Source organism: Hippocampus bargibanti, linkage group LG01 (assembly GCF_051943395.1).
Source record: "Hippocampus bargibanti isolate YZ-2025 linkage group LG01, ASM5194339v1, whole genome shotgun sequence".
Lineage (NCBI taxonomy): Eukaryota > Metazoa > Chordata > Actinopteri > Syngnathiformes > Syngnathidae > Hippocampus > Hippocampus bargibanti.
This window is the reverse complement of record NC_142734.1, coordinates 16,657,412-16,729,500: the sequence shown is the minus strand read 5'-3', so window position 1 is coordinate 16,729,500 and position 72,089 is coordinate 16,657,412. Positions and strand designations below refer to the sequence as shown.

Sequence of the window (72,089 nt, the reverse complement as noted above, 5' to 3'; positions counted from 1 at the left end):
TGCAAGCCTTTCCTGAGGTGCATTGTCTTGGTCCAATTGAGCAGGAATCAATTAATCTCAAACTGGTGCGGGCAGCTTCCTGAATTGTTAATAAACTGTGAGAGATGAGCGTGATTGATTCACACTGGCTTGTAACAATATGCAGCTCCTCAGTGCACTCATTTACTTTTGTTCCTCTTTGTCTGCTCCTTTATCTGCATTTATTGTCTTTGCATATTAGAGTGCAGCCTTTGCCCGACATTCTGCACCATAACTCACCAAGATGGTTGTGCTGGCCCTCTACCTGGCTTTGCTATCAGTTTGTTTTTGTGCAGTAGCGTGAAAGATAGCATCTTTGTTCTTGTGTTCTTGCATGTAATTCAGGTGAGCAACAAGCAGTCCTGGTAGATACCGATCATGCTGCACTGGTGTTTGCTGGCAGCGCACATTAAACAGACAGGAAGACATCACCCCCTTCATCTTGGCTGTCAAGATAACATCCTGTCGACTTCACCTGAGACTCAAGATTGTATTTTGACCACCACCGATCACCCCTCTTGCACAGCACTCAGCAGCAGCTCGCCACCTTAGAGATCTTATTGGCGAGAGACGTGGTGCGGAATAAAAATAGGAAGATGAACAGCCTTGGCAAGGGTACATTTTAATACTGCAACTATAAAAGATATGTTGGAATATGTAAGGTCGTTCCGAGTACAAAAAGGAAATGAGAAGGAGAAACGAATGGAGAATTAAAAGCACTGGTTAAGTCCATATTTCCACTATGTTCCCAGCGACCTCTGCTTTGGCGAGAATTTGAAACTGTCAAAATATTTGCTGTAGCGGTTATAGATGAGAAACCCCATTGTAAAACATGGCAAATGCAACAAAGCCTGACATTATTGTTGCGCATAACAGCCTGCAAAGCACTCTGTTGAAGGCCGGGAAGTTCTGAGTCCCGAGACAGCTCATGGTTCTTAAGTTGGGTCATGTTCAGCTGTATTTGATGCATGTTTTGGCCCATTATTAGGACCGACGTGATAATGTGCCTTACATTGAACTATAGTCTGATATGGTATATGAATAATGGGCTCTTTTGCTTGTTTTGGTGTAAGGCATGGATTCATGAATTAGTTGTTGTCAATCAACTCTGCCCACGTCACAAACCTGCTCCAAACCCACCATGTCTGATCAGTAGAAAATCCTGACAGAACAAAAGATACATGATGGATTAGATACACTGAACTTAAACGTGACCGTTGTAGCCATGCATGTTGTGTAAATGTAGTGTGATATCATGAGAGGCTAGCTCTCAGCGGGACGGGACAAGAAGTGCAATGGACGACAGGTTTGGATACAAACAAAAGGTTTTAATCAAGGGTTCCAGGGGGAATTCACAAGCAACAAAGGTTTGAATAGTGTCTCTTCCAATACTTATCAAAATAAAGTCTCTTCTGATACTTAAATCCAACTAAAGTCTCTTCTGCTCCTTAAATCCAAATCCAACTGACCAAATCCAAAAAGTCTCTTCTGAGGTAAAAACTGAAGACGGGGTTCTTTACAAGAGTCTCTAGGCCTCACCCCTCTTGACGTCCTCGTCATGTAGCCTCGCCACCTTAGCTAGGTTCAAATCCAGTGTCCAGTCGTGTGGTCCCAACTGGCAATGAGTTCCACGCAGCAATCAACTTCTCCACAGAGCACAGCAATCGAGCTTGTCTTTCCCCAAGCTCCACACTCAGAGGCTCTCTGCCTTAAGAGCCCTGCTTTCCAATCAAGCCCTGATCAGCCGCAGGTGTGTGGTTTGAATTGCTGTCTTCCACCAGCTGGGGCCAAGACTCTCTCTGGGTGGAGCCATCTCGTGACATCACAGTAGTTTATCAAAGTCTTCAAAGACCCAAATTAACTCATTCACTGCCAGACGGTGTGCAAACATGTGTTCACTCCAGTGCCAGCGTTTTTCTCATTTCCACTCAAATTGCAGGACCCGCAGAATATTGAGTTTTAGGACTACATAAACATTCAATGCAGCATAAGGAATCTTAGACTCTCTTCTTTCATCAGAAAAAAAAGAGTTAATTCCTAAATTATATGGATCTGGAGTTATATGAGCTTGAAATGAGGGTGACTGTCCAAAATACAAAAAAAAAAAAAGCTGGAACAAAAAAAAAAAAAAAAAAAAAAAAAAAAAAAAAAAAAAAAAAAAAAAAAATTTTTTTTTTTTTTTTTTTTTTTTTTTTTTTTTTTTTCCCACAGATTCGGGAATGCTCTGCAACCTTTGAACGCTGTTCCAAAAAAAAAAACCCCCCCCCCCCCTTTTATGTCGCACATATTGTCGCAGAGCAAAGCTAAAATGGTTACCGATTCTTTGAGTGAGCTCAGTTGTACACTACTGTCGGATGGTAAACAAATTGCTTGTTTTGCTCAAAATCTTCTCAAACAACTCTTTCCTAAAATAAATCAAAATCAAATCATATCAAAATAATATTCCTCCAATCACAAATGCCAGCATTGATGCAGACTGGGGACATGACTGAGTTCAAATCAAGCGACTCCCAAAGTAGCCTGATCCAAGCTATGTTTTTGTATGCAGCAATATAGTCAACGCCGCAGTAAGGTGTACCTGAGAGAATAGAAGATGGGAGATCAGAGACATACTGTGTAAACGCATTAGAGGAAATGAAAAGTAAAAACGGAAGTTTTGCAATATTTTTTTGCCCACGTACATTGAGAAGTGTCTGACTTGATAGCCTCTTCGGGTGCCTTTTTTTTGTTAATGCTTTTCTCGACTCGCGTAGGATCTTTTTCCTCTCGGTGCTCTCCAATCTCTTCTCCCTTGCCTCTCAGGTGTATTAAAGCTGAGGCCGATCCGTCCCATTGCCATCCATCCTCTACATTCCATATCTTCTCCTTCTCCCGTATCACTCCTCCATCTTCCACCCCCACTTTCCCCGTGCTCACCGTGCCTTCTATTTTTTTTCTCTGCTAGAGGTGTCTGTTGCTGGTCCAACATGGGAATCTCTCTGAGGTGGTACCATCTACTTCAGTGGTCAGTTATTAATTACTGGACGATACCTCATCTGTTTTCCGCCTGCCAACAGAAGCAATTACTTCTCTCCCGACTTTCCTCCCTCGTCTGCATCAGAAATGACGCGATAACCAGAAACCCAAATTACTCCCGCTGATGAGACAATCATTGAGCACTGGGGAGAAGAGCAGAGATTTTTCAGCCCAGTGCTTTGATTTGCCCGTCAGGGTAATGACATCTCAATTTAGTTTGGGATGCTTCCCGAACACATTTGTGGGCCTTTTCCAATTTTCAGCTTTTGAAACACTCGGAGATCAAGAAAGAATGATTATGTCAGTGAATTAAAAGAGCAAATTGCGTTTTGGTCTGTGTGTGTGTCTGTGTGTGTTTTCTTGTGTCATTTTCTCCTTAAAAGGGAGAGCATACTCTGTCTAACCTTGCCTGCCAAGCTGAATTCTTGCAGCATTTATGAGTTCACAAAACAACTCTAAAATCCACAAAAACAATGATTTGCTACAAACCGTACCAGCGGTTGTGCAAAAGAATCGAAAACCAACGGTGTGTTTAAGGGTGGGAATTAATTCTGTTCTCGCAAGGATTACCCAGTTTCCTTTTTGAACTAAGATCTGTGTGAGGCGCTTTGTGCATGAGTCATCCTGGATTTGGTGAGAGTTTACCTCATTCACTGCCATTCCCGAATTTATTCGGTTTATGATTAATATGATGTGGAGCGCCATTCCAGAATTTGTTTGGGTGTTGGTTTTTCTTGCTTGTCAATAAAGCGCTGGTCAGACCTCTGGCCATGTTTTTCCCTTCCACGAGGGCAGCATTTGCCTTTTCAGAATCAGAATAGAATCAGAATCAGAATCAGAATACCTTTATTCGTCCCGCAATGGGGAAATTTGCAGTCCACAGCAGCAATTGAAGAGGGATGGGGTTGGGGTGGGAGTGAAAGGATAGAAAACAAGATATTCTAAGCATAACAAAATAAAAATGTCAACTGTATACTGTGCAAATGTAGATGTGCAAAAACCGTTCTATAAACAAGACTGTACATAGTGCAGAATCAAGAGATGCATTTAGATATATTGCAACAACCCATATTTACAAGTGTCCAGTTTTTTTTTTTTTTTTTTTTTTTTTTCACATGTGATCATTGGGAATTGTGAAGCCTGACAGCAGTCGGTAGGAACGAGCGGCGGTACCTCTCCTTCTTGCAGCGCGGGTGTAATAGTCTCTGGCTAAGCACTCTGTTGAAGGCCGGGAAGTTCTGAGTCCCGAGACAGCTCATGGTTCTTAAGTTGGGTCATGTTCAGCTGTATTTGATGCATGTTTTGGCCCATTATTAGGACCGACGTGATAATGTGCCTTACATTGAACTATAGTCTGATATGGTATATGAATAATGGGCTCTTTTGCTTGTTTTGGTGTAAGGCATGGATTCATGAATTAGTTGTTGTCAATCAACTCTGCCCACGTCACAAACCTGCTCCAAACCCACCATGTCTGATCAGTAGAAAATCCTGACAGAACAAAAGATACATGATGGATTAGATACACTGAACTTAAACGTGACCGTTGTAGCCATGCATGTTGTGTAAATGTAGTGTGATATCATGAGAGGCTAGCTCTCAGCGGGACGGGACAAGAAGTGCAATGGACGACAGGTTTGGATACAAACAAAAGGTTTTAATCAAGGGTTCCAGGGGGAATTCACAAGCAACAAAGGTTTGAATAGTGTCTCTTCCAATACTTATCAAAATAAAGTCTCTTCTGATACTTAAATCCAACTAAAGTCTCTTCTGCTCCTTAAATCCAAATCCAACTGACCAAATCCAAAAAGTCTCTTCTGAGGTAAAAACTGAAGACGGGGTTCTTTACAAGAGTCTCTAGGCCTCACCCCTCTTGACGTCCTCGTCATGTAGCCTCGCCACCTTAGCTAGGTTCAAATCCAGTGTCCAGTCGTGTGGTCCCAACTGGCAATGAGTTCCACGCAGCAATCAACTTCTCCACAGAGCACAGCAATCGAGCTTGTCTTTCCCCAAGCTCCACACTCAGAGGCTCTCTGCCTTAAGAGCCCTGCTTTCCAATCAAGCCCTGATCAGCCGCAGGTGTGTGGTTTGAATTGCTGTCTTCCACCAGCTGGGGCCAAGACTCTCTCTGGGTGGAGCCATCTCGTGACATCACAGTAGTTTATCAAAGTCTTCAAAGACCCAAATTAACTCATTCACTGCCAGACGGTGTGCAAACATGTGTTCACTCCAGTGCCAGCGTTTTTCTCATTTCCACTCAAATTGCAGGACCCGCAGAATATTGAGTTTTAGGACTACATAAACATTCAATGCAGCATAAGGAATCTTAGACTCTCTTCTTTCATCAGAAAAAAAAGAGTTAATTCCTAAATTATATGGATCTGGAGTTATATGAGCTTGAAATGAGGGTGACTGTCCAAAATACAATGCATATTGGTTTACATAGCGCTTTAATAACAGCTGAAGCTGGAACAAAGCATTAACATGGTAAAAGGGAAATGCTGCCCCTCATGGAAGGGAAAAACATTGCCAGAGGTCCTACCAGCGCTTTAGTAGCACCCCCGCAAGAAAAACAAAAACCCGAACAAATTAGGGAATGGCGCTCCATGTCATATTTTCAATTCTCGAATAAATTCAGGGATGGCAGTGAATGAGTTAATCCAGAGTGTGTCTCTGATTCAACGTTTTTCAGAAATACATTTTTGTTCAATACATTATTTCCCACAGATTCGGGAATGCTCTGCAACCTTTGAACGCTGTTCCACTGTACTCTCACACTTTTACGGCCAAAATGCAATGCCAAGCCAACAGCTCTTTACTGTTTTTTTTCATGTCTGCTTTTATGTCGCACATATTGTCGCAGAGCGAAGCTAAAATGGTTACCGATTCTTTGAGTGAGCTCAGTTGTACACTACTGTCGGATGGTAAACAAATTGCTTGTTTTGCTCAAAATATTCTCAAACAACTCTTTCCTAAAATAAATCAAAATCAAATCAAATCAAAATAATATTCCTCCAATCACAAATGCCAGCATTGATGCAGACTGGGGACATGACTGAGTTCAAATCAAGCGACTCCCAAAGTAGCCTGATCCAAGCTATGTTTTTGTATGCAGCAATATAGTCAACACCGCAGTAAGGTGTACCTGAGAGAATAGAAGATGGGAGATCAGAGACATACTGTGTAAACGCATTAGAGGAAATGAAAAGTAAAAACGGAAGTTTTGCAATATTTTTTTGCCCACGTACATTGAGAAGTGTCTGACTTGATAGCCTCTTCGGGTGCCTTTTTTTTTGTTAATGCTTTTCTCGACTCGCGTAGGATCTTTTTCCTCTCGGTGCTCTCCAATCTCTTCTCCCTTGCCTCTCAGGTGTATTAAAGCTGAGGCCGATCCGTCCCATTGCCATCCATCCTCTACATTCCCTATCTTCTCCTTCTCCCGTATCACTCCTCCATCTTCCACCCCCACTTTCCCCGTGCTCACCGTGCCTTCTATTTTTTTTCTCTGCTAGAGGTGTCTGTTGCTGGTCCAACATGGGAATCTCTCTGAGGTGGTACCATCTACTTCAGTGGTCAGTTATTAATTACTGGACGATACCTCATCTGTTTTCCACCTGCCAACAGAAGCAATTACTTCTCTCCCGACTTTCCTCCCTCGTCTGCATCAGAAATGACGCGATAACCAGAAACCCAAATTACTCCCGCTGATGAGACAATCATTGAGCACTGGGGAGAAGAGCAGAGATTTTTCAGCCCAGTGCTTTGATTTGCCCGTCAGGGTAATGACATCTCAATTTAGTTTGGGATGCTTCCCGAACACATTTGTGGGCCTTTTCCAATTTTCAGCTTTTGAAACACTCGGAGATCAAGAAAGAATGATTATGTCAGTGAATTAAAAGAGCAAATTGCGTTTTGGTCTGTGTGTGGGTCTGTGTGTGTTTTCTTGTGTCATTTTCTCCTTAAAAGGGAGAGCATACTCTGTCTAACCTTGCCTGCCAAGCTGAATTCTTGCAGCATTTATGAGTTCACAAAACAACTCTAAAATCCACAAAAACAATGATTTGCTACAAACCGTACCAGCAGTTGTGCAAAAGAATCGAAAACCAACGGTGTGTTTAAGGGTGGGAATTAATTCTGTTCTCGCAAGGATTACCCAGTTTCCTTTTTGAACTAAGATCTGTGTGAGGCGCTTTGTGCATGAGTCATCCTGGATTTGGTGAGAGTTTACCTCATTCACTGCCATTCCCGAATTTATTCGGTTTATGATTAATATGATGTGGAGCGCCATTCCAGAATTTGTTTGGGTGTTGGTTTTTCTTGCTTGTCAATAAAGCGCTGGTCAGACCTCTGGCCATGTTTTTCCCTTCCACGAGGGCAGCATTTGCCTTTTCAAGTGCGATGTTTGGAGATGAGTAATTTCCATGAATCTAAGATCCACCTGGTTGAATAAAACGTCCGCGCATGTAAGTTTGGACCTCTTTATCGCGGTAAGGGTTGCTTGGAGGGGTTTGAAAGGTGAGAAAACCAATTTGTCTGCTCTTCCAGAGGGGGGAGGGGAGGGTTTGTTGCACCTTGGCTTTGAATAAAATGGTCCAATATGTATGTCGGTGGCAATTAATATTTGAATTTGGGAGGGAGAATTTCAGGGAAATGTGATTGAAGTCCCCTGAGATGATAAACAAGTTGGGGGACTGGGTCGCAGGTGGGCGAGCACGAGTCTCTCCAGCGTCTTCATCAGGTGAGACGTCAGCGCCACCGGTCTGTAGCTGTTGAGCTCTTTGGGGTTGGCAATCTTGGGCACTGGGACCAGGCATGACGTTTTCCACAGCTGTGAGAATCAGAATGACACACACTGGCATTGCTCAGGTTTGCACTACATGAGGCTGTTGACTAAGCTCACACAGCTGGTTCTTTTGTCAGGCTTGAGGAGTCGGGAACTGTGTCCTCCGACCGTGCCTTCCACCTTCATCCTCCTCAGTTGGTCTTACCTGCGCAGTTGTGACAGACAGGCAGGAACCAGGAGGCAGAGTGGCCTTCTGAGGGTGTGGCAACGGTTGGGAGGGCAGATGTTGGTTGTGGAAAGCTGGTCGTGAGAGGGGCAGGGAGGGTAAGGCCACAGTGAGAGTTGGTGCAGGTGCAGCTACAGGTGAAGTTGACGGGGGCCGGGCTGGCGTCTTGTCAAATCATTGAAAAACGGTTGAGTTCATCTCCCATCCTTGTCTTTTTCGTTCAATGTCACTGGCTTTTGTGGCCTGAGATGTTTTTACAGGCCCTTCCAGACACCAGCGACATTGCTGGCTTGCAGCTGCTCCTCCATTTTCATCCTGTAGGCCTTCTTCCCCTCTCTGATCTTCCTCCTCAGTTGATCTGCACGGCCTCAGTTCATCTCTGTTGCCCGACACAAAAGCCCTTTTCTTCTCCTTCAGGAGGACTTTTATGTCGGGATTAATCCATGGTTTGTTGTTGGCAAAACACCGCACAGTCCTGGTGGGTAACGTGTTTTGTTCACAAAAGTTAATGTAGTCTGTGATGGTGTTGGTGAGTGAGTCAATGTCTTCCCCATGAATCTCAGTAAAGAGCTCCCACCTGGTTGAATCAAAACAGTCCCGCAGAGCTTCTTCAGCTTCTGTGGACCATCTTTTGATCGTGCGGGTCACAGCTGGTTGCCTCTGGACAAGGATTTGTACACAGGCTGGAGATAAACCATATTGTGGTCTGCTCTTCCGAGAGGGGGGAGGAGGGTTCGTATGCATCCTTGGCGTTTGAAATTAGGTCCAATATGTTATTGTCTCTGGTGGCACAAGTTACATACTGTGAATGTTGGGAGGGAGGATTTCAGGAAATGTGATTGAAGTCCCTGAGATGATAAACAAGGCGTTGGGGGACTGGGTTTGCAGCTTGTTTACAACAGATATGAGGGCATCGGAGGCAGCGCCGCCATTTGCCGTAGGGGCACAGCCGCACAGCCGCACCCACTTTTTACTGCAGACCCATGTAATTTAGGAATTAACTATTTGTTTTCTGATGAAAAAACAGAGGCTAAGGTTTCTTACGCTGCATTGAATGTTTATGTAGTCCTAAAAACTCAATATTCTGTGGGCCCTAGAACTTGTGTGCAAATGACAAAAACCCTGGCACTGGAGTGGACACATTTTTGCACGTCTGGCAATGAATGAGTTAATAGATAAGCCTGTTCCAGTTGTGGACATTTTCATCTTTTGCCATGACTGGTCAAAACAAAAGTTTAGTGGGCGTACACAAGGTTTCCCATCATCCAATCAGTTCCAAGTATTGTACTGAATGTGTGGTCTTCCCGGTGCAGATTGTATTGGAGCAGTCCCACATGGATACTGTGGAGATCACTTTTGAGTGATCAGCATTAACAATCTGGCTCTATTGAGATTGTTGCTGAATTCATGTTAGCCAGTCATGCCAAATAATTGTACTTGCTATGGACAATGCAATGGCCCTAATTATCCATCAAATGTAATTGCGTTGTTTGTTTTAAACCCTCAGCTGGAACCCATCCTAGCCAACTTGGCGAGAGGCAGCATACACCACGCACGGGTCACAAGTCAGTTGCAGGAGAAAATAGAAAAACACCCACATTCACATTCTTGCCAATATGGCTAATTTAGACTGGTAGATTAACTCATCATGGATGTTTTGGTGATGTGGGAGCAAGGCTTAGTACCTGGCAAAAAAAACACTCCACCATCAACTAAACTGTACCAGACTTTGTCACCAATAGTCATGCACCTGAAAGGTATAATGCTGTTGTTGTTAAATTTTATCAAAAGTAGTTAGCATTTCATTGTGCACTCCAGAGTTACCATTGTCCCACTGAAATCAGTGTCTGTGTCCGGATTCTCAACAAAATTGAGTGGTTCGCTGTTGGTCCATGTGTTGCCGCTCTAAAAAATGTCGTTGCAATTTCTGTCTGTTCCCACAAACAAACCAATGAAAACATGATGCTCTCAAGGTATGTAAAGAAACGCTTTGATGTCTACGCATTGAAAAAGCACGTTCTCTACGTGCATGATTGCTCCATCTAATCCTTCGGTAACGCTTTCTGCATCTATGATTCCCCATCAGTCCTCACTCTTCGACGCTCCACCGCCGCAATGATTTGGATCCTAATGGTCTTTTTACAGCTTCTGGCTACTGTTGTGACAGTGGAACGTAACAGGGCCATCGCGAGACTATATTGTCCCATATGCGCCATAGACAAGAGGGGAAATTTGTCTGCTTCAATAGTGACATGAACAATCTGTAGCAGTGAAGAGCCCAGCAGAGAGACGAGGGTGTCAAGAAAAAAACTCTTAGTGTAGTCAGGATTATATCAGAGGAGCCCATTGAAAGTCTAATGGACTAGTCACATCAAATAGCGATGGTAGGAGCATGCTCAGTTGACTGCATGCACGCGTACACACACACATACTGGACAGAGAGTAATGGTCCAACACTTACTGGTAATGGTTTCCTTGGAGGTGTATGTGCAAGTGCGAGTGTGTGTGCATATGTGTGTGCGTGCGTGTGCGTGTGTGTGTGTGTGTGTGTGTGTGTGTGTGTGTGTGTGTGTGTGTGTGTGTGTGTGTGTGTGTGTGCATGCAGGTGAAGGAGGTCTCTGCAGGAAGGCCATAGAAGGCCATAAAGAGACCTGCAATATTATGCTGTGCACATGCTACCAGGAGAAGCCTGAACGTGAATCTCTGTATTAATAGGAGTGTTTTCTTTTCTCTTAACAATGTTCAAATTAATTCTTCTCGAGACAAGCAGGCCAAGCTGGTTCCCACGTTCGTTTTCAGTAGATGGGCTATCATAACCTGGGGTTTATAGGTCTGAACAAATAATCAATTTGAAATATGTTAAATGGGCCAGAATGGAGCTGCTTGAGTTTTTACTGCTACCGGGAACACTTCACAAGATCACAGTGGTCCTAAAAGTCTTCTTGAGAGCAAATAATAGGTTTTAAAACATTTTCATCACTCTAAAAACCGTTGAATTGTCTTAAATATCTAAATACATAGCTTGCCTTCAGCAATATATAACACAAAAGCATTCCTGAAAGCGGCCTTCTCTTCCACGCAAAAAGTTCAATTTCACCACAAGGCTTCATCTGATTCTCAATATTCTTGTTGTACTGGACTTGGTTTGAAGTGGCCTTTACAACCAAACTTTGCATTTTGACAGATTATGTTTTCATGTTGGTGCATTGATTACTTTACGGTGTATTTAAAGAAACAATGCATTTGAAATGACTGATATAGATGATTTTAGATAAATACAAATATCAATGGATTATATACAAATATAAAACATGTCAAAAGACATTGAACATTTTTAAAATGGTTTTAAAAAGCATAATTACTCTACATTTGTTGGGGTAATTCGCTATAAGAACATCTTTAAACATATTTTTGCATCATACGATAAACCCATTAACATTGATACAAGCTTGATGTCACAATAACATCAAGCTTGTGGGTGCATGCTGATTGAGGCTGTCGACCATTTTCCTTGCATTCACATGTTACTTTCTACTGTAACATAGTTTGCAGTTGGCTACTGTTTAGGTACATTTGTATATTTGTCAAAAGTTCGCATCTTCTTGGCTCGCGAGTGTGAAATTTGTACCGTTAGTTTCCAAACTGTGAGCGCCTTCAGCCTCTCCTGGCCAGCAGCACAACGGCAGCGAAAACATCCATCGTGTGTCGACTCACACCAAAGAAGCAAACTTCTGGTGGACTCTCACTTTACAGCTATTGAGTCACCTCCGCTTCACTATGACCAAAATATTTGGGCACTGAACTGCAGCTCCAGCTACCACATTTTGCTGTTTTCTTTGATGTTTGTTCATTCAGCAATTTTTATGTAGGCTTTTAATATCCTTTGATCCCATCTTGCTTTTAGTAATTATTTGTTTGCTTAAGCAACGCTCTCTAGATTTGTCTTGGATCTGAATGGTGATGTATGAATAATTGCCTTGCCTTGTCTTGCGGAGCGCAGGCTCCATTCATGACAAATATTGGAGGGACAAAATGAGGTAATCAGGCACAAGATATGAGGTGAAGACCCTAACGCAGGTGCTTTAGTCAGACGCTTGGGATAATGCGGCTAATTAGTAGCAGGTGTGCAAGGAGGTGGTCATTAGGTTAATGATGTCAAGGATCTCCAGTTTGTAAATGGAACTTACACGGTGTCATCAATTCATGCACATTAAGTTCGATTAGATCGTCGAAAAAACCTGCTCTCTAATTGTGCAGTTGTTCATCATCTGTATCATTATGTACAAATGTTGTAGCCTTGGTACTTTTGTATTTTTGGTACAGAAGAAATTGTGGTTTCAAAAAGGTAAGTGACCCCTGGGGTAGAGTCTAATGGCTTTGCAGGTTATACTTTTGGGTGCAGCACAACATTTTTCTGATTTTGTGGACATTAGTTTAGAATAGGTTTCATGATAATATACAGTTTCTGTTTTGTTTTCCTTTTTTTGTGAATGTGCATCTGCTGGTGTGGTACTTTTATTGACAGAAAGTGGTAGAAATGACCTGAAATGCTTTACATGGTCTTATGATGTTGAGGAGGATGAATATGTGCCTGTGTTGTGACGACTTGGCTCTCTGTTGCTGCTGCAGCAGTTATAATGTTGCTAAGTCATCCTTGATTAACCCCTACCGAATGACTCTAATGAGAGCCAATTAACCCGAGCCTAACAGGTCACTCTTTATGTAGAGGAGAAAGAATGACTGGAGGAACGGAGTGAGTGGCCAGAAGGACCTTCTGGAAGGGGTAGGGGACGAGGCACATGTGATGGCTAAGCTAGAACATAATGAAGACTGACAAGTTTTTGTGCCTTCTGGAAATTCCATGCTTGATATGAGAAATGCTAAAAGGAGGCAAATGGCAAATATAATCTATGTTTCTTCCTCCTCTCCATGTTTATTTACGCAATCCTGCCAAAGCTCGTAGGCCTACCTACTAGATAACAGTGCCAGCCTCCCCCGGCCGTCCCCCGCTATCAACCAGCAGCAGGGGTGCAGAGGCCGCGTTGAAGAGCCCACTCAGCCCGTTCGGTGATTGCCTCAGTCTGTCATCAGCCAGACAATTTCTATTATTGCAGATGGGTGATTGGCCTGGCGAGATGCGGGCCTGGCAGAACAAGATCATTTCGGAGCAGTTTGAAGTGCGAGCTTCACTGTACTCTGAGAAGAGGGAGGGAGGGCACCAATTGAAAAAGGGGATTTGGCACAGAGGTGATGTAGATGGCTGGGTAATGACAACTCATGCAGGATGAGCTTGTTGCGGACTCGATGCCCGTCGGCAATTTGCCTGTGAACGGCGAGTGCTTTTCTGCAAAACAAACAGACGTGCGTCTCTATGAACAAGGACTTTGTTTGTGTTTGTGTGTGGTGACAGCGGATGTCACGCTCTTGTCATTCACTTGCTGAGACGTTAGAACATTTTGGACGCAACCAGAGTTATCTTTTGCTGTAAACACCCTCCTGCCCACCACCATAGACAAAAGATTCAGTATCTGAGGTCATCATCATATGACCAGCACATGCCTTTATCCGCTCTCATGTGCCTCATGTTTTTGCTCTGCATCAAATCCAATTACCCCAACACGAGGACATCTTGAATGCAGCTATTGAAAGACCTTTATGGTCCCACTCAACCACGCCGGCTTGACAAGCCTGGGGTTACTTTGCATTGCCAAGACATAGTGTCTGACTCCATCCACAACTATGTGGCATTTTGAAGGCGTACTGATTCAATATCTTGAAATTATGCACTACAAATGAGATTTAACGATGCATGATCTCTTGAAGTTTTGAAAGTACAGTGTAAACCCTGTTTTGCTCCTCCAGCTGATTTTGTCACTGGGAATGAGATCAGTATCATTGCCGTTTATGAGGGGTGCTCACACATTTGGCATGCTTGCCGCTTACAAAATGAGCACGTGAAAATGGGGCATATACAATAAAAAATGCAAATAGAAAATTATGAGTATAAATGACAAAGTATAACATTTATGACCGATTGTGGTTTTGGGCTCATGTTTTTTTCTTTTTAACCCATTCACTGTTTTTGACAGTTTCCGAGTGTATTAACTTATTCACTGCCATTCAGAAATTTATTCGGGAATTGAAAATATGATGTAGAGCGCCATTCACAAATTTGTTGGGGTTATGTTTTTTCTTGTTTGGGTGCCAATAAAGCGCTGGCCATGGCCTCTGGCAATGTTTTTCCTTTACACAGGGGGCTATATAAACCAATATGTATGGATTGCATTATATTTTGGACAGTCACCCTCATTTCAAGCTCATATAACTCCAGACCCATATAATTTAGGAATTCGCTTTTTTTCTGATGAATGAAGAGTATATATTTCTTACGCTGCATTAAATGTTTATGTAGTCCTAAAACTCAATATTCTGTGGGTCCTGGATTTCGAGTGAACATGAAAAAAACCCCGACACTGAGGTGGACACATTTTTGCATATGTCTGGCAGTGAATGAGTTAATCAATAGTTTGGGTGCTGGCAGTGAAAATGTTGAGTATCAACCCTCAGCCTAGTTAAGAGCATCATTCACAACTTCTGAATCATTTGAAGATAACAGTATCTCTCTCTTTGTTGTTTAATGTGGTGATGTGCTTTTGAGAGTCGTAGTATGATTCCCGTTTTGGCTTTGGAATTGGGCAATCGTTAAGTCTGAAGAGACCCAAATACAAAGTCTTATCCTAACCATTCTGAAATTTGTGTTGTCAAACTTACGAACCAGTCTGACCCATGAACCAAAAGCCTACATATTGGAAAAAGAAAGCCCGGAATAAAGTAATTAAGTTATTGACCCCTGGCAGAGTTGATGTGGCAGTTAACACCCACCAGCTGTCTCCAGTGGCATGGAGCGCGGAGAGGTCACAGTCATAGGAGCGCTAAATGTAATCACGGTAGAGTGAGAAAAAGGGGCAAAAAGCATAATTGCATTCAATGCCTTTATGCCTTGACACCTGCTTCAGGCTTTGCCTCTCTTTTTTGCTTTTGAAAGATCACTATAACATATGCACTTATGGGTAAAAAACCCACAGTGGTGCAGGCGTGCACGAGAGAGCGGTGCAAATAATCGAATTGCCTCAAACCCTGGCAATTCACACGGCACGGTTGAAGACTCCACTTCCTGAGGCCTGCTTCGGGCCAGAGTTGACGTGGATTGGGTCATGGCGCATTAAGCACCATCGACTTTCCACTGGATCCAAACAAAACGTTTGTGAATGTGCATCTGCTGGTGTGGTACTTTTATTGACAGAAAGTGGTAGAAATGACCTGAAATGCTTTACATGGTCTTATGATGTTGAGGAGGATGAATATGTGCCTGTGTTGTGACGACTTGGCTCTCTGTTGCTGCTGCAGCAGTTATAATGTTGCTAAGTCATCCTTGATTAACCCCTACCGAATGACTCTAATGAGAGCCAATTAACCCGAGCCTAACAGGTCACTCTTTATGTAGAGGAGAAAGAATGACTGGAGGAACGGAGTGAGTGGCCAGAAGGACCTTCTGGAAGGGGTAGGGGACGAGGCACATGTGATGGCTAAGCTAGAACATAATGAAGACTGACAAGTTTTTGTGCCTTCTGGAAATTCCATGCTTGATATGAGAAATGCTAAAAGGAGGCAAATGGCAAATATAATCTATGTTTCTTCCTCCTCTCCATGTTTATTTACGCAATCCTGCCAAAGCTCGTAGGCCTACCTACTAGATAACAGTGCCAGCCTCCCCCGGCCGTCCCCCGCTATCAACCAGCAGCAGGGGTGCAGAGGCCGCGTTGAAGAGCCCACTCAGCCCGTTCGGTGATTGCCTCAGTCTGTCATCAGCCAGACAATTTCTATTATTGCAGATGGGTGATTGGCCTGGCGAGATGCGGGCCTGGCAGAACAAGATCATTTCGGAGCAGTTTGAAGTGCGAGCTTCACTGTACTCTGAGAAGAGGGAGGGAGGGCACCAATTGAAAAAGGGGATTTGGCACAGAGGTGATGTAGATGGCTGGGTAATGACAACTCATGCAGGATGAGCTTGTTGCGGACTCGATGCCCGTCGGCAATTTGCCTGTGAACGGCGAGTGCTTTTCTGCAAAACAAACCGACGTGCGTCTCTATGAACAAGGACTTTGTTTGTGTTTGTGTGTGGTGACAGCGGATGTCACGCTCTTGTCATTCACTTGCTGAGACGTTAGAACATTTTGGACGCAACCAGAGTTATCTTTTGCTGTAAACACCCTCCTGCCCACCACCATAGACAAAAGATTCAGTATCTGAGGTCATCATCATATGACCAGCACATGCCTTTATCCGCTCTCATGTGCCTCATGTTTTTGCTCTGCATCAAATCCAATTACCCCAACACGAGGACATCTTGAATGCAGCTATTGAAAGACCTTTATGGTCCCACTCAACCACGCCGGCTTGACAAGCCTGGGGTTACTTTGCATTGCCAAGACATAGTGTCTGACTCCATCCACAACTATGTGGCATTTTGAAGGCGTACTGATTCAATATCTTGAAATTATGCACTACAATTGAGATTTAACGATGCATGATCTCTTGAAGTTTTGAAAGTACAGTGTAAACCCTGTTTTGCTCCTCCAGCTGATTTTGTCACTGGGAATGAGATCAGTATCATTGCCGTTTATGAGGGGTGCTCACACATTTGGCATGTTTGCCGCTTACAAAATGAGCACGTGAAAATGGGGCATATACAATAAAAAATGCAAATAGAAAATTATGAGTATAAATGACAAAGTATAACATTTATGACCGATTGTGGTTTTGGGCTCATGTTTTTTTCTTTTTAACCCATTCACTGTTTTTGACAGTTTCCGAGTGTATTAACTTATTCACTGCCATTCAGAAATTTATTCGGGAATTGAAAATATGATGTAGAGCGCCATTCACAAATTTGTTGGGGTTATGTTTTTTCTTGTTTGGGTGCCAATAAAGCGCTGGCCATGGCCTCTGGCAATGTTTTTCCTTTACACAGGGGGCTATATAAACCAATATGTATGGATTGCATTATATTTTGGACAGTCACCCTCATTTCAAGCTCATATAACTCCAGACCCATATAATTTAGGAATTCGCTTTTTTTCTGATGAAAGAAGAGTATATATTTCTTACGCTGCATTAAATGTTTATGTAGTCCTAAAACTCAATATTCTGTGGGTCCTGGATTTCGAGTGAACATGAAAAAAACCCCGACACTGAGGTGGACACATTTTTGCATATGTCTGGCAGTGAATGAGTTAATCAATAGTTTGGGTGCTGGCAGTGAAAATATTGAGTATCAACCCTCAGCCTAGTTAAGAGCATCATTGCACAACTTCTGAATCATTTGAAGATAACAGTATCTCTCTCTTTGTTGTTTAATGTGGTGATGTGCTTTTGAGAGTCGTAGTATGATTCCCGTTTTGGCTTTGGAATTGGGCAATCGTTAAGTCTGAAGAGACCCAAATACAAAGTCTTATCCTAACCATTCTGAAATTTGTGTTGTCAAACTTACGAACCAGTCTGACCCATGAACCAAAAGCCTACATATTGGAAAAAGAAAGCCCGGAATAAAGTAATTAAGTTATTGACCCCTGGCAGAGTTGATGTGGCAGTTAACACCCACCAGCTGTCTCCAGTGGCATGGAGCGCGGAGAGGTCACAGTCATAGGAGCGCTAAATGTAATCACGGTAGAGTGAGAAAAAGGGGCAAAAAGCATAATTGCATTCAATGCCTTTATGCCTTGACACCTGCTTCAGGCTTTGCCTCTCTTTTTTGCTTTTGAAAGATCACTATAACATATGCACTTATGGGTAAAAAACCCACAGTGGTGCAGGCGTGCACGAGAGAGCGGTGCAAATAATCGAATTGCCTCAAACCCTGGCAATTCACACGGCACGGTTGAAGACTCCACTTCCTGAGGCCTGCTTCGGGCCAGAGTTGACGTGGATTGGGTCATGGCGCATTAAGCACCATCGACTTTCCACTGGATCCAAACAAAACGTGCTGTGCTCCGTCTGTGAGGGACAGCAGCGCATTTGAACCATCATTGCTGACATTTGCATGGATTCCCTGCAAGGGCGGCTTGCCTCCCTGATTGCATTCAGCGTTATTGCCGTGAAAGCGGCGGTGTGCGCTAAGCCCTTACACCGATCGCTGATGCGGTGGGCATACTGTCAATATTGGCCCATTCACAGTGAGTGAGCAAATCTCCCCTTGACATGGCAAGCCATGCGTGTAATAGCTAGGATTAAGATAGGAAGGTACACACGTGAATATACAACACAGCACTGCAGAGAGCCCAGCCTTGGGAAATTAGCGAGGGTATTCGGCTTGCTCGGAAACAACGCAGATAAAGAGCCCGGACATCAGCTGTTCGCTGGTGGCTGCACTGATGATGAGTGACGCGTTTCTATTTGAAGCAATTGTGAATCTATCAAGGCAATAGGGATTCTTGTTTGAAATGATGTGACACAAGGCGGAAGAAAATATGTCAGATTCATTGTGTGTAGGTGCCTGGATTAACATGATGTAAATGGCTTTTACAAGCGAGGTCACCTGCTTTGTGTGGTGATGGTTGCCATAGCTTCCTCACAGACGTTTTGTAATTCCTAACCTTGTAGCTGCTATTATTGTTTTCTTTTTTCTCTCTCCCTATTCAGCTCCTTAAATTCGCAGCGCCATTCATCCTGAAGCTCTCATTAAAACCACTGAATTAAAAATATATAAATTGGGCCAAGCACTCATATTCCAAACCTTCATTTTCTCTTTCAACCTTCATAATTTTGCGTTATGCCACAATGGTGTGATAATTTTTTTCTCAAAATCCAATGCCCGTGCCGGCCTTTGTCATAATACATGAAGTGACAATATTTACAAAGGCAAATTGGATGTTAGCCGTTGAGTGATTGTGAAACATGAGAGGGATTAAGCCCCTTTTTGTTCACATCCTGCATGCTTGCAAAAGTGCAAATGGGTATTTTTCCGTCTCCCACTCTTAACCTAATTGGCACTTAACAGCCGCCTCTAATGGCCGCCTTGCTGGTTGTGCTTCTGCTCGTTCGCCCGAGTGGAGGAAACAGCAATGCTCCAACTCAAACCAGCTGAGGGTGCACCTTCGCTTGCACCCTCTGCTCCCATCATTTCCTCCCCCACTTTTGTGCTCATCGCTGGGGAAGGAGTTTGCGTTCCAGACAGCCCAGAGCGCTCATTATCGCTGTATCGAGTGAGCCTGTTGCTCTGGAATTCAGTCCTCCTACCTATCCAGTATCTCTTCCACCCCATCTTTACTTTTTTCCACAAGCATTAAGATGTCAGTAGTTACTCTGTATCCAGGCTGCCGGCGAGAAGCATTTCTGACATATGGTTGCTACACTTTATCTTTATTCCACTAAAACTGGCCATCTCGAGCAAATGTCGTTTTCTGTCCCAACGGTGAAATATGTGCTTGTGAACAGACATTTTTTTCTGAAAACGAAAAGGTCATCACAAAGGCGGGAAGATAACTTGCATCGAATGAGGGCAAGTGAAGCAACATTCAAGGTCTTTTGGTTGCAGAAAACAGCCGTGAGAGTGCATGCACTCAGGCATCTTTTTAAACGTACTTTCATCAGACAGCAGTCAGGTAGACGATCCTTTAATGAGCTTTGTAACAGCACGATCTTAACATTTTGAGAAACCATGTTAAAAATATGGGAAAAGTTCAAGTACGGTGTGTCTCCAGTATGCCCGCAATGTCAGCTAGCCGAATTAGCATTCCTGCATGGGGAACGGTTGTGAGTCGGAATAGAAATGGGCTGGTTCAGTGAGCAGAGGGACTAGAGGTCCCATTCGTCTTGTCCTGTTTAAATACACTGGTTAACTCCTGCCAACAGGGAAGCCATTCAGCAAAAGGCCAAGGGCATCTGTCATGTGTTTCCGCACATTGATATTGTCCCCCTGCATCTCTCTTCCTCCATCTCTCCCACCACTGTCATTGTTTATCGCTTACTATTCTCCCCATCCTCCTGGTCCACCTCTCAGCGTCGTGTTCTGGTGAGACGGGTGAATATGCGCAAGGCTGACATGATTAGCAGCATCCTAGCCCCATGACGGATGGTGCCTGCTCCATTATTAATATAGTAAAAGCAGGGGCTGCCAGGTAGCGGCAATGTCAGCATCCACAATATAATGTTGTGTGCCCTGTGAATAATAGCCCTCTCTTATTTCTTTTTTCTCTTATTTCTATTTTTTCACAACCTTCTGTTTGTTCTTTGCAGGTGTTGGCTGCTATGGGAATGTTGAAGTGAGGGGAGTACATATGAAGGGAAAGAAAATGACAGTATGTTACACCATGTCACGATTTGCAAGGTGGTGGTGAACCCCAAAAATGCGGGCAGACGGAAGGAGCAGGCTGTGTTTGACAAATTGTATGAAATAAAGTCAGCAGGAACAAAATATCAAACAACAAAGTCATCTGATCATAAATGTCCTAAGTAGCAAACAAAACCATGAGTAAAACATGACAAGATGAAACAAACCTGACAAGGTGAAACAAACAATGACCCGACACTGAAGGGTCATGTCGGGAGTCCTTTTAACTGCCACTGAGTAAAACGATCAACTCCTGTGCAGCTGCAGGCGGGGCCCTACAGTGCCACCCTTTGGTCGCAAACTGACACGTGACACACCATTTGTTGTAATTTCTCATTAAAATAGAAAAATGAAAGATATCCAAATCTATGAAATATGGTGGAGGTTCAGTGATGTTCTGGGCCTCCTTTTTTTCTTGAATCTGTGCAGGGTACAATGTAATCTCAGGACTGTGAAGGCAGTCTGGGGCAAAATGTGCTTCCAGGTGTCAGAAAACTTGGTTTCCGTGGCTGGTCTTTGACACAAAATGCTCAAGATTGTATGAGAACAAAATATGAGGCAGTGTAGATTTGCACTCACCGATACCCTATGGAACATTTGACGAAGAAGGCAAATCTCGCAGGGGGGGGTCCCTCTTCAAACCTGTGACAGCTGGAACAGTTTACTCACATGGAGTAGGTAAAAATACTGTCGACTGGTGCTGACACTGCGTCTTATATGCAGGGTTCAAATATATTAAGATCAAGCTGATTAGCCCAAAAGGTCGTGCAACAAAATGTAAAGAAAAGTGATGGTCGTCCTGGCCAGCATCATTCAATAATGGTGTTACTGTACACCACAAAAAGAAAGTAATTCAGGCATGCAGCATCAAGTTCAAGTCAGCTTCATTGTTAAATATGCTTTATGTACATTATACAGCACAGATTAAATCTCTTTCCTCTCAAGAGAGGAGCCGCTGCGTATGCCCAGCCGCCATCAACAGAAAAGTTATCATAAAATGACATAAGACACAGACAGTCATGCAATCTTAACCACTTTTTCTGCATACACGTTGCTGTTTGAAGCAGTTATGGATAAAACAGGAGAGAATCAAAGTGTCCTTTTACCAGTGGATCAAATCGTCGCAGACTGAGGCTGGATGTTTCACGTCTGCCTCCAAAAATGGAAGACCACAACACCATTTTTCCCCCAGACCATGTTAAAGTGTGTATGTGCATGTTATGCCCATTGGAGAGATGCTTTCCCTGTCACCAAGAAATTTTGCCATTGTGGTGTACAAAGAGGCACAAGGAGATGAGCTGGGATGCAAAATGTCCACTTTTGTGTCACATTTCTCGTCCTACGAGTGAAATCCAAAGTGTGATGTAGGAATGTCGGTGAAGGTGGTTACTAGATTAGGTTTAGGATGGCCATGGCAGTAACAGACGGATGATGAATAAAAGCAGATGTAAAGAGGAACAAAGAGGAACAAAATCACCATATCAGGGGGAGCAGTAAGAGGAAGAAGAAGAAGAGACGGAGTGAGCTGTGTCAGATGGATAAATGTCAGACGGAGCTTTGTCGTCCATCTGAACCAAACGTTCCTTTCCAAAATGCCATGCACAAATCACATGGCCGCCTCCCCTTCCACACAGTAATGACATTACAGACCTCAAGAATTTTGATGCGCTCATCCACGGCCAGAGCGAATAATCGGAATCACTTACAACTGAAATGCATCTTTGTCATTCCGGGCCCATCCAGTCCACAATTTACAGCGCATGAGTAACATGCCAGAGGGTCACAATAATCTATGGCTATGACTACAAGTGCACAGCATTTTTTTCTCACCATTACGGTGTCGGAGAGAATCGCCATCTACACCGGTGCCATTTTATAAAAATACCATCTGCTCGTATGAAAAAGCATTTGCAGTATGTCAGCATATCAAAATTGCAGATGGCTCCATAACTCTTGGGTGGAAAGCACTTTTAGACCTAAGCTTAAAGAAAGCCTTTTTTTCTAGAAATAGCTCACAAAAAAGCACAGCAACATTGCACTTTAAAGTGAGAAAATATTCACCGCAAATAAAGATCACAATTAAATTACTTTATGTAAGTCAATTATGGCACACATTGTGCTATTGTGTATCTGCAAAGCAATTAAAGCAGCAGTAAAAAGTATATTGTTTGAACTGTATTCTAAGGTGAACCACAGTAACTACATACACCTCAAACTCAATGTGCGTGGAGGCAAAAGGCGATCTATTTTTAGAGTTGTATTTAACTCATTCACTGCCATTGACAAATTTATTTGGGAATTGAAAATATGATGTTGAGCGCCATTCCTGAATTAGTTCGGGTTTTGTTTTGTCTTGCTTGGGTGCCGATAAAGCGCTGTCCAGACCTCTGGCAATGTTTTTCCCTTCCACAAGAGGGCAGCTTTACTCTTTTTCCATGTTAGCGCTTTGTTCCAGCTTCAGCTGTTGTTAAAGCGCTTTAAACCAATATAGTATTATGTTTTGGACAGTCACCCTCATTTCAAGGTCATATAACTCAAGACCCACATAACAACTAGCGCTATTGCCGAATTTGGTCGGGTTTTGGTTTTTCTTGCTGGGGGTGCCGATAAAGTGCTGCTGAGACCTCTGGCAATGTTTTTCCCCTTCCACGAGGGAGCAGCATTTGCCTTTTGTACAGCTGCCCTTACTTGCACCTCACATTACTCCAGACCGATATCACTTGGGAATTAACTCTTTTTTCTGATGAAAGAAGAGAGTCTGAGGTTTCATTGGCTGTATTGAACGTGTATGTAGTCCAAAAACTCAATATTCTGTGGGTCCTGGAATTCGAGTGACAATGACAAAAACCCTAGCTCTGGGGTGGACACATTTTTGCACATCTGGCGGTGAATGAGTTCAGTGCCTGTTACATGGACAGAATACTTTCTAACATCCATTCATACATCCATTTTACGTACCACTTATTCCTCATTAGGTTCACGGGAGGTGCTGGATTCTATCCCAGCAGTATTTGGGCACTAGGCGGGGGACACCCTGAAATTGTTGACAGCAAATCACAGGGCACACAGACATACAACAGTCACTCTCACACTCACACCAAGGGACAATTTGGAGTGTTCAATCTGCCTGCCATGCATGTTTTTGGAATGTGGAAGGAAACCGGAGGACCCGGAGAAAACCCACGCGGGCCTGAACCGGCGACTTCTGCACTGTGAAGCCGGCGTGGTAAGCACTCCGGGCGGCCCACTTTTTAACATTATTGAACACATTGTGTACATTTTCAGTTGCATGAGTTTTCTTTCTGACATCCAATAGTTTGCAGGTGTAATGCAACGCCTTTCATCCTGTACCTCACAATAATTAAATATTTGCTCTGTGACACAGTACCGGCCATTCCTGCGTGAACAAGTTCACCCCACGGCTTCTGCAAGGAGACTATCTTCTCAGACCTTCATCCAAATCTAATACATATAGCCATCCATAAATAGCGCGCCTATCCAACCCATATTGGAGATGAGTGACAATACCCTGGAGCGAATCCACCTCGTCCAAGGATCTTAGTCCCTCCTATCCACGCTCCACTGCCGGTTTAATGCCCCCTCAACCGCCCATTTACGCTACACAGACAAACAGGGGGAGTTGATTGACACAAAAAGACACACCCCTTCGTTTACACTCGCCCCGCCCCTCTCTTGGTTTCCCATCAGCGTCTATTTTGGCAAAACGGATACACATGGAACCTCCATCTCCTCCGATCTCTTTTACGCACCGTATTGCTCGCAGGTCCTGATCATCCCCTTCTGAACAATCAACCTTCTTGTGGACTAATATGAGAAACGTGCGCGTATAGAGGCGTGACACGACAAAAAAGAGGAGGTGCAATTCCTGTGGATCAGTCTATCTTTACCGTACGCGAGCGTCAGCATGGACCTCCTGGCAAACCACAGTATATTTCAGGAACTTCAACTCGTGCATGACACCGGCTATTTTTCCGCTATGCCCTCGCTGGAAGAGAACTGGCAGCAGGTAAGTGTCCAAACGGCGCGGGGCTAATTGTGAGCCCTGTGAACTTGGAAAAAAACATAAACTTTCGAGCTAAGTAGAATTGGATACCCCCCCAAAAAGCGTTTTTTTGCCTCTATTACTCATACAGTGGTTTGTGACACTTTCCCCAGAGCTGGATAGGATGCGGCCGCACGCCGGTGCGTTATAAAGCTGTCAAGTGTGATTTGGAAAGATGAAGATGCGCAGGTCATCACTGAGACAGAATTGGTCGTGAATTATACATCTGCATTACCGAGTTGTGAAACCCCCACACGAAGCGATGCGCCCCCCCCCAACCCCCATTTCCCTCAACAACCCCTCACCCTCCTCTCTCCTTATCCATAATAGATACCCTGACATGTCTGTCTTTGCATCTTTTAGATATAATGTTGACATAAATATTCCATAAACATTCCAGAAAGCCACTATCTGTCTTCTTGTATCTGACTTTCTGAATCCAAGTTCAGTGGACGGCTGGGGAGGTGCGCACGTGGTCGCATGGTGATGGAGACGATTTGTCATCGTCTCCACACAGCACATTTTAGATAAAAAAAAAAATGCGCGTTTTTCTAGCATATCGTTTTTTTTGTGTCTAATTTCACAGTTTGGATGAAATTGAAACATGAGCAATGTTATTGGTCTTTATTCATTTATTTTCATACCACATGCATTGCTGTTTGTCATGGTGATGGTCTTGCTACAGAAACAACCAAAAGCTAAAGAACAAACAAACAAACCCACATTATATATGGATAAACATAATGATTATAAGCTTTATTGTCTTTGCTCCATGCTGAAAGAAGGGATGGGTAGTGCGTGACGATGGATCCATTCGTTGTGGCCGAGCAGCCTAATTGGCATCCCACTGTTATCCACCAACGCATCTTTTCATAACATGCTCCCAACTCCCTGCCTCCACTCTCAGTGGATTTTTAAATGGCACTCCCGCACCTCACCACCCCTAGCCAGCATCTCTGAATCAATACCTAATGCAAATGGAAGAGAGTGTAAGAGCTCTTATATGGAGAGGCTGGAAATGTCAGTTTGCTTTGACTGGGATGATAGCCTGCAGCCCCCAAGATTTAATTCATTTTGGAATGGAAAAACAATGTCCTCCAACTCAATTGGACAGGACTTCTCCAACTTGTAGCAATTTGTATGCCTTTTGTTTAATACTGCAACAAGATAATTTATTGTATATGTCAGAGTATTTGCTGCATCTTGAAATGTCTTGTCTATGAGAATATTGATACCATGGCAACACTATCACATTTTAATAATTGCCACAAACAGCCTCTTGTGTTTAATGCCTGTGTCTGATACCAAATGATGACAATGTCGCTAAATCCGCCTCAATGCAGGAATCCGAAGCTTGAGTTTTGAGCACCAAAATGTCAGACCAAAATGGCTTCCGGAGATGCGATGGTGAGAGTGGTGACGGTGTCCCCTTTGATCGATGACCTTGAGGCGTGATCCAAGCTGTAAAGGGTGGATGCGGAGCAGACATGCATGGGCCAAAGTGTTTCTCATGTCTGCAAATAGTACTTTTGAGAGTGCTATTTGTTGCATTAGTGGGAAGTCTCACAACCAAATCCCCATCTGGTCGGTCATTCAGAGTTGGAACAAAGAGCTGCAAGTTAACATGCTGGAATTAGTTGTGACAACCCAACACCACAAAGGACTTAGCTCAGCTGGGGTTTGACCAATATTTGTTGTGTGCTTAGCAAACTGCCATCCACCTTGGTCAATCCTGATGTGACACGTGGACAGACATTTATCAGCTTCTTGATGATTTTTTCACCAGCCTTCAGACTCAAGCTGATGATGCAGCTTATTTCTATCTCACTTGACCCCGATTGGTCACAGGACATCACAAACGACTGTGTCATTGACCCTGGACACACTTCATGCCCTCCAACACATACAATATATGAGCCCTTATGGCTTCAACACGCTTGCACACACAAGCACATGGCCTAATAGGTGTATGTGTGTATGTGGACATCCTTTCCTGTATGTGGGGTGAAACAGCAGCAACGGCGTGGCTGGCCACCAGAGACGCTCGCGTACATGTAGTCTCTCGCTTGCACATTTCAATAGCTCTGTCTGGGCAAGTGGAGTAGTCAGTGCATGCATGGCAATTGAAGAAGATGCTGGGCAGGGTTTCACATTTCACAGTCGGCTGGGCTTAAACCCAGAGGAACTGACGAGCTACTGCAGAAGACAGAAGAGGAGGATGCGGATGTATCGAGTCAGGAAAAGTGACAGAAGAACGCATATGGTGACCCTTTCTCTGGTTTCCAAGAAGGTGGAGGCAAAAAGATAGAGAATGTGGCATCTGCCATAGATGAGAAAGCAGCGGAATCTGTACATGTAAGCGTACAGCCAATCGTGTGTCTCACAATGTTGCGTAATCCTCAGTGGGCCACAGCTGCTTTTCTCACACGCGGAAGATTTGAAATCAGCCACCCTGCGTTCTTACATTTTCCAATAAAAGGATCTTAGGATGGGGTTTTCCACTTGTTCTCGTACACTTTGGTGCTGTTTGATGCAAAAAAGGGCAGACAGATCCACCTGGGAGGCATGTTGAAGTTGACTATGAGCTGAAAAATGTCAAACAAATGTAAACTTGGTTATTTCAAATAGCTTTGGCTGATACCTCGATCATCATCTTATGTCGTGGTCAACAATTATTTAATGAAGAATTCCCTGCATGAAGTCTGTGAAATACATTTGGTCCTTGTTTTCCTGAAGTATTACAGACCGTTCTTATGATCTTGTGATACTCCAATGGCTAATATGAGTGATGCCAGCCTCCAGCCAAAAAGCAGTCAGGAGATCTTGGTCACGTAGAATCTATTGGACATGGCCTGGCTTGTAAAAAAAGCAGCCTTTGTATCATCCAGCCATGAGGTTTTTTTTTCCTAAAGCATTTATTTGCAGCGAGGGTAGAAAATGGCCATTAGAAAAACGTGTTTATCCAATTAAAATGAGCTGATAAATGAGGCAAAACTCTTCATACTCTATTTGAAGTCCCAGTTAACAACACATGCCAACTGGTGTTTGTCCGGTTGTTGATGGTCCTGTGCGCATGCAGGTTTGTGTAATGGCAAATAACCCCCTGACCTAAAAACATCCCATCCGCTATGTGAACTCTGCCATGTCTGTCTCATCATTCAGGCAACCGAGAGGCTGTCGGCAGTGATATGTGCCTGCTATTGCTTTATGGTCGCTGATGAAAAGCCGGCAAGCGTTGATGAAAGAGAGCGCAGCAGCGGATGTATTCATTTGCCTGACACTCCGCTGTCTGACCTGTCACGGGGAGCACGAGGGACCGAGGAGCACTGTGGACAAGCACATCTTTATGTATAGCTGCGGCCCCAAGTTTGATGAACAACCAGTAGAAAAGTCACTTGTCGTTTTGACTGCTCAGACGCACGCGGCTCGGAAATGACTTTCACATCTCTTCAGCCAAATATCAGGACACTCGTCCTGGCACCTTACACTGCTCGGCTGCCCGGCTTGTCACAGAGGCGCAAGAAAAAGAAGGCGTATAGATGGAAAATCTTATTGCACAGGAGTGAGGTTTCATCAAACACACTCGCAGGTTGTGTATGCAAAGGAATCTGTTGTCATAATAAGCCGCAATAGCTTTATCATTTTAACTAAGCAAACGCCTGCTTAAAAAAAAGTAGTAATTGAATAGCTTTAGAATATCATGCTTGGATATGAGGTGAACAAACCAAAACATTGTTGAAAATATGCTCATATGAGAATATACTCCGACAGATGGCCATTTCTGCATCTGTACAAGTACAGTAGTGCAAAACGTGTCAGTTAACATACCAGCCACATTTTGGTGCCTCGATGAGTTGTGAGTTTAAATTTAGATTTAAGCGTCAAATTGAATACATCCAAACAAAATTTAAACTTGACCTCAAATTGCAAAAAACATTTCCAAGTTATATTTTTACATCTGTCAACAGCAAATTTTAATCAAATATTATGTTTCCCTTCTGAATTCTTGACAGTGATTTTAAAATTGCTTCATTTTCTGTTGTAGCAAATCGGTTTTCTGAGATATAGTCTTTTCAAGTATGACCCAGAATAATTTGTCCTATGCGGATTTTGCCACGGGGTGTAATTCATAGCTACGACATTTCAGAAAAAAACATGTGGCTCAATTTAACCCTCAGTTCATCATAATTATGAAATACATTACCGTACCATTTTACTATATGACATGAAATTAGTATCTGGAACATATAGATTTTTTTTCCAAGTTATTTAGGGGTAAGCACACCAACCCAGTGAGGAAATTCAGAGGCTTTGTGCAATTGTAGGTTATACAGTAAAGTCTCGATATATCGATATTCTCTGGAGTCGGAAAAAATATCGATATAACCGGAGTATCGATATATCCGATCCTAAGGCATGTACATTTTCTCCTTGCGTTCATAGAAATAGTATCGTAATAAGCAGTACTATCGATATAACGAGACTTTACTGTACTTCATTTAATGAAAATGTTCTTTCCCTTTGATGGTGTGGAAAGAAAATATCTTAAAATGAAATGATCCTGTCCCATTTTCCTCATCTCACTCTGTCCTTAACTAAAGACACATGGAAAGAGGATGTTGAGGCATTTTACGGCCATGCCTGGCACGGCGCTTCGTCCCATTTCACTGCCTACCTGTTGCTAGGCAGCCTTGCTAAGCAGTGCCAAAAGGAAGGACTCTGCACGTTAGCTTGATTCCTTCTGGACGGAAGAATATTCCCCAGCCCCAGGGAGGACACCTCGTTGACAAAGGGACATCCAGCCATGAAGACCTTCTCCCATGGGAGAAAAGAAAACGAAAGAGATACAGGGCAGAGAGAGACAAGGGCAATTTGACTGAGTAAACACCAGTGCTTGTTGCCATCTGAGGCCAGTCATCAATCACGGCCTTTAGCCTGCACAGTTGACGGCGGCAAGGACATGCCGTAAAGCCGCTTGTTTATAAAGCAGGGCGAAACATCTTGACTCTAGGGGGATGCATATGCTTTTCAATTCTCTTGAGATGAGCAAGGTTGCGACGTGGCAGCCGAGCGAGAGCTCGCCGTGTTACATCAAGCACTTTGCGTGCGCTTTGCATGCTTGCCTGAAATGCAAACCAGAAGTCTTCTTCACCTGTTTCGTTGTCTCCACTCCATCATACTTGGTGTTCCGATTGCTCATATTAATCTCCTGACAACTATTTTAATACTAGCTGGGTGGAATTTGGCTTTTATTTAAAAACAGATTTTACATGGAACTTGCTTCAGGTCCTTTGGCACTTGTCTTCCAATCTCCTGCAGGCCTGGAGTGTTTGAATGAGACACATCAACCTCAGCAAAGAGCAGATTTAACCTAAAAGTGGGATTGGCCTACATGTCAGGGCAAGAGATACGGTGTTATTCTATTCTGACATTTAGCCTTGGTTTGAGGTGGTGGTAGGGGGGTCATATAAATGTCAAATTTGAATGGCGGTGGATTTCGAACAGGCATGACAAGTGGCTTGCAATGATTTAATGAGACCTGTGGGAAGAGCCATTAATCAGCATGACATTGAAGATGTTTCCCCATTGTTCTCATAGCATGATGTAAGCAGGCCTGTTCCTGTTTGGACTTTAGGCCCATGACACCACCGGCAAAGTGAACACATGCTACCGAAGTGAGCGAAATAGAAGAGAGAAATAGAAGTGACCCTTTTTAAAGATTTGAGTAATCGTTTTGCCCATTCCTTTTTTTCTATTGTACACACCAATATTTATTTGGAGGAGGGGTGGTGGCTCGAATCAATAATGACTTTTTCATTCTTATAAATGGGGAAAGAAGCTGTTTTTTTGTGTGGCATGTGGTCACACACAATATCTGTCTCCAAAATATGCTAAACCAGACAATGAATGAGAACCTCAAAGAACTGCACACTGTACTTTATTTCTTGCTCATTTCTTTGTATTATCATGAAATTACTACAATTTATTTGGTAATAGTTACATGTTCTTTGTAGGAGTGCGGGGAAATATAGGTAATATATATCCATCCATGCATTTTCTATTCTGCTTATAATTACAAGAGTTGTGGGCGGGCTGGAGCCTATCCCGTCTGTCTTCGGGCAGGAGGCGTGGGATGCCCTGAACTGGCTACCAACACATTGCAGGGTACACATAGATGAATAACCATTCTCGCTTACACTCGCACCTGTGGGACGATTTAGAGTGTTCCATTAATATGGCATGTGAGTGTTCTTTGGAATGTGGGAAGAAATTGTAGTACCTGGAGGAAACGCACGCAGGCACGGGTCGAACATGCAAACGCCACACAGGAAGGCCAGAAGCCGATATCGAACCTTGCACTTTCGTACTGTGCGGCCGAGTTGCTAACCAGTTTTCATGGTGCCGCCCAAAATATCGTAGAGTATATTTTATGTTGGCAGTTTGTGTTTTGAACCAAGTTGCCTGCATGTGTGAAGTACAATTGACCGGTTGAGTTGCAGCCTGTATTTTGTTCATAATTGCCCATGATCGCTTACCCTGCTGCGTGGATCAGTGTGCCCTTCACGATGCTTCGGCAACCCTTTAATTTAAGGACTCTCCAGCTCTTCACTTAGGTCTGCCTCACTCTAGTTGAAATCTCTCGATTTCTTCAACATCAAAGTCATCCGCGCATGCTTTGATGACACCAATTCTACATGACCACACACTACAGACGCCCCCCAGCTTACGAACATTCGAGTTACGACAAAACGGTACATACAAACAATTTTGCGAGTACAGTGGTACTGGGGTTCTCGACTATAATCCTGTTCGAAAACCGATTTGTTCAAACACTGAAACCATTTTTCTCATTAAAAATAATGTAAATCGTTTTAATCCATTTCAACACCCTGAATGTTTACCTTTTTAGTACAGTATTTCATACATTATTTCATGCATGAAATTGCACATTAAAATGCTGACCAACACATAAAAAGCAATGTATATCTCAGAAAATGTTAAGCAAAATGGCAAAGACACAAATAACATAAACATAAATGCAGTGGCGGTCCGTGCATTTCACACCTAGGCCTTCAGTGAAGTCCTGCTTAGTCCGACCTGAACAAATATCCCTCGTAATACCATAATTTATGACACAACGGCTGGAGATATCATTTACAAAAGCACACGCATGCAGTACTGGGCGTGGAATCACCTTAATCGTCTACAACACAGGCTATTTTCCAGAGCAATTACACATCAATAAATCTGCATCAGCAATTAGAACTTACTACTGCAAACACTTAAAAATAAAAGGAAATTTAAAATCATTTGTCCACAAAGTTTTATGAAGTCCACCAAGAATATGCAATCTTTAACAAGATTTTACGCTAAATTACAAAATGTCAGTTTAATATAAGAAAAACAACAAGACGTTCACAAAACGAACTATTTGTTGAAAATAAAAGTAAACAAATCTTTTTCATTTGTTCTTGAGAATACATGCGACAGCGAGTTGTCCTCTCCTTCAGCCATTGTGGGTTAAAAAAGCGAGTAGATATACAGTAAAGTCTCGTTATATCGATATTCAAGGGAGTCCGAAAAAATATCGATATAACCAGGACTATCGATATATCCGAACCTGTTTGCATGTAATTTTCTCCGTGCGTGCATAGAAATAGCATCGATATAACCGGGACTATCGATATATCCGATATCGATATAACGAGACTTTACTGTGCTTGGTTTTTTCTGCTAAAGTTTCCGGGTCTGATCTGTTGTCAGCTTGGTTGATTTGCATAGAAATAGCATCGATATAACCGGGACTATCGATATATCCGATATCGATATAACGAGACTTTACTGTACTTGGTTTTTCTGCTAAAGTTTCCGGGTCTGATCTGTTGTCAGCTTGGTTGATTTGCATAGCGCTGCCTCCCCTGAGGGCTGAGGTAAAGTTAGTATCCAATCACAGGACGCGTACGTCATGTTCAACGCGAGGCCCTCTAGCTGGCCTTACTGTGCCAACTCGTGATCTGATTGGCTATCGCAACTGTATATCAACTACTACATGTGCCCGTTCTGTACAGCGCACAGACGCCCTCACTGTTGATTCTGAAGGCGTCGGTCAGATTTCATACAGCCTGGCGACACAAACTAGCTGAATTCTGATTGGATTAAAAACTCTGACCTAAAAACCTAAAATTAAAAACTCTGACTACAACACTGAAAGGATCATAACCAAATGGATATAATATAACATCAAGAAAACAGTATGTAGAATAATTATATATATATATATATATATATATATATATATATATATATTTTTTTTAATGAAATTTACTTTTATTATAATTGTGATAATGATGTCTGATTATGTTAGGCCAGCAGAGAAGGCCTTGCTGGCCCTGACGGCCCACCACTGCATAAATGTCACCCAGGCTAATCGTACGTTCGTAAAGAACAGAATTATGAAAACGATTTTTTACTTTTGTGGTGGTCAGCAGAAGGAGCAGGTCGACGGAGGAAGGAAATTTATTGTTTGGAACGAGAGTCCCCTTCCATAAAAACTTTGGGGAGCTCTTCTGTCTGAGGGGTGCTCACACGTTCAAATCTCTTTGCTACGGATGACTCGGCTACAGGATGTTCTTTTCTCTTCAAATATCTATCCAATGACACTTGCTCTCACTCCCATAGCCACATCACTAGATTTCACAGCCTCCTTATTCTTTAATATTGTGCTGATCATAGATTTTGCCATGCTGTATTCCCTACCAGGGGTGCTCAATACGGCGATCGTGATCGACCAATCGATCTCCACGGTACTATTGGTAGATCGCAAGACAAGGTGATGTGACATTGTCAGGAACTGACATTAAATCAAGTTCTTCTGAAAAAAACTCGACGTCAGCCAATCAGCCATCCCTTTATTTGATTGATACACCGGAGAACCAATCAAATGACATCTCATTGAGAGACTCACTGCGAGCTCAAACAACGGCCCTTCGTTGCAAAGTGAACAAGGATGTCGTTAGTTACATCCTAATTTTTCACTCTGTTTTTCCCCTTAAACGTAACATAGAATATAAAAAAGTGGAAGAGCTGGACCAAGTAAGAAGAAAAAACGTATCACTTTAATATGGAATGAGAGGATGACTTTTTTTCACGATGACGTTTTCAAGTGCGGTTGTCTCGTCTGCCAGTTATCAGAGTGAACTCAGGTAGTGGCAAACAATTCACATAATTATATTGTGTTGTGCAACATATGCCGATATACATCCACATAAATTGCAATAATCTTCACTATATTTCTCAATAAATATAATGAGTAGATCATTTTGACTTGGTCATTTCAAAAGTAGCTCCCTTGTTGAAAAAAGTGTGAGCACCCCTGCCCTAGCCAGACCAGACACTTGCACACCTCCGTCATATTTTGCAATTAATTCTTTCTTAAATGCAATAGTTCAGGGTTCGGGAACCTTTTTGACTATGAGAGCCATAAAAGTAAAATATTTAGAAATGTTTTTCAGCGAGAGCCACACGCACGCGCGCGCGCGCACATGCAAACGCTCGCGTGCACGCACGGCCACTTTTCAACAAAATATCAGAATGTATTATTTAAAATAACTTTGTGATAGTACTCACCGTTAACATGGATGGTTTTCCGTTCCTCGTGTTTGGTAAAAATCCAGGAAAACGATCGGAATGAAATTCAATTTGCCGGTCCAGAGGCGAAGTTACTGCTAGCTAGCCTGCACACGGCTCATAAGCTTCCACACTTGCTATCTGCAATCTACTTCTCGCAGAAGTATGTCGATGCTAACGTTAACATGGGGCTTGTTAAAATGTCACTGACATTCGACTGTTTCATCGATGGTATTGTTTCATTGCAAATTAGAATCAGAACATTTTCTCTCCTCTAATGCTCCGGTGCGTTCAGGCTGAAGTGCACTAGTTGGGCTCATTTAAAGGGCCGTTTACCTGTTTCAACATGACGGCCACTATCATCCAATCAACATGGCGCTTTCGGCCATTCTAGGTCAGTGTCATCCAATCAAAATTGCGCTTTCCACCAACTGCAGCCCCAACGGGAAATGAACGACGAAAAAAATGACAATATGTATTATAATATGTAATATTTATTGGCGAGCCATATGCAATCATCAAAAGAGCCATATATGGCTCGCGAGCCATAGGTTCGCGGCCCCTGCAATAGTTGTACGCACTACTTTTCTTTTTTAACTTGTAGCAGCACTTACTTTCTTTGGAGGCATGATGATTAGGGGCTAAAACTCTTCGTACACCTGTATTAAATGCGAGAGCAAAACGCAGCACGTCCGCTAGCGACAACAGTTGGTCACTAACAGTGCGATACACCCATATGCCGCTCAGCATCCCACCCTCGGGTAAGCACTCACGCGTCGTACCGGCGTTCAAACTCCGATTGTTGTTCGAACTACGAAGCAAGAATATCTTGAATATTTTGTTCAAACTCCGATTTGTCAAAAAGTGTTTGGACAGAGATTCTGTAAATTAGATTTTGCGCGCTTTTTTCCGGCCGAGCTCGCTTCACGCACACATACACAATAGAGGTTTCAAGGGCTGCATGTTTACGCAACGGACACCAAGGCTGACCAATCAGCGCCCGGTTATGCTGAAGTGATGCCGAAGAGTTCAGGCCCGATCCGAGGAGCTCGATTACGATTGGCTGCATAGAGTAGGTGGGCGGGGAGGAAGTCCCTCTTCCCAGTTGACACTCCAGGAGGTGCATTAGTAAAGACTTCCGCCTTCAGATTTTGACTTAAACATATGTTCCATACAAAATATAGCACTGAAGCAATTTGCAACCAAATTGACTTTTCGAACGACCGCCCGGAACATATCTAGTTCTTAAGGTGGGGAGTGTGTGTACGTGTATTTTCTAATAAGTAAGAGCAACATGGCGGGTGCTCCTCCCAGGCATGTGCTTGGCAAGACAAAACATCTTGCTCTTTAGTTTACCACGATTGTGTCCCAGATATTATTTCATTGTAAAATGATGCCAATTAGTAAAATGGGTTGCCCGTGGCTGTGGTCTGGCTCTGTCTCCGTTCCGACGGGGAAAGTTATTTGGGTCGGTAGCTATTTTCAGCTCATGATGTTGCCAGGAATACTTCAGGGACAAGCCACTGTTTTATAAGAGAGCACATCAATAATTTTCACTGGTGTGTCTGTGTGCGTGCGTGCGTGTGTGTAAGCAAAGCGCAGCGACAGAGCAAGCATCACGGTGCAAGTTTATTGGGTTTGTTTACCGCAATAACAGATGTTTGTCTTAGAAATTTTTTACTAGCAGGTGGTGTGTGTGCGCGTGCAGGTAAAGGTCAAGGGTCATGATTCCTTTGATGCTCATGCAGCCTGCCTTTGTTGTGGCACTTTGGGGTTGAAATTGGGATGCAGGCCGTTTGTGCTGCGGCAGCAGAGGGGCCATTGGGTTCATCCCACATCCGTGAGCAACATGAAGTCACTCTGGCTCTCTCGCAACTCTTGGCGGAGAGCCCGGTGGCGAGATGTCTTTCAATATTTTAAGCAGCTTGGGTTAATCTCTCCCACTCGGGTTTGTCTTAAAAGCATTGCTGTGGGAATCAAGACGGAATGACAGTGTCCCACCTGCTCATACCGTCGCACGAAATGTCATTGTGGTGTGAACATTTTTGTGTTGTGTAACTGTGCAAGCATGTTGTGGGAACAACTCGTTGACTTTTCAACTCCACAATGGCATTTGCAGCTCGACGCCGACTCGTCACAAATGTTTTTTTTACCTGAATGATGCAGAGCTGCTCTTTGCTCTCTCAGATGAGTGCATTGAATGAAATAAGTCCATCACATTAATTGGTTTACATTTTTATTTACGAATGCACAGCTTTCATAAATAAGGAAGCTCAAGTGGGATTTGGAATCATTTTTGGGTCTTCACAATCAAAGTGGAATGAGGGTTGGGAATTGTACTACCACTCATCACACGTGTAAATTCAGGATAAATCCAATTAATTGATCGTCCCGGAAAAGAAATGATGGAAATTCATTCTGCTTCGAATTTTGGTAAGCTAAGATAAAGCCTTACTTATTTAACATATATGAATGTCTTAAATAAATAAGGGAAAGACACATTATTTAAAAGTGCTTCCAAAAATGCTCGCAAAATCATAAAAAAGCGTATGTTCAACAACATTTAACAACATGAAGAAAAGCCTTTAAAATAGTAAAGTAAATAAACTAATTCACTGCCATCCCCAAATGTATTCAGGTATTGAAAATATGACATGTAGCACCATTCCCGAATTTGTTCGAGTTTTGTTTTTTCTTGCACAGGGTGCTGATAAAGCGCTGGTTACACCTCTGGCAATTCTTTTTCCTTCCATGAGGGGGCATCATTTGCCTTTTGTACAGCCGCCCCCACTTGCACCTCATTTTACTCCAGGACCAAATAAGCTAGAAATGAACTGTCTTCAGCTGTTGTTAAAGCGCTATATAAATCAAGATGTATGTATTGTATTTTGTACAGCTACCCCATTTCAATCTCAGATAACTCCAGACCCATATAACTTGGGAATTAACTATTTTTTTCTGAAAGAAAGAGGTCTAAGGTTTCTAACGGTTTATTTAATGTTGATGTAGTCCTAAAAGTCAATATTTGAGGTATATAATATATTCAGGTCCTGGAATTTGAGTGAAAATGACAAAAACCCTGGCACTGGAGTGGTCACATTTTTACCCGTATGGCAATGAATGATGTAAAAAATGTTTTTAAAATTACTAATCGAAAAAAGATTTAGAAACGTGGAAATCACTTTGATTAAATTTAGTTCATAAGATGGATTTCTAAGCATTTTCATTTCTGTTTCTTCCATTGGCGTGCACCCGAACAGCAAAATTCAGCTTCCCCATGTTTTCTACGACATCTGAGCTCCACGAATTGTCTAGTACTTCTTTTTCTTTCAGCTTTTCTTTTCAGGGGTGTAGCACTGTAGCCCTAAAAATATCACTGATGTAATCGGCGGCGAGGTGTCATCTATTTGACTTTTATTACATTAGTCCTCTCTGAAAAAAGGTGAAGCGGTGCTACCCAGAGCGCATGCCACCTGGAGCTAATCCAATTTCTGACACTGACCGGTTTTCGATGAACTCTGTTGTTTTCCTGCGAGTTTTGCCGTGGCAAGGACGACGACAGCTTGTTGCACATTGCCACCATGGTGAAAGCATTCAAAAAGCTTCCTGAATTCAGTGTATATTAATGAACCTTATCAGTGGTGGCACAGTGCCACAGTTGTACCCGGGACGCGATTGTTGCGACGGAGCGGCCTTTTCCAATGCGAGTACGAGTGTTTCCGCTTCACTATTCCCTTTATCTCGCTCACTGCTATTGTCAAACGGTCTTCTGCCCGCGCTTGTTCACCGCTCGCCACGCTTTTGTTTCCCTGCCTTTTGCAGCCCAGGACCTGCTCTTTGGACCTTCCATTGTGTTCGGTAATGAAGATTAGACAGTCTGCCCCACACAATGGGGTCCCCTACATCCGGAGCACAGACTCCCCAAATCCCAGCGCAAGCTATTGTCGCCGACCCCCCTAGATGTGCACACGCGTCATGTGCATGTTGATGGAAAATGGCGGAAATGTCTTGTGATTAGATTAGGATGGTTTTGACAGCTAAGAGGGGCTACTTGGCCAATCGTACACCAATAAACAGCAGCTCACCCAAATCCAGTTAAATAGACTTCCCGCATCGGCGCTGGAGTCGCTGGGATTATATTTCGCCTCCTCCCGCCTTTGCCTCCATCCTCTTTGCCACTCTCCTCTTTGCTGCATCTTTATCCTCTCCACCGTTGCTCTCCTGTCTTGAGCTCTCGATCCTCTTACACGCTCACCTCTCAAATCACCGTTCATAATACGAGAACAAAAAAACATTTTCCAGCCTTTGTCACCACCTTTCATCGAAATTGGCTTCATTCTTTAAAAGTGCCTTACACTGGTTGTACCCCAAGCCCTCCTGAACACTGAGTGCACCTCAAGGTGACCCGGAACCTCAAAGGCTCAATCGGTTTACATGGCGTGCAAAAGACAGATTAACAAAAAAACTGATATTTCTTTGAACATAATCTAGTATCATATGGTATATGTTTAGGGGTCAGAATCAGAAAACCTTTGTTCGTCCCACAATGAAAGAAGAGTCGCAGAAAGAAGAGTCCTCTGAGCTATGTAACTATTTTACAGCTCAGGACTTGTACATTCATCTAAAGAATAAAATACTGTTTAAGAAATGAGGAGCCATGTTTTTGTGCTTCATCGCTCAAAGCCCATCAGTGGATTGTGATTTAACAAGTGGTGATGTGTGTTATCACCCTGATGCCCACTCTATCTGAAAGCCCCACAAGACATTGATGGGAGGGCCTGACGCCGCCACTGATTATCACTACTGGGCTAATGTCTCCTGATAAGGCCGTGTGTGTAATTAAGATGTTTCCGCCACTTGTTATCTGCCGCTAGGTAAGGCGCAATTGCTGGCAGAGATGGAGCTTTTTGTCAATCAGGAGTATCTCTTCCGTGTTATCTTTGATTCTAAACTGCAGCGTAATGTTTCACCCCCACCACCCACCTTTCTTCTTCATTACGTCTCACCTCTCAGAAGACAGATGAATTATAGCCTCCTCTCTCCCCTGGTGCCCCCTTTTCTTTGTGTCTCTCCTTCCTCCTCTTTTTTTTTTTTTTTTTTTGATTTCGAGCCACAGCAGCTCATCTAAGATCCCTTCTGGCCAAACCCTGCACCCGTGCCAGTGAGTCTGTAGAGAATGGTGGCGAATGCAAGCGGCGCCCAGGTCGGGGTTGAGCAAAATTAAGCGTTGCCTCCCTCGTCGCCCTGCAGGCTTCTTGGCCACGATGACGCCGTGCTGCTCTCTGGGGTGCTGGCTAGAAGCCTAAAGGGGAGCTTAGCAAGAAAGGGGAGGAGGGTGAGTTCTTTTTGGATTGTGTGTGCATGCAGGTGGGGGTGTGCTGTATAAGCATTGCTCAGCGAAGCTATAGATTACAGTGTCTGCTGCGACTGTCACCACTGATGAGCTCTATGCAGGCATCATTCCCTATCGATTAGTCACTTCGATGCAAACACATCCAGAGACGCACGCAAACACACACACATGATGGGGAGATGGTCAGTGCCCAAGGCAGCAGGTCATTTAGCTGTCACCACAAAGTGATGGCATGGCCCAAGATCAATGGGAGGCCTGTAGCACCTCTCCAGGATGAGACACACACACACAGCAGGACTCTGCATCAAAAGAATAAGAGAGTTAAGTTTCCCCTGACTTCGTAAATAAATAAAACCAAGTGCTTAGCTTTAACAGCCGGCCCTTTTTCCCCATTTGTGGGAAAACCTTCACAAGTGGGATGCCACAAGACTGAGAAAATCAACGGCAACACAAATTCTGTTGCATCCAAAATGACTCCCGGGCGTAGTTTTTTTTTTTTTTTTTTTTTAATATTTCATCGATCGTTGGCTTGTCATTAACAGGATGTCGCTTGTTATGCTAAATAATGCATAATCGATGCGACTAAGAATTTACATTACATTTTAGTCAGCAATTGCGCAACCTGTACGAGGACAAACCAGATGAATTGGGTTCTCCTCACTTCCCATGTAAAGTGCTTTGCATTTAAATGCATGCCGCTGCTTTTTATATTATTCATAACACCTTGTCTCAATCACAGCTTCTGTAAAAACTAAGCATGCTCAAATTAATGAGTCATATCCATACCATTACATTTATCTGTTTAGTAGTGTTTTGGTGCTCCTTTAGGGCATTATGCACGCTCCTCTCTTCATATTTATAACCCCAGCTTTTTATTAGCGCCGTAGCGGGGAACTAACGGTGGGGAGGCAGGCTGCACTTTGATGGCGGTGGCAGGCTGGTAGAGGCAGGCAACGGGGGAGAGGGCATCAGCTGCCAGGCCCAAGGCCCCACGAAAAAGGGGAGGTGGGCCTGGTGAGCCTGTCTGTCTGGTCTAGTCCCACCTGCTGTATTTAAAACTACAGTCATGTATCTACATTGTGCCCCTGGGCCCTTCTCGTGTTTCCTGACACATTTGCGGAATTCATTTTTTAAAGAAGCATTGCCCTAAAGAAGCTAAAGAAGAAGATGAAAGGCTATAAACTATGCTGATCTCTGAAAAGAAGGCCTTGTGCAAATCTACGCCATTACACGCCACTCACTCGTCTAAATAGATGTATGAACAGAAAGGCAATGAAATGTCTTTTTAATTTCGCTTTTGGACGTCATAAACTTGCACCATCCTGTCTGATTTTTTTTTTGCAGCAATTCATGCAAACATGTTCGCTCGGGCTGCTCTCATGTTAGAAACTGGATGAGTGTATCACTGCCAAAACATCATTGGCAAAAAAAAATGTGTCTGTTCAGTACTAACGCTGGAAAGGATTCCCCAGGAATGTGTATTTTATAATAATAATACAGTTCATTTTAAGTGCCTTTCAAAGCTCTCAAGGACACTTTACAGTCACAGACAAGCATAGGTACTTTAATAAATAAAATACAATCACAAATAAAATACAATACATAAAATATAGTTATAAATAGAAACGAGAAAGGGCTACACAGAAAATGCAGAATAGGAAAACACAAACATTTTAAATACGTAGGTGGGTTTTGAGATGGAATTTGAAGGTGGGAAGAGAGTCGATGTTACTAATTTTGTCCATAGTAGAGCTGCATTAAATTTTTCATACCTTCCAGGTGTAAAGATGAATGATGCTAAACATACTTTCTATCCAAAGAGGACAAACATTTGATTAGCAGGCATATTAGTATATCGCATTTAATTAGTATATGCCAGTATTGACAAGCTACCATATTTTCCGGTGTATAAGGCACACCCAAAAGCCTTGATTTCCTTTAGAAAATGACCATGAGCCTTATATGTGAAGTAATTTTGAGCCACAACAGGTCTCGCAACTCCTTTCAGTACCTACGACTCCATTTCCACTATAAAAGAAGCAGTGCATGCTCCATGCTGAGTTTTAAAAAAAATGTAACTACTGTAGCCCCTTATAATGTTTTGTGTCTTATATATGGGAAACTTTTTATTGAAGGTGCGCCTTATAGTTCAGTGCGCCTCATGTAGAAAAAAAGTTAGAAAATACACCATACATTGAGCGTGTGCCTTATTGTCCTTACACCCCAGAAAATACGGAAATTGTTTGACATGTCAGGGTTGTTTTATATATGTTGCATTTGTATACAAATAATGATAAACCATTTAATTGTCTATGTTTGGGCTGTGTTTCAATGGAGCTCATCCCATCTGAATGGATTAAAGGACAACCGAGGTCTCCGGACAAGTTGTGTCCATAATTTTTAAAATGGCTTCAAATGACTTCCACTGAGCCTATTTAGCAAAGATTCCACCGCATATAGCTATATTTTACGTTTTAAGACTCGTGCTGAATATTCCGGAGGTCTTGTTTTTGAGTTGGTGACGAGTCCTCACCGTACCTCACTGAAGGAATGCCCCTGAGCGAGAAAGGACATACCTTGCGTTTTGCAATACTTCGTTTGGTCTGAAAACTTCGGGTTGATCCGTGTTGATGGTGAAATTGGAAGGAAAACACATAAATAACGCGATGGTGATTCCTTGTGTGTGGCACCGAGCATCTATTTGATATTCAATGACTAAAATTGTAAGGAATTAATCAGCCCGTTTCCACGCAGCTTTCCTCGGAGTTTTGTCGCCCTGTTCTGCCTCTTTTCAGTGTTACATTTCCCCCCCTCAAAATGACACGGAATAAATTCTTTAATCGATTGCAAACATGTAGGCTTTCCTCTTCAGAACTATTTGAATCATATTCATAACTGGATGAGTAACAAGAAAGCATATTCTCCAAATTTGAAGCCAATTTGTCTTGCCGTGACACCACGAACATGGGGGTGGGACTTTCTGAAACTGGCCACTTCCAGTTTCAAATTGAAGTACTTTTTAGACACTTCAAGTCATTTTTATTGGTGTTTTACATTTGACTAAAAATATCATACTGCACGTTTTGGGTATTTTAGATGCTATAAAACATTTTTCTGATGTCAATTAGGAAACAAAAAAGTGACGTCGGTTGTCCTTTAAGCGCCGGTCAAACTGGAGAAAGGAAGGAAAAGAATCAAACCTTGGCATTTTGCTCACACAGATACGTCTTCACCCAGAGTTGTTTTTCACACTACAATTCTCTGCCGTATGACCCTTCAATCGCAAAGCTAACATTTGTTTATTCTATTTTTGCCCAAATCATCAATGATATTGTGTGAGTAAGATTTAAGAGATGGGCTGCAAATGCACCGTCACCATCTTCACCTTTCTCTTAGTTGTTGGCAGCTGGGTTAGCCAGCTGATTGTCACACTTCATCCTGGCCCGCGTATAGGAATCATCCCAAAAAGGCCATTAGGAAAATGGAACTTGGCTTTGTGCAAAACCAATAAATGTCTGCACTCCAGACAGGCGCGTCGCCAAGTTGTCCTCTCTCTCTCTCTCTCTCTCTCTCTCTCTCTCTCTCTCTCTCTCTCTCTCTCTCTCTCTCTCTCTCTCTCTCTCTCTCTCTCTCTCTCTCTCTCTCTCTCTCTCTCTCTCTCTCTCTCTCTCTCTCTCTCTCTCTCTCTCTCTCTCTCGCACACTTTAGGGTGCTAGATCAGCAAAGAGCTTTGTTTATGCATGAGCATACCGTGGGTGCTCAGGCAAAAACACAAGTGCTGAATAATTACACTCAGAGCAATATATAATTATGCTTCTCTAACATAGACGATGTGGCACCACCCACGCTCCACAGCAATAAACATATGCAAGCTGCTGATCAAACGCATGACCTTCTCTGAAACAATGTTAATGTCACCACCTGGGGGACCTGGTAGGTTGGTGACGCCTGATGGGGTGACGGGGGATAGGAAGCGTAGAAAAGAGAGGATAGCAGCTACAATTCACGCACACAAGTTTCACAGTTGTCGCTCCACCTCATGCACTGTTATAGCTGACATACCATAATATCACCATGGTTTGTAACCTATTATTTAATGTTATGTTTTTTAATAACTGCATTGTCCTTTGTGTGTGCGTGTGTGTGTGTCACCACTGACATGTCTTTCTTGCACTAAATGTCAACCTTCCAAAAAGGATTCACTCCCTCATTCCCCCTCTGGAGAAAATGAAGTCAAGACCTTTTTCAGCTCTTTGGCTTTTTTCACTGCGTCGCCACCGTCGCTCTATTCACTTTCCACTTGCTTCCACCTTGCACTTATCATCTTCTATCCTCTTTTCCGCCTGCTTGGGCTATATACCATGCACACTCTCACCTCAGTTTGCAATCCTCAGCGCTTTGCTGAAGAAATTCCTCAGTGTGTGGCTGGTTTAGGTGGATAATTAGCGCTCACCTTGAGTGAGGAGCCCGCCTGCACAACAAGGGGAGTGAAAAGAGAGGAAAATCACACTGTGGGGAGTAAGTATAGGAGAGGGGAGCGGATATAAAACATCGCGCCAACTTGTTTGTCAATTTGTATAAAGCATAAAGTGCAGAGCGAGGAAGAAATTATGTAGGCGTATATCATCGGGAAGAGGTGGGTGCTGTTGAGTGGATTTTAATTTGATGTCAGTATGCAAATCGTGTAAACATTACAAACACATGCACAGAAAAATACCCTTTTGTTCATGGAAAACACATTCCCTTAGCAACAGACCCCTCCCTGCCCAAAAAGAAGAAACTTGATTTTATTTTTAGAGAGGTGCAAACGAGGATGGAAGAGGAATTACGAAACTCGGGGGAGATAGTGGTGGGGCGTAAATATTTTTGATGTGTTCCGTGTGTAAAACCTTATTTCTGATAATGGGAGCAGCGACTCTGTGTGTCAGTGCCTATTTACACACAAATGAAGTGGGGAGTAGTACGCACCCGCCAGAGCTGCTCACCTCCATCTCAGCTGTCAAAACAGGTTAGTAGTTACAAGTAAGACACAACCATCCCTGGGATCAAACTGGCGCCATCTGCCCGCATATAATAGCCTTATCCTTGGACATTGGATGCCTCATTCCCTGGCCGGCTTTACTCAAAGAAGCTTGACGGCATCGTATTAAGTAATCGACTCCTCATGACGGCGGTGTGCACAAATCAGTGCTCTTTTGTTTGGCCGCTATGAAGAGGTGCAGGGTAATTGCCAAGAAGCTGAACATAAATACAGAGGATTAAAGCTGGAGGCTGACACATGCATGTTTGTCTCTACACATCGAAATGTTGTTTGAGACGAATTGCATTCTGTTTCGAACATCTCCTCTTGCACTTCCAATCAATCAGTGTATCACCCGTATGGGTTTCTTGTTAAATGTTTGTGTGTGTGTGTGTGTGTGTGTGTGTGTGTGTGTGTGTGTGTGTGTGTGTGTGTGTGTGTGTGTGTGTGTGTGTGTGTGTGTGTGTGTGTGTGTGTGTGTGTGTGTGTGTGTGTGTGTGTGTGTGTGTGCTTTTTGCGAAGTGCAGATGGCCATATCCAATGATGAAAGTTTACCAAGTTGGATTTAAGAGTGAGCATTCTGCTGTTTTTATCTCTTCCAGACCTGCCTGGAGTTAGAGCGTTATTTGCAAACAGAGCCAAAGCGTCTGTCGGAGCTCTTCGACCATGATTTGGATGGGCTTTTGACCCCGGCCTACATGAAGGAGGATGGAGAGGAAGAGCTCGCCGACGTTCTCCTCCCCAGCATACGTGAGCCCCCAAGCCCACCAAGAGTGATACTTTGTCCTACACGGAGGAACATACCCTCTACTACTTCAATAAAAACTGACCCAAAGGTACCAGAACCCACAGAAGGGATGGAAGGAGTTCACCAAGCCCAGTTAAGTGCAGTCACTTCCCTGACGCCACCATCATCGCCAGAACTGGGTCGGCACCTTCTGAAACCCAGCCACTCCCTCACGGCATCTGCTGATGGGACACTCACCCTCAAACTGGTGGCCAGGAAGGTGGGACTCAGCGCTGCCCGGCTGGTGCCTGCACACCCGTTCCCTGTCCAGGTGAAGGAGGAAGATGAGGGAGTAGCGTGTGTGCTTGGGGACCTTCCAGAGAACAAGAAGAGGATCCACCGCTGCCAATATAATGGCTGCAGGAAGGTTTACACAAAGAGCTCTCACCTTAAGGCCCATCAGAGGACACACACGGGTGAGATTTTGATTTGCCGGAAGACATTTCTAATGGGTTTTCATTCCACTTCCATCCCTCATATACGCATCTGTTTATATTGACAAAGCATATTTTCCATGTACAGAGGCGGGCTCCTCACTCAAGTTTCCCTTTGTTCCCTGGGGTCTTGATGCACAACTCTTTCACTCCTCCATCTCCATCCCAAACCACTCAAACCCTTGTCCGGAAGCTGTCCTCTGCCTGAGTAACTGTCCAGTGATGGATGGATTGACCTGAATACGCCGCCTGACATTGCCAGCTTTATTTCGAACACTGACACTTTGCTCCCACACCCCCACTAAAGGTTCTTGCGGGTCTAGGTCAGTGACGGACTACCTTTCCCTTGCGGTGGAAATCATCCAGAAACTCCAAATATGTTACAGTCATAACGGTTATGGGAGGCAGGTCATGGCATGTTGGGTTATATTGTCGTGTGTCAGTGGAGGATTGCTGCCATCCAATTCTTCTTTCCAAACCAGGATATAGCTTGTGATTCCATTGAAAGTGCTCACTTGTGCACCTTCGTGACACCAGAGAGTGACTTGTGGGCCATAGTACTTGAATGCTGGAGCTACATCTTGGTTCTTCTTTTGGTAGCCTGAAAAATGCTCACCCCTTCTTTTGTACGTATGCCACCCTGGTGCGGATCAGCTGTCTATGCTGTGCAAAACACCTATTTGTGTTCTTGAGTAAAATCGGCTTATGTGCCTTGTTTGACAACTGTCAAGGTTTGATTGAACTTTCTGTGCAGCGTATCACACAGGTCAGCCCTCGCCACACTAAAACAGTCGCACAATCGCTGAGTTTGTCGGTGAAGTATACTGTATTTGCTGCCCAAGTGGGTAAAATTATGTCAAGTGAGCAGAACAGAAAAACACAGTCAAGTATGCAATCTCTACTTGTGTTAACCCACCACACAAAGGTGGGGGTGATATTAAGATCAAACATAAATCAAATGTTTTATTCGCATAGATGCCTCGTGTTAAGGACGTAAATCAGGAGGCTCAACCACAAGGATACAAGGCAACGGCCCTCTGCAAAGCAACAGCTGTAAAGCAGGCTCCTCAGTCACTGCACCATTATCCTGACACGTTTAAAGATGTCATTACTCAAATCCTCTTTTTCTTGTTATTTCCATAAATTACCACTGGAGAAAAGGCGACGATTTAATCTGGAATTAGACGGGTCGGCATGGAATAGCGGTGCCCCATAGAGCTTTTTGTGAATAGGCTTATGACAGATAAGGAGTGTTAAAATTAGATGGGGAGAGCTAAAACTCGAAGCTGCTCAAGTTATTCTTCCTCTTGTTTCTCCTTTCACAAAAATACTTGAACTTCAGTTTTTATTTGACCCCCGTGGAATATCTTTTGCTGTTTAACAGTATCAAACACATTAGCTTATCACATTCAGCATTTATTCTGTTCGATATCCAAAATAATCGGGAGAGAGGTGGATTTGTATTTACAAAACGCCCGACCTAGCACAATACATAATGATTTATATAGCGCTTTAACAACAGCTAAAGCTGCAACAAAGATCTTAATTTGGTTAAGATGGTAGATATTATACAGAAAATATAGCAGTCACAAAGTTAGTAGGAAGCACGAGAGAGTGAAACCAAGATCAAGTCGGAATCATGCCAAGTTGAATGTCAAGTGAATTTTGAGGGGGGTTTTACAGATGGGCAGCGAGGGGGGGGTCTCGCCGAATGTTATGTGGCAGGTCATTCATTGAGGAGAGGCCATTTAAAGATTTGAAGAGAAAAATTAAGATCTTGAAAAGACTTCTAAAATGTATACGGGAGACAGTGAAGGACGACAGAGGACGCCGGTAAACACGAACAAGGAAAAGCAAAGCAAACTCAACAAGATAAACAATCAATAGCTTGTCATAAAAGAACATGTAAATTCAATACAGAGTTTCACTTCCGTCATTTTATCCCTGGTTACTGCCAGTGTCCAGGTGAAAGCTATCATCGACGCAACAATATAAACGTGCAGTTATTATATTTTGACTCATTTCAAAGCAATTTAAATTGAGAAAAGTTTCTTTTTGATATACATCACGATTTGATCTGACATGAAGGCTCGCCTCGCATCCATAATCTTCCTCTCTTCATGGAGCCCCAACCAAACTCTTCTCTCTCATATCAAAGGCTGGAATGCTGGTTGCAGGTCAGAGCCTGTAAAGCGCTCTCAGCGAGCCTCGCTAATGACCTCTGAGACCCGGATGCCCCGCACTGGCTCCAGTTAATGGAGGAAATGCAATTAAGATCAACACTGGCACCTGAGAGGCTGGAGTGCATTACCACTATTGTGTGTGCGTGTGAGGGAACGTTCAGAAGTAACAGATGACACATGATATGATTAACGTGACTCAGGAAACACCCAGTTATCAGATTTTGGATGCCAACGTATAATTTCTTATTTGATTCGATTATTCTGCAAGGTATTTTAGAGTCAAGGGAGGAAGCATTTGGGCAGCGTGACATGTATGAGCAGAGGTTTCTGAACACTTCCAGTGGGGCTTGTAACGCACAGGATTTATAATCATTTTAGCGAAAGGAAATGATCCGCAATATAAACCATGGCATGTTTTCTAAAAGTAACAAAAGCATAATCTGATTATGGTGACGAGTTTGAGCTAATCTGCTGGATTAGATCAGTGATCTCCATTTTTCAATGACACTCAGCCCAACTGAATGGGAGTGGTGTTTGCATTTGTAAACGTGTGTGAGTGTGAATGTGTGTGTGAGCAGAGTGTACGTGTCTATTTTGTGAGGTTATCTCAAGAAAGAAAAGGTGGGGGAGGTTGATTCTGTTACCAGGCAACGTGGCAGCATATCGTTGGAGGACTCGGTAGCTGAGTGGTTATTATTGCTGCAGGCAGTGGTCTCCTAATGCCCCGCTCACCCTTTCCTTCCTTCCGCACCACCACCGCTACCACCGCTCACTATTCCTCCCCCATAGCTATGTACATTTTGACGGTTACCGTTTCTAGGCAACTGCCTCCATGCTCTGCCGGCATGCCCGGTAATTGGCCCGTGGCATGGCAGCGTGCCGTTACCAGATCCAGCCAGCTGCACGACTATGCTGCCTCCTCATGTTGCATGCACCCAACGTCACCACAAACTACTCCTCTCTTGGCCCCATTGCTAGATAACAGAGTCAGGCATCCTTGTCTGCCGGCGCTTCGTTGCCGTTTGGCCCGGACCTGCTGCTCTAGGTGTTTCTGGGTACAGAGGAGAGGTTGTAACAATTGCATTTTTATCCAAGCTGAGGACATTGTGGATTTTTTTTCTTGAAAGTACATTCATGCATTTCATTGGTTGTGCTGTTTCACGTTAATTTTGTCAACTTTGGCCAACGCAAATATGGTTCTGTACTAGAGCATATTCAATCTAATCATGGACCGCTTCTCGTGCAGTGCAATGATTCATTCTTCGCCTTCGTCTGTGTAAGCTCTGTCGTACAGGAGTGGTCCATAGATGAAAAGGTTTCTTCAGCCGTCATCTGTACTTCTTTGAAGGTGTCGGACGTTTCGCTTCTTATCCAAGAAACTTCGTCAGCAAACTAAAGTCTTACTGGTAGTTTAGGCCCTATATATATATCCCTACTGTCCAGACATGGCGGTGCCGGACTCTGCTATGATAGGTCCCTGCTCTCAGGTTGGGAGGCGCAGAGGACTACTCCCTGCGGCTCCACTGATTGTTCTATTGTTCTGACTAACGACTTGTCTGATGGCCGATGGATATATCGGTTAAGTGAAGGATTTAGCTGTTTTATGAAAATCGCTTCTTTTACTCCCCTTTCAAACCATCTGTTCTTTCGCTAAGATTTTAACCTCATTGTCGTCAAATGAGTGGTTGCTAGCTTTTAGGTGCATATGTACTGCCGATTGAGGCCCACTAGTATTATCCCTGCGATGTTGATGGTCTGTTTTTGAGGATTTGTTTAGTCTCCCCAATGACGGCTGAAGAAACCTTTTGATCGATTCTTCGCCTTCCACTTTGCATATACCCCTCATAGTACAGAGGTCCAAGGTGAACATCCAGGGTTCATATTTTCTCCCCCTGCCGTTGTGAGATTTCTCTGGTTACTCCCACGGCTTGCATGATAGGTTGATTTTGTGCTCTAAGGTGTGATTGGGAGACATTAGTGGGTTTTTGTCGAGGTGTGCCCTCGATTGGCTACAAAACCATTTCAGCGTGCACCAAAGTGACTGCAAGATGACATCTTTTAAGTAAACCTTACATCTAATTAAAACATATTACCATATTGTCTGGTGTATAAGTCACACCCAAAAGCCTTAATTTTCTTCAAAAGATGACCTGCGCCATATACACACGTGCATCTTACATATGAAGTAATATTGTGCCACAACAGGTCTCGCAACTACTGTCACTAGCCATCGGCGATATCCCCCGTAGAAGATGTCATGCTAAACCCAAGTCTCGTTTTCATTCATTGAAGGTGCGCCTTATACTCCGGTGCGCCTTATATATGGAAAATGTTTGAAAATACATCATTCATTGGGGGTGCACCGGAAAATACGCTATTTGCTTCCAGATGATTACATTTTCATCAGCCCCTTGAGTAATAAAATTGAGCAAATACAAGAAGCATTCGCACCCACAATTTAGTCGATATAGAATGTTGGAGGAAACCAGAGGACCCGCAGAAAATCCACACAGGCATGGAGAGAAGATGCAAACCCTACACAGAAACACCAGAAGCAGAATCAAACCGCTCACCTGTGCACTGTGTGGTTGACATGCTAGCTAATTCACACTATGCCGCTGAATCTAATGGCATCATATAAAACACTAGTTGGTTGGTTACATTCATTTTACTTCTTAACAAAAACACAAAAAGGCGGTTCAAGGTTAAAAGGAGGTCTGTTGCCGTTTGTCGGCATGCAAATTATCAAAACTAACTAATCTCTGGAACCCTTCTAAACTTCCATCACCTTCCCCTCACTTCCTCCTCTTTCTTCACACCATTCTTCTTGTGTGCGTTCAGCATCATCACGCACCATTGGGACATCATCAGTGTCTTTGCCTAATGTATCATTGTAGATGAAACAGGTGTTTCCCTCCCTCTTCCCCATGCAGGTGAGAAGCCATACAAGTGCTCGTGGGACGGCTGCGAGTGGCGGTTCGCCCGGAGCGACGAGCTGACGAGGCACTACCGCAAACACACCGGCGCCAAACCTTTCAAGTGCAACCACTGCGACAGGTCTGTCAACGTGCACCTCAAATCTCCAATTTTTGGTCTTGGTATTTTGTATAATCACGCTTGAATTGAGGACGGTGCTCAACACAGGTTTCTGTGAATAAACCCTCACACACTTGACCCACTTACTTCCCAGAACATTTTGTGACTGCTGCTCTGATCCGAAGCGTCCATGGGCAGCGTAAACTGACCAGCTAAGCAGTTTGCTCCGCATGATATTTCAGTGTCTAAATATTTAATTCTTTGGCAGATGGATTGAGGGCCCCTCGCCGTGAAGCTTTATCCATCTCTGCATATTCCAATACGAAACGCAGATATTATTCAAGCGCCGCTGCCGCAGTGATGTGACATCATTTTCCGTCGACTCCCTACCTTAATTAGTCACCGCAACCCCTGTTTAATAATGAAACACAAGCAAAATGTTAATTTGCAGCCTGGCTGGTGAAACTATCAAGCATTCAGGGTCCATGATTTGCTATAAAAAGATCAAGCCTGACTGTGACACAAAAATCTTTAGCCTTGTTTTAATTACAAGCCTCTGTCTGTGATCCAACCCTTGCTGACACCTTGGGGATCCCGCAGCAATTTTGTCTTCTGGGGAATAGCTGCTGGGATGAAAAGGTCATTTTTGTGATCTCCTTGAACACACACATCCGGCATGATAAATCTGAGAGTTGTAAAGCGTCTGCAGCATCATAAAGATCATTTCATGAGGCCATATTGACCCATATATCAGTGTCAGCGGCTATATTGAAAAGTAAATGTGTTGTTAGTTGTGACTAGTCAACAGAATTATGTGCATATGCTGTAAATATGACAGTAAATGGGGAAGTTCTGCATCATAAGCATGTAGCAGGCCAGTTAAGTGTGTAACGCTGATAGCTTGCTCGTGTTGATTACCCCGTCATGTGGTCTTCAGAGCATCTGTCAGACCTCAGCTGGAAACACTGTAAATACAGTAATGCCTCCCCCCAATTTCCCTTATCCCTCGTTCATTTGAGTACCACTCCACTACCCTCTGGGTACGCTTTCTAATTCGGACTCATCTCTGTCATGTGTCGCACGGCGCCCAACCCCTTGGGCCCAACGCAGATCATGCTGAGATAAAGGAAGAGGGAGGGGAAAGAAAAGACAGGCTGCAAGATGGAAGCTGGGGACGGTGCTTTGGGAAGTGAGTGGGGAGAGGGAGTGAGAGACCTGCGGTGTGCCAGCTGGTGCGGTGCCCCCGAGTTGTGACTCATACGTCATACGTTACCATCTGTCTCGCCGAACCGACACGAAAAACGTGCTCGAGAGTCTCCTTGGTCTTTCGTTCGCCACATGTGTCTGTTATGCTGTTTGATAGCAGAAGAAAGTAACACACACACACACACACACACACACACACATGTACATGCACACACAGGTGCAGACACATCATGCCTGCAGGTGTGACAGCAAGACCGATGACTGGTGGGTCATCAGTGTAATTCCGCCCCTCAGCCAAAACATTGATTCATCCTGACAGTAGCCTCTGTCTTGCTGGAGTGAAGCAATCGGAAGTGTCAAAAAAAAAAGCATCTATCTTCAATGGCTTTGAATTGAATCAAATTTAGCAACTCAATGTGGAATATCGATGAAAAGGTTTCATCAGCCGACATATGTACTTCTTTGAAGGTGTCGGACGTTTCGCTTCTCATCCAAGAAGCTTTGTCGGCAAACTGAAATTTTGCTGGCAGCTCTGGCCCTATATATAGATATCCCTACTGTCCAGAGGTGGCGGTGCCAGACCTCAGCTATGATGAGCTCTAAGGTTGGGGGGAGCAGAGGACTGTTTCCTGAGGCTACACTGATTACTTCTATTGTCCTGACTGATTATGGTCTCAGACCGGACTGATTGCCCCATTTACTCTGGTGTCACCTCATCAGCATAACTAAGTCTATGCGGTAACATTTTTTTTGGCATGAAGTGATGTTGTTGTGCCTGTTAATTTTTTTCATAGCTGCAAGTGTTGAAATGTACCGAAACGAGGCCGATGTTATGCAAACGCTGCACGTTGCCATGAAATCAGGCCATACAAGTATAATTTACACAAACAATGTTGGAATTACCTTAGATTTTGGTCTGGACGAGCACCATGTCCGTAACATGGGCGATAGTCTTCTGTCTGACATTTTTCCTAATCACAATATCATACAGCTTGTGATTACGTAAGAATTGGGAACCCTTCAGGCCCTCCTTTTCCAAAGACTCATTACTTGGGAACGCACAGAACAAGAACGGTGTGAGACTTGTCCTATTGGGGAAGTTTGTGGGTGGAATAATCTCTAATGTCTACTAAAGGCCCCATGCATGAACATGCATAATTAAAAGACCCTCCACAATCATGTACATTGTGGTCGGTTAGTGGGGAATAAAAACATTCAAAAGGCAAAAATTTGTCATCATTATCGTTTGGGATTTTTTACAGCTGCGTGTTAGTTTCTGCTGTTGCTCGCGGCACAACAACTTAAAATCATTAGCGGCGTAAAATGCTGATTATGAATGAGTTACATAAGGACCACTTGCATCGGCACCCACGGCTCGGTGCTCGCTAGCTAATCGCATCGACTAAACAATCCTCTTTCCAGAGTGCCGTGTTTGTAAACTAATGGAGCGTTTACCCCTCCGCTGTTTGCAGGTGTTTCTCCCGGTCGGATCATTTGGCGCTGCACATGAAGAGGCACATCTGAGGAGCATACGGCATGTCAGAAGGGAGTGGAGCCGGCGAGGAAACAGAGAGGATAACATCATTTGGGCAGGAAAATGTTCTGAATCGGAGGCAGAGGTAGTTTTGGCTTGAAAATGGGCAGGCAACACACGGGTCCAAACGTGGTACAATGAAGGTTCATATGCCTCCTCCAATGGGACCTGGAGTTGGCAGCTCTTGGGTTCAATCTACTTTTGCCTCATGTTTAAGCAGTCGTGCGCCACATGCAGCCACCTGAGCACTGGTAGACGGTCTTCTTTGAGTGAAACACCATCTTGACGGGTTGCCATAGCCTTTCTGTTCAGTCAAAGTTTTTCATTTGACCTCTCATACTTCTAAACTGGATCCATTTACAAATCCTTCTGCTTGAACGGCACTCGTTTGGATGACGATTGCAGACTTCAATATTTGGACTGTATTTGTATTGAGGTGATACGGAGAGCCGCAGGAGTCTCGAAACCTCATCCATACAGACTTTGTTCAACAGCAGCCCGTCTCCTGCTTGAGTCTGCTTCCAGGTCGTCGGAGCTCACATTATTGCACAATTGACGCTTGGCAAGCCTTTTGTTAAAAAGAAAAGCCCCAGTTTGTCAGAATGGGAGGAACTTGGGCTCCATGCACAAGTCAAAGCAGCTTGCTGACTGTCATCGCACATCAGACAAGACCGCCATGCCACGTACGTAAAGGCTGCGTTGGTTTGAAGTAAAGACCTCCTCTTTATTCGGAAATTGACCATTCTGAAAAACGTTTTGCAGCCAAATAAAAATTATGTATGCCTGAAGTGACCTCTCAGGCCTTTGAGAGTGATTCCGACCCACCACGTTGCTTGCCATGCAGAACTGTTCCAATTTAGCCAAGTTCCATACAAAATGCAATTTTCTCCAGTGGATCAGGCCTTACGCATCTCTTGGGACATTCCGCAGATTTATCCCCTGTTGGACACCGAATGAACTTGCAGAAGGACAAATCCAATCAACTGGATGAGCGATCAATGTGAATGTATTTCTAATGTGTCTGTGCACGTTGCAGCTGAAAATGTGAATGGCGTAGCGGTCACTCTTTGTTCCAAACACATCTCTTTCCACATTGTTGTTAATCTAGGAAGTCACGCCTGGTATCCTGTCACACTTGGTTCCTGTTGACTATACGGAGGTAGGGAGAGCAGGTTTCCGTGAGGTCATGTCTGGCCAGGTCTGCCCACTCAGCAAAGATAACTGCCCTTTCAGGTCCGTGAACTTCAACAGAACAAGACATGAACATACAAAGACGTGTCGTTGCAGTTCTCTTCGTTGCTCTGACTCCTCAATCCCAGACGCCAGCTCTGCCTTTTCTCCAGGCAGCACCGACATAATGGAGGCGATGCCATGATTGTTGTTGACTCAGCTGGGATCTTTGGCCTAATACTTAAAAATTGAATTTTTGGGGAGTCAAATGAGGAACATGGACACCTGTCTTATTTCACATTTAGGATAGTAGGTACAGTAAAGCACCAGATCAAGTCCTTGCAAGCAGTCCGAGTGTTCCATCCGGGTCGGATGCAGACGAAATGAATACAAATGATTTGCACCGTCAATGGCAGCTCGATGTATGTCTTTTCGATACTCCAACTCTGTTGTTGACATGAACGGCTTGCGTGGAAATGACTTTTTGGTTGTTGTAAATGTTCTCATGGAGCACAGAAATATCCCAAATATTCTTTGGAACAGATTCAATTATTTCTTCTCAAATGTGCGCGCTGGAAAACTGTTCAAATGTGAATGTTTACTTTTTTATACTTTTCTTTTGGGGTGGTTCACTTATGTGTCCTTTTATGAATGATTGTCAATTATGCTGTGCCTGTGTGTTTTTTTGTCTGTATTTGCACTGGAAAAAAAGTAACATAGCTGATGTTTCATGGCCGCTTGTGCACATCACGCCACTATCACCGCATCTGTATATGGTAATTGTTTTATACACAAACTTGTACACATGCATTACAGCACGCACTTGGTGCATGCACACAGACACTCTCGTGCGAGAGTGTGCACAACACACACACACACAGACACGCTGGCTCGGTCTAAGGTGCAGGCTGCAGCTCTCAGCATCATTGATCTACTTCTGAATTTGAAATCAGGCCCCTTTTTTCTACCAGCATCCCCTTGTTGCCTTCCCCTCCCCTCCACAAGAGAACAACCCTTTCAACTCCTGTTCCCCCCGCACCCCTTCACACCTGCGCCAACTCCCATCCTCTGTTTTCCTGTGTTGTTGTCTTTCTCCTTTCTTCCCGACTGTATAAAGTGTTTTAAAATTTATCATTTGTACATTATGATGTACGGGTATGATAATGTTCTTTATTATGGAAAAATGAGAGATTTATTTTTGTTACCGGTTTGTTTCATAATTCATTTTTTTAAAATTGGTATTGTAATATCTCTATGCAAGGACTGTTTGTTTGTTAGTTCGGTTGTTCTTTTTTAATTTAAGAGTGTAATTAAGTGTAATAAATAGTAGATGCAGTTTGGCATGGAGTAGACATGCTTCCTGTCTGGTCTGTTCATTGGTTGTGCTGTTTCACGTTAATTTTGTCAACTTTGGCCAACGCAAATATGGTTCTGTACTAGAGCATATTCAATCTAATCATGGACCGCTTCTCGTGCAGTGCAATGATTCATTCTTCGCCTTCGTCTGTGTAAGCTCTGTCGTACAGGAGTGGTCCATAGATGAAAAGGTTTCTTCAGCCGACATATGTACTTCTTTGAAGGTGTCGGACGTCTCGCTTCTCATCCAAGAAGCTTTGTCGGCAAACTGAAATTTTGCTGGCAGCTCTGGCCCTATATATAGATATCCCTACTGTCCAGAGGTGGCGGTGCCAGACCTCAGCTATGATGAGCTCTAAGGTTGGGGGGAGCAGAGGACTGTTTCCTGAGGCTACACTGATTACTTCTATTGTCCTGACTGATTATGGTCTCAGACCGGACTGATTGCCCCATTTACTCTGGTGTCACCTCATCAGCATAACTAAGTCTATGCGGTAACATTTTTTTTGGCATGAAGTGATGTTGTTGTGCCTGTTAATTTTTTTCATAGCTGCAAGTGTTGAAATGTACCGAAACGAGGCCGATGTTATGCAAACGCTGCACGTTGCCATGAAATCAGGCCATACAAGTATAATTTACACAAACAATGTTGGAATTACCTTAGATTTTGGTCTGGACGAGCACCATGTCCGTAACATGGGCGATAGTCTTCTGTCTGACATTTTTCCTAATCACAATATCATACAGCTTGTGATTACGTAAGAATTGGGAACCCTTCAGGCCCTCCTTTTCCAAAGACTCATTACTTGGGAACGCACAGAACAAGAACGGTGTGAGACTTGTCCTATTGGGGAAGTTTGTGGGTGGAATAATCTCTAATGTCTACTAAAGGCCCCATGCATGAACATGCATAATTAAAAGACCCTCCACAATCATGTACATTGTGGTCGGTTAGTGGGGAATAAAAACATTCAAAAGGCAAAAATTTGTCATCATTATCGTTTGGGGTTTTTTACCGCTGCGTGTTAGTTTCTGCTGTTGCTCGCGGCACAACAACTTAAATCATTAGCGGCGTAAAATGCTGATTATGAATGAGTTACATAAGGACCACTTGCATCGGCACCCACGGCTCGGTGCTCGCTAGCTAATCGCATCGACTAAACAATCCTCTTTCCAGAGTGCCGTGTTTGTAAACTAATGGAGCGTTTACCCCTCCGCTGTTTGCAGGTGTTTCTCTCGGTCGGATCATTTGGCGCTGCACATGAAGAGGCACATCTGAGGAGCATACGGCATGTCAGAAGGGAGTGGAGCCGGCGAGGAAACAGAGAGGATAACATCATTTGGGCAGGAAAATGTTCTGAATCGGAGGCAGAGGTAGTTTTGGCTTGAAAATGGGCAGGCAACACACGGGTCCAAACGTGGTACAATGAAGGTTCATATGCCTCCTCCAATGGGACCTGGAGTTGGCAGCTCTTGGGTTCAATCTACTTTTGCCTCATGTTTAAGCAGTCGTGCGCCACATGCAGCCACCTGAGCACTGGTAGACGGTCTTCTTTGAGTGAAACACCATCTTGACGGGTTGCCATAGCCTTTCTGTTCAGTCAAAGTTTTTCATTTGACCTCTCATACTTCTAAACTGGATCCATTTACAAATCCTTCTGCTTGAACGGCACTCGTTTGGATGACGATTGCAGACTTCAATATTTGGACTGTATTTGTATTGAGGTGATACGGAGAGCCGCAGGAGTCTCGAAACCTCATCCATACAGACTTTGTTCAACAGCAGCCCGTCTCCTGCTTGAGTCTGCTTCCAGGTCGTCGGAGCTCACATTATTGCACAATTGACGCTTGGCAAGCCTTTTGTTAAAAAGAAAAGCCCCAGTTTGTCAGAATGGGAGGAACTTGGGCCCCATGCACAAGTCAAAGCAGCTTGCTGACTGTCATCGCACATCAGACAAGACCGCCATGCCACGTACGTAAAGGCTGCGTTGGTTTGAAGTAAAGACCTCCTCTTTATTCGGAAATTGACCATTCTGAAAAACGTTTTGCAGCCAAATAAAAATTATGTATGCCTGAAGTGACCTCTCAGGCCTTTGAGAGTGATTCCGACCTACCACGTTGCTTGCCATGCAGAACTGTTCCAATTTAGCCAAGTTCCATACAAAATGCAATTTTCTCCAGTGGATCAGGCCTTACGCATCTCTTGGGACATTCCGCAGATTTATCCCCTGTTGGACACCGAATGAACTTGCAGAAGGACAAATCCAATCAACTGGATGAGCGATCAATGTGAATGTATTTCTAATGTGTCTGTGCACGTTGCAGCTGAAAATGTGAATGGTGTAGCGGTCACTCTTTGTTCCAAACACATCTCTTTCCACATTGTTGTTAATCTAGGAAGTCACGCCTGGTATCCTGTCACACTTGGTTCCTGTTGACTATACGGAGGTAGGGAGAGCAGGTTTCCGTGAGGTCATGTCTGGCCAGGTCTGCCCACTCAGCAAAGATAACTGCCCTTTCAGGTCCGTGAACTTCAACAGAACAAGACATGAACATACAAAGACGTGTCGTTGCAGTTCTCTTCGTTGCTCTGACTCCTCAATCCCAGACGCCAGCTCTGCCTTTTCTCCAGGCAGCACCGACATAATGGAGGCGATGCCATGATTGTTGTTGACTCAGCTGGGATCTTTGGCCTAATACTTAAAAATTGAATTTTTGGGGAGTCAAATGAGGAACATGGACACCTGTCTTATTTCACATTTAGGATAGTAGGTACAGTAAAGCACCAGATCAAGTCCTTGCAAGCAGTCCGAGTGTTCCATCCGGGTCGGATGCAGACGAAATGAATACAAATGATTTGCACCGTCAATGGCAGCTCGATGTATGTCTTTTCGATACTCCAACTCTGTTGTTGACATGAACGGCTTGCGTGGAAATGACTTTTTGGTTGTTGTAAATGTTCTCATGGAGCACAGAAATATCCCAAATATTCTTTGGAACAGATTCAATTATTTCTTCTCAAATGTGCGCGCTGGAAAACTGTTCAAATGTGAATGTTTACTTTTTTATACTTTTCTTTTGGGGTGGTTCACTTATGTGTCCTTTTATGAATGATTGTCAATTATGCTGTGCCTGTGTGTTTTTTTGTCTGTATTTGCACTGGAAAAAAAGTAACATAGCTGATGTTTCATGGCCGCTTGTGCACATCACGCCACTATCACCGCATCTGTATATGGTAATTGTTTTATACTCAAACTTGTACACATGCATTACAGCACGCACTTGGTGCATGCACACAGACACTCTCGTGCGAGAGTGTGCACAACACACACACACAGACACGCTGGCTCGGTCTAAGGTGCAGGCTGCAGCTCTCAGCATCATTGATCTACTTCTGAATTTGAAATCAGGCCCCTTTTTTCTACCAGCATCCCCTTGTTGCCTTCCCCTCCCCTCCACAAGAGAACAACCCTTTCAACTCCTGTTCCCCCCGCACCCCTTCACACCTGCGCCAACTCCCATCCTCTGTTTTCCTGTGTTGTTGTCTTTCTCCTTTCTTCCCGACTGTATAAAGTGTTTTAAAATTTATCATTTGTACATTATGATGTACGGGTATGATAATGTTCTTTATTATGGAAAAATGAGAGATTTATTTTTGTTACCGGTTTGTTTCATAATTCATTTTTTTAAAATTGGTATTGTAATATCTCTATGCAAGGACTGTTTGTTTGTTAGTTCGGTTGTTCTTTTTTAATTTAAGAGTGTAATTAAGTGTAATAAATAGTAGATGCAGTTTGGCATGGAGTAGACATGCTTCCTGTCTGGTCTGTTCATTGACAAAAATGCACACAGTCCCCACCACAGCGTCTTTAAAGACTTCTTATCAAGACTTAATCACAGAATCAGACGTTTGGTCAACAAGGAGAGTGCATTTAGGCTCCATCACTGAAATTTATTTGCAGTTGCTCCCAACGTGAAGCGTAATTGAATCCAGTCAGTTCTCATCGTGCTCCTCGCTTCATGATTTCTTATTCCATTCTTCACGGGAAGGCTAAAAACACCTGCTCACAGTGCGTAATCACATATGTCCGCCAACAAGGTAAGAAAGCGTCTCTGCTTTGCCTGCTTTTTGACCATGACCAGCTGATAATAGGCTAATCGAATAAGTAATGGCTAATTAAGGAGTAATTACACCCTGGTAAATGGTCCAATTGAATGTATTAACTCTTGAGTTTTGCAAAGAGGAGCTCCATTCAGGGCTGTCACTTCCCCCTATGCCTCCCCCTTTTCTGTTTTATTGAATACTCTCTAATTGAAACTTTTACCCTCATCAAGAAGCTTACTTGTGTCTGTTAAACATAATGTCCTTTTATTGGTAATTACAAAACCGCCAGTAACTGAACTGCACCTACATCAACTACTGCAAGTGAACTAATGGAGTCATTTTTCAACAAAGGCTGTTTTCCTTAAACATCATAGTGAAACCACCGCCACTAATACACACACTCAAACTGCTAGGAATTTTCACAGCAGGACAACAACACTTTTTTTAAAATCCCGCTATTACACCCCAGATTCCCAGCAGAATATTCTGCTAATAATTGAAAAGCCGCCTTGATAAACATACTGTTGGAAACCCAATTTTCCCTCTCTGTGGTCCTCTCATCTGTTTTGTGATGTACATCTCTCCCGTTGAGGGTCACAGCAGGGGCTGAGGCAGAGCCGCTCAATTAGGACAGACTGCATTGCTTGGCTGTCACTCACAGACGAAAAGCAAACAAGAATTTTGTTCCAATCAGTTTAGGATGTTCTGCCGATGGTTGCAGGGGTCACAACTGAGCCCCGTTCCTTTGTTCAGTTATGGCAAGCCATCACAAAACTTTAATGAGTCTTTTATTTTGTTAACTCATTCACTGCTATTTTTTATTTATTCGGAAATTGAAAATATGTGGAGCACCATTCCCGAATGTGTTCGGGTTTTGTTTTTTCTTATGGGGGTGCCAATAAAGCACTGGTGAGACCTCTGGCAATTATTATTTCTCTTTTCCATGAGGAGGCAGCATTTGCCTTCTGTACAGCTGACCCCACTTGCACCTCATATTAACCCAGACTCATATAACTTAGGAATTAACTTTTTTCTGATGAAAGAAGAAAGTCGAAGGTTTCTAATGCTGTATTGAATGTTTATGTAGTCTGAAAACTCAATATTCCTGGAATTTGAGTGAAAATGCCTAACAACCCTGGCACTGGAGTGGACACATTTTTGCACATCGTCTGGCAGGGAATGAGTTAACATGTCTTTTGTTTCAAATGAAAGAACAGTTTGCACACAAAAAAAATGGACAAATCGTTTTTGGACAAAACAGGCGCTTACTCAAGAACAATCACACAAATTCAAAAGATTGTCCTCAACTAAAGCCCCACTTAAAATTAACGTTATCTCTCAACCTGCTCGTCAACCCTTTAAGTTGAACAGCAGCTATGTAAATAACCAAACCATGAACGAAAATGTCTTGCACACCTACAATCACACGGCGTCCTAAACAGAAAATCTAACATTAAAAAATGTATTAAAACGGAAATTGCAGGCACGTCAGTGCACCAGGCGACGCGGTACTTTGACCTAGCACCAAATGTTACACTTGTTGCACATGCCTAAATTGTCTCATTAAGATTCATTCAGTATTTTTAGAAAAATCTCTGACACCATTTCATCAACGAGAAACTAATTTACATCCAGGAGCAATTGTGTGGGTCTTTTGATTTTGTGCAACTAGCACAAGCTGCCGACTGCTTTGATACTTACAATTACAGGCAAAGTGTCAGCATGGGCGGCCCGGTAGTCGAGTGGTTATCACTCCGGCTGCACAGTGCAGAGGCCGCCGGTTCACGTCCCGGTCCGGCCTCCCTGTGTGGAGTTTGCATGTTCTCCCTGGGCCCGCGTGGGTTTTCTCCGGGTCCTCCGGTTTCCTCCCACATTCCAAAAACATGCATGTCAGGCAGATGACCACTACAAATTGTCCCTAGGTGTGAGTGTGAGAGTGACTGGTATACATGCGATTGGCTGGCAACCAATTCAGCGCATCCCCCGCCTCGTGCCCGAAGACAGCTGAGACAGGCTCCAGCACCCCCCGCGACCCTAATGAGGAATAAGCGGTACGGAAATGGATGGATGGATTGATGGTGTCAGCATGGCCCTTTGTAATCAACGGCTAATAATCCTCCTGGTTGCAGAGAAGCACCCGCGTCAAGCTTCCGTCTCTTTGCCGCTTTGAGCTGCCATCCAAAATCTCTTTTATATGATTAATTAGAATAATCTAATGAGATTTGGTTTTGCTAAGGCAGTGGGGGGCCGTGGATTTCATTGCTAGGCCTTCAGTAGTGCTACCTCTGAATCAATCCAGACTGAAAAAAGTGTGGTGGCATTTAATACAAGTCCACCAGAGGGTGCCATTAGCCAGAAAATAATTGACCGACCTTTCTTATGTCCATTTTTGCTTGAAAAGTCCATCTTGAAAATGGCTTAACGGTAAATCTCCAAATAAATCCATCTCTTTTTCTCATTCAGCAATTGTGGGTTGGCAAAATTGATATAAAATCAACACAACATATTTGTTTATGCAGCTCGCTACCGATACAGTGTGCTAGCTCTGGCTAGTATGCTATTTGTTTTTGCAGGTTTCACATTTGGCTAGTCACTAGCCAATCATAGTTTGCGAAAATTGATGTTGGCCAGAGCCTTCAAGAAGGCGTTGGTCCCCCTTTTGGGTTGCCAACTCAGACGGTGATTGGTTAAAGCAACAGTTTGATCGACATATTTGATGCAACATGGCCTAAACTCATTGTGAAGGTGTCCGGGTTGATTTCTGATCCTAGTAACAAATGATGGTTTTGTGATTGGTTAAATGCTTGAATACGAAAACACAAATCTGGAAGCAGTGCAACAGGGGAAAAGTAATGAAATGAAGTTGAAAGACAATTTGGAATTACAGTAAAGTCTCGTTATATCGATATCGGATATATCGATAGTCCCGGTTATATCGATACTATTTTCATTTCCCTTGCACATTTCTAGTCTTTTTATGTATAATTAGTACCGTTTAGTACGATACCTGGTTATTACGATAATCCGGTTATTACGGTGCTCCTTTTCATCCCCCGCCGGTCATTTTTGTTGTTTATATCGATATATCGGTCACGCCATTGGTCGACTTGGTCACCTGTCTTGGTTACGTGAGCAGCTCTCCCGAGCAGGCGCCATTTTCAGACGGCAGCTCGTGTGTATCAGACGGCTCCTCGTGTGTCTTCAACAATGGCGAAACGAAAGAATTGTGATCTCGGAACGAAGCACAGGGCAATCATGGCAGTTGAGGAGAATCCAACTCGGAGCAAATCCTCTATTGCCAAGGAATTTAACGTGCCACAAAATACTTTATCGACATGGTTGAAGAGTAAGGATAAAATAAAGACGGCATACGAAGCGCTGAACTTCGGACCTGGCTCAAAGAGGATGAGAAAGGCGGCACACCCTGATGTTGAGGACGCGGTGGATACCTGGATGAGGCAAGCGAGGAACCAGAACGTCCCGGTATCAGGAGCGATGCTGCAGACCAAGGCTGAAGCGCTTGCAAAACAATTGGGCCATGACGACTTTAAATGCTCCAAAGGCTGGTTAAATCGCTACAAGGAACGAAAGGTACAGCAAGTCCTGAAGAATGAATGAATGACTCTGTATCTTTGTGTTGTCGTACATGTTTGTTTTTCCCAAGACGGCGGTCCGTGAACATGTGGCTCCCCTCTCCTGGCAAATTTGCGTTTTCATGTTTCATGTTTACTGTACTGTATTACTGTATGTTTGTTAAAGTCATTATAAGTGCCTTGCATGCTGGGTCCGAGAGGACATTACATAATGTCATCTGTGCTGTATGTAATGCATATTAGCATACAGTACTGTATTTGACAATAAAGATGACTGTTTTTTTGACTTTGGAAGGATCTGAAGCTACGCAAGATCACTGGAGAGGCCAAGAAAGTGGCTCAAAACCAAGTTGACGACTGGCACAATGGCAGACTGCAAGAGCTGCTGAGGGATTACCACCCGGACAACATATACAACGCTGACGAAACTGGTTTGTTTTACAAGCTGCAGCCAGAGAAATCCTATGTCTACAAGGATGAGGATTGCCGCGGGGGTAAACGTTCAAAAGAAAGACTTACAATCATGCCGTGCGCTAACATGACGGGTACCGATAAGTTACAACTTATTGTTATCGGGAAATCAAAAAAACCAAGGTGCTTCAGTGGCGTGAAGAGTTTGCCGGTCACCTACAAAGCAAACAAAAACGCTTGGATGACATCAGACATTTTTAGTGAATGGTTGCAAAGCTGGGATAAAAAGCTCAGGCGTGAGAACAGAAAAATATGCTTGGTCATCGACAACTGTCCAGCGCATCCCAATCCAGACAGCTATGACCTTCGATGCATCAGGGTGGTGTTTTTGCCACCCAACACCACAAGCCATACGCAGCCCATGGACCAGGGTATTATCCAAAATCTAAAAGTCCACTACAGAATAATTTTTTTACAGGAGATCATGAAAGCGATGGAAAAGGGGAAAGAGCTGCACTGGACTGTTTTGGATGCCATCAGAGCAATTTCCAAAGCGTGGAGCACGGTGTCCGAAAACACCATCAAGAACTGCTTCCGTCACTGCAAATTTGAAAATCCAGGGTGCAGTGAGGAAACATCTGCAGCTAACGAAGAGGATGACGACAACATTCCTCTTGCAGTGTTGGCTGAAAAGCTAAAAGTCGCCGACATTGCATCGTATGTCGCAGTCGACAAAGACATTGCGACATTCCCAAGCTCATCAGATGCGGATATCGCAGCGGAGGTCAAAGCCAAGTATGCCACAGTAGATTCCCGTGATGATGATGATGCTGATGATGATGAAGAAGAAGCGACTGAATGCACACCTTTTGCAACTTCGACAAAAGCGTTGCAAGGGGTTGCGGACACGCGATCTTTCTTTGAATCCGTAGAAAATGCATCCGGTTTTTTAGAAACGTTAAACAAGATGGAAGTGTTCATATTAAAATATAAAAATGGGAAGCAGAAGAAGATTGATGACTTTTTTAAATAGCTTACATACATACTAATTGCAGTGTTATGTACATGTACTGTTACATGAATGCAAGCGTTTTTTGCAACAATGTTTGTTGTTTTGTCTGCTGAAGCGTCATGATTTTGAAAATGACTGTACATTCCATACTGTGCATTAAAGGGCAACCAACATCACTTTTTGTGTTTCTTGACTGACATCAGAAAAAGGTTTTATAGCATCTACAATACCCAAAACACGCAGTGTAATAAAACACCAAATCCAAACAATGGCTTTCTTGTTAAAACATCCATTCATGGATATGATTCAAATACAGAAGAGAAAGAGTAAAGCATACATGTTTGCAATCGATTAAAGATTTACTGTATACTGTATCATATGGAGCCTGGGGGCCATCTACTGGCGGCTTCAGGATACAACACGGTTCTCAGTCAAAAAGCTGTTGTAACGTCACAGCTGCGCGCCGGCATTCTATTCAGGCACTCTCGAACGTCACGTAAGTTATGTAAACGTTGCAGTTTTGGTTTTTCATCCATGTACAGTATTTAATTGTGTTGCATCCAGATATCTTTATTGTTTGCAACAATCACTGTTTTTCATATGATTGTACATGCTGGCGTTCGTGGCTTCGTGTGAATAGAACTTGACGATTTAGCATTGGTTGGTTGCATTTTTGAAAGGAAATAGTCATGAAAAAGTGTAAAGACGTTTTAATTTTATGCACAACTTTATTTTTCACTTCACTACTGTACAAAAAATATGTTAGATACGCAATCCATGAACCCAATGATGAAATTACATGCCATAACAAAGATGCCGCATTTACGCACCCCCCCCCCAGGATCGGATATATCGATAGTCCCGGTTATATCGATATTTTTCCGGATTCCCTTGGGTATCGATATAACGAGACTTTACTGTATTTAACAAAAAAATCATGGACAAAATATAATTAACATAAGTCTGTGATTCAGATATTTTTAGACCAGCACAGAAGGGTTTGCACACCTTGACGGTCCGCCACTCTGCTAAGGTATTTGATATTAGTGACATTTTTTTGTGGGAGAGATAGCACAGTGATATGAACAATAAACCAACCATTATCGCCTTCTATTATTCTATTTAATTTTTCCTGCTACTTGCTACATATTGGACCTCAGTTGAAATGTTTTACTTTTGTTTGCGACTTTTCCAGCTTGCTGCCTGCATTGAAACATACTACATTCCGAATAAGCATCTTACATCTTGATGATGAACATGGTTACAAAAGACTCATGTTTCTTTTGAGACATTTTTGTGAGACCATTGTGTTTTCTTTTGCATTCTGATCACGGAAAAGTCGTACGCTGCAGCACCTAAAGACTCCCCGATGTCCATTGATCCATTCCTTTGCCCGCAGAGATCCAGGATTCCTCTTTGATTGCCTTCCCGTGCTAATTAAACAACCGAGTTTAACAAGCTCACGTTGCAACTAGGTTGAATGGAAAGGTCACCGCGATCTCACTTGTTTGCAACAGAACACCAATAATGAGGGTGGTAAGGGAAGGCAGGTGTTGAAAGACATGAAAAAAAGCACATGGAATGCAAAGCCAGCTTTATACCAACAATAAATATTATTTAGGTAATTATTGTTGCTGTTAACTCATTCACTCCCATTCCCGAATTTATTCTGAAATTGAAAATATGACGTAGAGCGCCATTCTCGAATTTGTTCGGGTTTTGGTTATTCTTGCTGGGGGTGCCGATAAAGTGCTGCCGATACCTCTGTCAATGGTTTTCCCCTTCCAGGAGGGAGCAGCATTTGCCTTTTGTACACCCCCCCCTCACTTGCACCTCATATTACTAAAGACCTGCATCACTTGGGAGTAAACACTTTTTTTCTGATGAAAGAGAGTCTCAGGTTTCTTGTGCTGCATTGAATGTTGATGTAGTCTTAAAACTCGATATTCTTTCGGCCCTGTAATTTGAGTGAAAATGACAATAGCCCTGGCACTGGAGTGGACACATTTTTCCACATCGTCTGGCAGTGAATGAGTTAATTCAGGACAGCGCTGGTGTTAAAAATTGATGATTTGCACGAACTAGCAGCAGTAAATACATTTGGTTCTGCTTCAGACATGCATTCACTTGGTATGAATGTCCACCAATCCAATCCTATCAACCACCCCCCATCCGTGACCTACATATGCTATCTGTCCCATTCATCACTTATCTTATGGCACCAGAATCAGGATTGATTGGTTCAATTAAACTGGCCTTTAATGTAAGCCGTTTAATCCATTTCTATCGCCCAAACCAAATACCTTCCCCTCTCAGAGTGTAATTACGGGCCTCTCCTTCAAATTAGCACCTCAAATACGGGGTTAATAGGTCATGGGAGTGAGGCTGAATGTTTGACGACAGGGCCTAATAATGAAGTCACAGGTAAAAATAAGTTGTTGAGCTAGAACACAATTTTCTGAAATACAGGCATTTTTACTAGCGGCCGCGGTGTGTGCTCACTTGCTTAAAATTTCAAAAAGGATTTGACACTGAGAAACATGTATATCTCCATACTCATATCTTAAAATGTTGAGGACAATCACTCTACACTGATCTATTTTAACTCATTCCCTGCCAGACTGTGCAAAAATGTGTCTACTCCAGCGGCAGAGTTTGTGTCATTTTCACTCAAATTGCAGGACCTACAGAATATTGAGTTTTAGGACTACATGAACATTCAATGCAGTGTAAAAAAACATCACTCTTCTTTCATCACAAAAAAGAATTAATTCCTAAATTATATGGGTCTGGAGTTATATGAGCTTGAAATGAGGGTGGCTGTCCAAAATACAATGCAATATATACATATTGATTTATATAGCGTTCTAACAATAGCTGAAGCTGGAATAGATAACATGGAAAAAAGTACATGTTGCCCCCTTGTGGAAGGAACATCGTCAGAGGCCTTAGCCAGCGCTTTATCGGCACCCCAGCAAGAAAAAAACAAAACCCGTACAAATTTGGGAATGACGCTCCACGTCATATTTTCAATTTCCGAATAAATTCGGGAATGTCAGTGAATGAGTTAAAACTCATTTTTCCCCAGCGATGTATTTTTGTGTCTTTTCAGAATCCATATACACAATGCCACGTGTGTATTTATAATGTCTTTTATCTTTTACTTTGTTTCCACATTTGAGGGTAAAATGGAATGGAAGGCTGTCATTGAATGAGATGTGTTTTGAAGGAATACATAGAAAGATGCATGTTTTCAGACACGTGTTTATTCACACTGCAAATGTCTTTCTGTAAGTTTGAACAGCAAGTACAGTATTTTGAATCACAAGGATGTTTTTGATATTCCATTGTACTTATCTGTTAGTCCGGGGGTCGGCAACCATAGAAATAGATAGGTTTAGAAGTGCCCAAAGGAGGCAATAGCATTGCGCCCCGCGGTCACCAGGTCGTGACGTCACTGATGACATCACGAGTTGTAGCCTCTGACACAGTTCCGTACCATATGAATAATTTTTGCTCGTTTTTCGTCGATTTTCTTCCGGTATTCGACGAAATTCTAATACTTTGTGGCTGAATATGTTTTAGAAGACAACTACTTCACTCTCACGTCGTCTTTCGGCGCTATGTGAAGTCGGACAAGTCCAAAAACCTCAACTTTCAAGATCAGATATGCTTTGGATTATAATTTTTTTATAATCCAAAACATACAATTGCAATTAAATACACCACTATTGATGTATATTTATTCTGAGTCTAAAAATGTTATGAATAATAGAAATGACAGCTCTTTAAGATTGAAAATTCAAATACATAGTATAATTATCTTTTGAGTGTGATTGTAACCAATCTTCAAACGTGAAAAAAATAACATTCATGAAGAATGATCATACTTAATTGGTGATCGGAATTGGACTAAATCAGAAATTGTAGAGGATTAGGTAACACTGTGTATAGTCCAACACTTTTATATTAATAATTATTTTTCAATAATAATGCCAAATTTAAATTGTCCTCATCACTCTCATCATTTAAAATTTCCTTTTTGGGGGCGTTGGTAAACTAATTTTTCAGTTAATATACAACCACAGAAATTTGAACAAGATATTCCACTCTTCCATTTCCATTTTACAGCAACATTGAGTGTGCAATTGTCACAGCCAGTAAAACAATGAAAGCTGATTAATTAGTCAACCATATGATGACTTTAATGAGATGAAATTTTTTGAAACTTCTAACCTCATTGACCTGCAAAAATTACACTGCGATTCAGTTTTGATCGAAGAAAACTCTTCATCAAGTCATCATTCTGTAGGCGAGTGATATGGTGCGAACGGAGAGATAGGAAGATATTAGTGATGGTTCTGATGAGGTCCATGGTATGGTTCTCAATACCATCTCGGGTTATGATCTCGTGTTCCAAATCGAAAAGGGCTAGATGGCCAACTGCAGCAACAACACGAGTGACAATCTTGAAGAACATGGCACATATAATTCTTTAATGAAGAACAGCTAGAACGTACTTATACACGGTCGAAGATCGAAAACAGGACGAAAATTAGTCGCTAAAACATCGCAAAACGAATTATTTTTTTTTCTTTTTATAGAAATTTCATTTTCACTCACTTGAAGAACGAAATTCCTTTGTTTTTCAGCTTGTAGTTGAAGCATCCGTAAGCGAAACATTGCGGCCCCCAACTATTGTTCCTTTTTACAGCATCTATACGTTAAATAGACCTAAATACGCTCAAAACTATCCTATTTCTATGCCAAACCAAGCCACGTTACTATGGACGCTACAACTCGTGACGTCACTTCCGGGTTTGCAATCAACCTCGTCTCTACGCCACTTCTCCTACGTATCTATTTCTACGTCGGCAACCCGCGGCGCTCGAGCCGCATGCGGTTCTTTAGCGCCGCCCTAGTGGCTCCCTGGAGCTTTTTCAAAAATGTTTGAAAATGGAAAAAGATGGGGGAGGGAAATATATTTTTTGTTTTAATATGGTTTCTGTAGGAGGACAAACATGACACAAACATTCTTAACGTTTTCCAATGCTGTAAAAATGTGTAGAATAAATATTACATTGCAACATTTCTGTCAACGAAGATTGCGTCATTGCCTGCGACACACGTTTCTATCAGCAGGGCGGGATGCCAGGCAGGTGGCCGTTGTAAACAAACCGGCGGCTGTGTGATGGGCCATTGATCCCAAAGAGAAAAAGAGAAAAATAACTGAGGAGAACAGAGGATTCAACGATTCTTGGACCGAACCATTTGCATTCATTGCCAATGCGGAAGGATTGCCTGAATGTTTGCTCTGTAGCGAGAAGTTGTCAAATAACAAAAAGAGGAATGTGGAAAGACATTTCCAGGGAAGGCATGCTACATTTGCAGCCGAGTGCTAGCTAGCGTTTGAACAATAATTTCCTCAGTCCGGCTGAAGGCAGGCTGCTGACGCTCCAGTTTGCTTCTACGAGCAGATTTTCTCAAACATGAACTACATCAAATCAAAATATCGCACCCGCCTCACAGATGAGAGCTTGCAATCCTGCGTCAAGATTAAAGTTACATTTTACATGCCCGATGTTGAGAAGCTGACCAGTGATGTCCGAAAACAGAAGTCACATTAAACGGGTAAGAACACAATCCTGTCATAGGCACATATTTAGTAACAAAGAGGCTGTTTTTATAACGTGATTTCTGATTTTCGTCAGTATATATTTGGAATGACACTTAGGGATATTATTGTATTTTGTCGCTCAGGTCCCAGGATAGCCGCGTTGGTTGCGTGTCAAAAGAGAAGAGGATGCTGCTGAGTTTTACCCTTGCACTGACTTGCTTGGCATTTGCACAGAAATCAAACTTAAACTGTATTCATTTGATTTTATATACTTTACCTTTTCAAAGGCTGCTGTTTTATTTTTACAAATGCAGGCTGCGTTTTATTGCACTCTGTTTGTTGGCCAGACAAGGGGCACGTTCCATTTTGTAGTCAAAATAAAAATGACATCAAAAATCGGATTTCTTTCTTGCATTTCTTTAATTTCATCAAAGCAATGAAACATAATTCATTAATATTGTAATGAAGTTAAACTCGAGGTGGCATCGTACAACAGAATAGTCACGTGGTGCGTCATTCTCTACACTACAGGATGCGCTGCAGGGAAAATAAACATTTAATCATGAAGGCTCATTATGTATTTGTAGCCAACTTAGTCATTTTGATAGTAGGCTAATATAGCTAATATAGATACATACAGCATGTGTTGCCTTCATTATAAGGCTTATATAAGGTTTTTAATTTTTTGAGGCTCCAGACATATTTGTTTTTTTGGTCCAATATGGCTCTTTCAACATTTTGGGTTGCTGACCCCTGTGTTAGTCAGTCACTGGTCTGGTTTTTTTTTTTGCTTGTAGATGTACACTGGGCTTTTCTTTGACCGTTGACCTTGTGTTTCTAATAAATTGGGTTTGCGTGTACACACAGACCTTTTCATACACACCAGATGTTGAATCTTGCAGACTGATATGACCATATCCAATCTATTGGTCAATGCAGGCCACGGTTGCCCATGAAGGACTTGGGTTCCGGAGAGCTGAAAACACCTCTACAAACCATTTATTAATAATTGCAACAACAATACAATATTCAATCTACACACATGGGTCTAATGTTCTAAAGCATGTTGTAGTGAAACATTGCCCATGTCAATTAAGGCCACGGAGTAAATGAAAGCAGACAATATAGTTTGTCCTTTTCACGGAATGATGC

The 72,089-nt window shown here is 43.1% G+C and overlaps 1 protein-coding gene and 1 long non-coding RNA gene across 4 annotated transcripts; both read left to right on the top strand.

The window, feature by feature from the left end:
* Positions 1–24,157: 24,157 nt before the first annotated feature.
* On the top strand, positions 24,158–56,195 carry LOC148903339 (Krueppel-like factor 7). Of its 3 annotated transcripts, XR_016115535.1 has the most exons (5): positions 24,158–24,457; positions 45,096–45,696; positions 50,831–50,954; positions 53,612–54,832; positions 54,907–56,195. XR_016115535.1 is itself a non-coding variant. In XM_089000667.1 (4 exons), the coding sequence occupies exons 1-4, from the start codon at positions 24,356–24,358 to the stop codon at positions 53,661–53,663; spliced, it is 879 nt and encodes a 292-aa protein (XP_088856793.1). In that variant the 5' UTR covers positions 24,158–24,355; the 3' UTR covers positions 53,664–56,195. The 3 variants fall into 3 exon arrangements, 2 of the variants coding, with proteins under 2 accessions (XP_088856793.1, XP_088856786.1); XM_089000667.1 differs by having other exon boundaries at positions 53,612–56,195; XM_089000660.1 differs by lacking the exons at positions 53,612–54,832; positions 54,907–56,195 and having other exon boundaries at positions 50,831–51,018.
* A 1,254-nt stretch (positions 56,196–57,449) lies between these two features.
* Positions 57,450–60,008, top strand: LOC148903338 (uncharacterized). The gene is made up of 2 exons (XR_016114908.1): positions 57,450–58,647; positions 58,722–60,008. It is a non-coding gene; the product is annotated as an uncharacterized LOC148903338 (long non-coding RNA).
* Positions 60,009–72,089: the final 12,081 nt, after the last annotated feature.

Excerpts from the sequence above, each read along its gene's own strand:
- LOC148903339 (XM_089000660.1), top strand. The coding sequence starts at position 24,356 with ATGGACCTCCTGGCAAACCACAGTATATTTCAGGAACTTCAACTCGTG. Across the intron at positions 24,458-45,095 it reads TGGAAGAGAACTGGCAGCAG|ACCTGCCTGGAGTTAGAGCG; the intron begins GTAAGTGTCCAA and ends TATCTCTTCCAG. Across the intron at positions 45,697-50,830 it reads CCATCAGAGGACACACACGG|GTGAGAAGCCATACAAGTGC; the intron begins GTGAGATTTTGA and ends TTCCCCATGCAG.